This window comes from Vigna unguiculata, chromosome 11, assembly GCF_004118075.2.
Source record: "Vigna unguiculata cultivar IT97K-499-35 chromosome 11, ASM411807v1, whole genome shotgun sequence".
In the NCBI taxonomy this organism is placed as follows: domain Eukaryota; kingdom Viridiplantae; phylum Streptophyta; class Magnoliopsida; order Fabales; family Fabaceae; genus Vigna; species Vigna unguiculata.
This window is the reverse complement of record NC_040289.1, coordinates 34,762,301-34,825,035: the sequence shown is the minus strand read 5'-3', so window position 1 is coordinate 34,825,035 and position 62,735 is coordinate 34,762,301. Positions and strand designations below refer to the sequence as shown.

Sequence of the window (62,735 nt, the reverse complement as noted above, 5' to 3'; positions counted from 1 at the left end):
TAATTCCTAAAAAAAATATAATTGTCTTTATCTTTTTCTTCCTCAAACTATAAACTATGGTTTAAATTATGAATCTCTATCACTTAAGTGATGGGTTGGACACTTCAACAAATATTTTATTAAAACATTAAAATGTCAATGTTGAACATTCTTCAAATAACCATCTTATTGCTCAAGTACAACTAAAGTTTGATATCAATTAAAATAAAACAAGTCTTTAAATATTTATTCTTTAATACAAGTCAAAATATATTATCTTAATTTAGTTTGATTTAAAATATATATTCTTTCAATATAAATTACTCAACTTTTAGAAAAAAATATTTTTTAAGATAAGTTAATTGCTAAGTTCAATAATAATCTAAACTCAATTTACTCATTAGGTATACCCTTAACTCCAAAGTCAATATTATTCACATAATTTCAATATTACAAATTCATCCATCAAACTTAACATCATCAAAGTATATTTAATATCACCCTAATTCATTCACAAGAATTCACAATTTTGTTTGAGACCTAAGTTTATAACTTCAATTTACTTTCTAACAAAAAGTTAGAAAAGTCATAACTTACTTTTAAGTAACCTGATTAAAAAATATAAGCACACATATAAAACGAGTTTCAACCATGCAAAACAAAAATCTTGAAATTTGTTTGAAAAATAAAATTTTATGTTAATTAAAATGATATATTTCACATAACACATATGTTAGAATAAATAAATTATTTTGAATAACAATGTTTTAAAGAATAAAAATTTATTTAGTTTTTTATTTATAAATTTGCTAAATTATTTATCCGTTCAACCTTTCTCTCTAAACTCGTAAAAAAATGGATACTTACATAACTCGCATAACTTACATCGGTAAAAATCAATCACTACACTTTATTTTCAGTGCTATTTGTTAAAAAGAAATTTTTAGTAGAAGTAAAAATATAATAAAATTATTTTGGAATTTTCATACAAATACATATTAGACAACACTAGGATGGAATAATAATAAATTTATACTGTAGAGTTGTATTCTAATAGTAACAATCTTTTGTTAAACAAAATCTATATACAAAAAGACAGTTTTACAGATGAATAAATACATTTTTGTTTCTTTAGTGAATAGAATGAAAGATATTCTTTGTTTCTAGTATTGTTTTTCTAATTAGATGAAAGGAAAATATATTACTTTAAAATATATATAAAAAGATTATTTTAAAAGATGTTAAATATGAAGACATACTTTACATGTATTTTTTTTATCTCATACAATAGACTGATCTTCCTCTCTGCTCGTTCAAAGTCCACGTTAAAAAATTAAATAAATATATATAGAATATGACAAAGCAAGTAAAGAAATAAGATAAAATATAAGTATATCCATGCAAGATATACGACAAAAGGAAATTGCATAGACATGTTATATCGCCATCTACTGTCAAAATCAACTGCACGTTTAAAATGGTTTAAGAACAGTCTACAAACAAAGAAAAAATGAATTAAATTAGTATATATATATCTATATATACAAATTAATTTATAAAAATGTATACACAGTTTTGTAAAATATTAATTTTTTAACTTAACGTACAAAAGCATATGTTTATCGTTTCTTCTTGTAATTAAATTAAATTTATAAAAATAAATGATCTTTTTTCTATTTTTTCTGTTTGACAAATGTTTTACTTAAGACAAATCTGTTCATGATCAAATATACAATAATGAAAATATTAAAATAATATTAAAATACGTGATCTAAACTATGACAAATTTGATACCGGATAAATTTGACTTTTTCCATTCTAATCTTCTCGAAAAACTACATACGTATTAGTTCAGGATAATAAAATAAAGGGATAAATATGTTTTTGGTCCCTCAAGTTTAAGTGAATTTTGGAATTAGTCCTTTATCAAAACTTTATACTAATTTAATCTTTCATCTTTCAAAATACGTGAATTTAGTTCTTTTAACCAAATTTTATTAAATTTATCTGACATTTCAAATGTATTTCATGATAATATTTAAGTTAACATTGAAGCAAAAATGTGTCAAACAATGTAAATAATTTAAATACTATCATGAAATGTACTTGAAACGTTAGATAAACTTAACAAAATTTGGTTAAAAAAACTAAATTCATGCATTTTGAAATTTTGAAAGATGAAGGACTAAATTGGTCAAAAGTTTTGATGAGGGACTAATTCCAAATTTTGCTGAAACTTGAAGGACCGAAAATATATTTAACAAAATAAATAATATTTAGTCTGGTTTTTATCAAGTTTAACTAAATTCAAGAAAGAATATAGAAAAATGGTTTTCAGTGTCTTTTATTATTCTAATTTACTTATATATTTCAAATAAGGTATATGTCAAGATACTAATTATATTTTAATTCAGAAAGCATATCATTTAAAAAACAAATTAATAATTAAATTATAAATCAAATTATTTTAACTTTAGATGATTATAAAAGTAAAATGTAAAAAAGAAGAAGCTTATGCTATGAATGATTTTTTTTTCAAATATAGGCTTCTTTTATTTTAAGAAAAGTAATTGGGAATAATTTTGGAGTCTACAACTTGAGTTTCATTATTGTATTATTTTTAAGCAAACCCCAATTGAAAATAAAACCATTAAATTGGTTGAAGTTGCGTTTTGTTTAGAAGTTTTATTTAGAAGTCACCTAACCAGAGAGAAAAAAGGTTCCTTCTTCTTTTGACAAACGCAGACATATAAGAACCGTTCTTTATTTATTTCTTATATTTACTTAGTCAACTTCTTCTGGTTCTTATAAAGTAACATGCTTCAAACATAGATGATACTAATATTGAAAAATAACAATAAGAAAATAAAAGAACGTTCAAGAAAACAGGATTAGATTTTACTGAGTATGAAATCTTACAACAAACTCAACAAACTCTACGTTGACATTCAATAAAAGAAATAGTATACTGTTGATATAATCTTTAAAATATTCATTGTAAATTTTTTTTATCGAAGGATTAAATATATTTTTAATTTAATACAAAATTTATTTTGAATGCATATAGATACATTCTGAATTTTTTTTAACTAAATGTTTTCCATTTAAAAAAACCTTTAACTCTTCATTAACAACAAGTACCTCTTGATATCACTTCTTGATAAATTAAAATTACTTACGAGAATATATTGGGTGTTTTAAACACATATTCCATAGTACCCACACAAAAAATATTAAATTCTCGTTGAATAAAAGAAAACTCATGTTTAATTAAACTATGTACTTTTTTATTTATTAGCATAAGTTCTGCAAATGATGGGATGAAAATAGTTCAGCTGAATATTGATGATTTATTCCAGACAGATTCCATCCACAATGGTTTGATATGGAAATGTATTTCTTTAATTAATAATTCATCAGTTGGAAATACTACAAGAAAAAAAAATCTTTTATTAGAGCCATTCCAGTATTTAATTTTAAACAATCTAAAATTACATATAAGAACAAAATTTGTATGGCAGATAATGTGTAACTATGGTAATAATAACCACAAAAGGAAAAGTACATATTAATTTTGATAGACCTTACTTAAGAAGCGAGGTAGGAACAAAAGTTAAAGTATATATTATTATATTATTTTAATATGCATAAAATATATGTGAGTTTTTTAGTAGTTAGAAAAGAGGTGATTGATATAATTAACGTGGGATAGGACTATTGATGTAATTGAACATGGAATAGGTGATACTGAAGGAGGCAAAGGGGACCAATGAGTTTCTTGAGAGAGATTCCAGAAAAAAAATAAAAAATAAAAATAAAAATAATAATAATAATAATAACGCGGCAAAAGAAATTCGCGGAAGAAAGAAGGGCAAATCCGTCATTGAGAAAACCTGGATCTGCTATTTAAATTGAAATTGGACAGAGAAAGAGAGTGGTATCGTGAGAATAAGGGAGGCGAGAGTGAATTGGACATGCCAGAATGCTGAACCGTTCAATCCATTCATCGTCAAACAATGGCGGAGGAAAATCCATGCCCTAGGCTTCCTTTTCAATAACCTTGTATTGTTTCATCGACATTGTCGTTGTTGTTGTCGCCTCCACGGTTTTTCTCTTTTGCGTTGCTCTTAAAGGTCCTTTCGTGTGGGCCCGATCGCATAAATGTCGGGCACATTTGTTTTTGGTTGTCGTTTGTTGTGCTTTTGTTTTGAATGGATGAACAATCTGCAGGTGCGATGGGTGAGGTGGGGAAGATACTGTACATAGTGGTGGTGGATGACGCGCAAAAGGAAGAGTCCTTTCGCTACACGCGCCCGGTTCTTCAGAGCACGCTCCAGCTTATGGGATGCAAGGCCCGTCACGCCTTCAAGGTAAACCACTGACTTTTTTTTTTTTGAAATTCTTCTTTTATCAATTGTAATTCCTAGATATGTTGCTTTATGTGTCATGATTATGAATACGTCTGATGTTTCGACAAGATAGTAATTTTCAAGGTTTTAGGTTTGTGATCTGTGTCAGGTTCTGGATTTGAGGGGTTCTTGTGGGAGCTTTGAGGTTTTTTTTGTTTTTTATTTTTTATTTTTGTGGTTGGGGGAGGGGTCGTTGTTACCTTGTTGACCGAGGTGGTTTGACCTGTTTGTTCTTTAGCTTTGCCCGTAGTCTACGTCGTGAATAACGTCTTGGGGGGTTTTGTCTTCTTTTCCGTTCGTTTGACTGCGTTTCATTTGGTTCTTGGCTTTCTTGATTCAACTGCGTATGGAGATTGGAGACTGAAAAGGGTTATCACGCGTGTAAAATTCAGCCTAATTTTTAATATATTCCTTTTTTTTGTAATTGTGTTTTGGTAATAGATGATGCATTCTAGGTGACCTATTATTGTGCTCAGAATGAAATCCCATGATTGGGAGAGAAGATTCTATCAAAGATAACCAATCAGGTTTCTCTCAAAATTAGTTCAAATTAAATGAGAGAGAAAATCCTATTAGTATTAAACATAACTCAGATTTTTCTCAGAGATCGATTATCGATAAAACTTTTGATACTTCGTATTAAATGCTTAATTATAAAAAAAATAAAAATTGAATTTATGAAGTAGATTACCAGTCATTTTTGTTTTTCACTCCTTTTTTCATTTGAATGAAATGGGATTTGAATCTTATTCCCCTTTCTAAGTTCAACTTGGAAAGAAGAGATATATCACCAATCATTAGTTGGTCCTTATTTGATAAAAAAAATATGTTTTACTTTTCCAACTTGAGCAGGAAAAGTTCCAAACTAATGGACCTTGGCGGGTTATCTTTATTAGTTATAAAGGAACATTTCCAATTGGAAAATCCTTGTTTCTTTTTGGAAAGGTCAACCTAGTATGAACTGTGGATACAAACATTTGGCCACTTCTCAAAATTACACGGAACAGCATTGGTATTAATATTAGATTAGCTATTGCTTGCATCTTAGTAAAATAGAAATGCTATTGTCTGTCTACTAAACATTGATGTACCATGCGGGTATTAGAAGAAGTATTCAAAAACCAAAGTTTAAAATAGTTGTATGAGGCAAACTGCTAGAGGTATTTGTTTATGTTTGAAGATTATTTGACACCCATATGGTAGACATGAATATTTGATATACAATGTTTATTTTGTTTTGCTATTTGTTTGTGGCATCTTTTAACGGACTTGTATTAGCCAATTCTTATATGTCTTGGGCAGAAACTGCATATATCATCTGAATTTTTCTACAAACTATTCTGACCATGTTTTTCATTTTCCTCTTATCAGATCAGCCAAAGAGTTTTTGAACTCACAAGGAAAGCAAATTCTACTGATATTTTGCAGCCAGAGATAGAGGCTTTATCAGGTTTTGATGCTTTCAAGGGTAATTCTTCGAAGAAAGAGGGTCAGGGTGCTGATGCTGGCCTGGGTATAGCAGACATACGCAACCAATTGCTTTCTGGGAAAGATTATAAATTTAAAAGTGTACCTTTTGAGTTGTACAAAAGGCGCACATCTGCATTCATCCGACGAGAAAATTTTCTAGATATTGTCTGTGATGCCTTGTCAGAGTACAAGTATGTGGGTCCTAACCAGAGAGCAGACTTGGTCTTAGCCTGCAGGTATTGCATCGTTTTACTCGTTAATTCAAGGGGAAAAGTAATTTGAATCAGCCGTAGCATATGCGCTCCTGTAGTAATCTGTTAAGTGATATGATTTGCCATGGTTTATAATTTATTGATCAAGATTTTTTGGTAATTGTTACCGTGTTCTTACTTTGCATGATGTATTTATTGAGATTGGATTACATTCATTTTATCAGGCATTTTTCTTTGGGCATTATACTACTGCATAGATTTTGAAAATGTCTATGGATATCTACCATGAAATGTTGATTTACTGATTTCAAGAACTTTCATCCCATGTCTTGTGAATTGTGTTAGGGGTTTCCTAATCATTTATCACTGTCTTTCCTGCAAAATATGTTACCACTTGCATACCGATTTGGTTCCAGTGACTTGGTTAAAATAACATCTATTCGTTTCCTAGTATTTGTTTTAGTAAATATTTTCTTCTTGCACTATTGGTCTTATTTCCATCTTGAAAACCAGGATCTTTGGACTGGAAGTTCAATTGCCCCCTAATAGTTGTTTCGGAAGAGTTTTTGATTCCCTATTCTAAGTGAATTGTCGATCTTTAAGAAGAAGAAAAGCACACAGAATGACAGCATTTTGATATGTGATATTTGTATCGCATATGATTTTACCCAAATGCTATACATGTCACGAGTTCGGTTTTCAAAATGTGGTTCGACTTTAATTGTTTTCTTTGGTTTCAGGATCCGTGAGCGCAAAGAGTCTGTGACAGTGCTACTGTGTGGCACAAGTGGCTGCGGCAAATCAACGTTGTCTGCATTGCTGGTATTTTGACAGAGAAACAGTTGTTTGTTCTTCAAAATGCAAAAGAGATAATCTAGGTTTTGCTTATATATTATTATTGTAGGATATGCAAGTCGGTAAGTTAAAACTGAGTAATATTTATTCCTTACAGTTCATTAACTATTACTTTTATCTTCACTTCAGGGAGGTAGGTTGGGAATCACAACAGTGGTATCAACTGATTCTATTAGGCACATGATGAGAAGTTTTGCTAATGAGAAAGAAAACCCCTTGCTATGGGCTTCTACATACCATGCTGGGGAGTGTTTGGACCCTGTCGCTGTTGCAGCAGCAAAGGCCAGAAGGAAAGCAAAAAAGCTGGCTGGTGTGTCACGTTCACTTCACAAGGATGAAGCAACTGAGGGTAACAATTCTAGCAAATCTGATAATAGGATGTCAGAGACTAACTCTGCTCCTAAGGAACTGCTAAGTCCCAAACAAATGGCTATTGAAGGATTCAAGGCACAGAGTGAGATGGTGATTGACAGTCTTGATAGGCTTATCACGGCATGGGAAGAACGAAAAGAGTCTGTGGTTGTCGAGGGTGTTCACTTGAGCCTCAACTTTGTTGTATGTTGGATTTCCATTGTTTTGTCCTTATTTCTTTTCTTATTGATGTCAATTTATGTTCTTGTTCTAAATTCTTAAATTGTCGTGCAGATGGGGCTGATGAAGAAACATCCTTCGATCATACCGTTCATGGTACACATTACAAACGAGGACAAGCACTTGGAAAGATTTGCTGTACGTGCGAAGTATATGACACTGGACCCAGCTAAAAACAAGTATGTGAAGTATATTAGAAACATCAGAACAATCCAGGATTATCTCTGCAAGCGTGCTGAAAAGCATTTCGTTCCCAAAATAAATAACACAAATGTTGACAAGAGCGTAGCAGCCATCCATGCGACTGTATTCAGTTGTCTTAGAAAGCGTGAGATGGGAGAACAGCTATATGATCCTGTTAGAAACACTGTGTCTGTTGTTTATGAGGAATATAGAAATCAATGTTCAGCAAATGCTTTGACCGCCAAAGGAATGCTTCAGTTGATCCAGAGACAAGGTTCTTCAAGGAATCTGATGGCTCTTGTTAACACTGATGGGTCTGTAGCAAGGGCTTGGCCTGTTAATTTAGTTGACAGTAATGGGAGGCCTGTGTGGTGCCATGGACCAGAGAATGGAATTTGCCATCCAATGTATGGTCCCTTAAGAATTGGGAAGGCAGAACCAGTAAATCTTCAGTTTGGTCTTTATGGAATCAGTGCTTGGCCCAGTGATGGTGGAACTAGTCGTGCTGGAAGTGTAGACGAGTCTAGAGCCGATGGAACTGATACTGGTAGTAGATATGTATCCTCTTGCTGTAGCTCACCAAGGATGTCAGATGTAGCTTCAAAAGAGGTAAACTCGAACATTTTTTTTTTTTGTAAATTAATCTTTGTTCAATATCAGAATAAAGGGTTTGTTATTGTGTTGTCAATGGTGAAAAAATTGGATAAGACCAAAATCATTCTATCAGTTGTTCACCATCTTTGTGTTGTTTTAGCTCAAAGAGGACTTCTCAGTGCATGGTAGTGATGAGGAGATTGACGATCAACCTGAGGTGGGAAGTGATGAAGATTTCAGTGATGACGCCGACAAACATGGCCATGAAGAGGTATAGTATAGCCTTGTGCTTTTATCTATCTCTATGCGATGGAATTTAATCTATAGAAAAATTTCAAATCTTCTTGGTTTCATTTAGCAGTAGCAATATTCGTCAATGTTGTTTTTTCATGAATCGACTTATAAGGTTGTCTTTCACCTGCATACCTTAATTTAGTTATCACAGGTATCGATCTCCTACATAAACAATATCTGGGTGTATTTTAATGTTTTTCTACTATTCAGGTAGGATCAGTTGACGAGGAATCAACAAAATCTGACGAGGAGTACGATGATCTTGCAATGCAAGACGTGGTGGAAAATGGGTATTGGTCGGACGATGATGATGAGTTTAGGAGTAAGGTTGGTCTTGTTGGCGGGGAGTTAGGAAGCAAAGTGCATGGGGGAAACAGGTATCGCCGAAACCTGGATCTTTTCCATAGAAGTAGAAGTGAACCAGTGGCAGTTCCTGAGCCACAATGCTCTTATTCTTCTTTGCTCGTTGAAAAGAATGAGAGGAAAGCCAAACTAAGAACACGTTCCCTTAGTATTCCTGCATTAGGAAAACACAGACCAGCAATGAATGATCCTATCCTTTCTGGTGCTCCTCAGAGGTAGCATCACATTCCCTCTTCAACGCAACAACTAATCACTTTTGATCTTTTTGGTGCATTTTCTTAACTGTCTTACGATGATGTCTCTTGTAAATAGTAGAGCGTCCAAAACCCTACTCATCTTCCAGTTATTTCGTTGCTTCGTATGTGGATGAACTCATGTTTTCAAATTGTTCTTGAACATTTTTCTGAGGATGTATATAGAGTATGGAATTCGTGAAGTCAACCTTCTCTGTCGCTGCCCTTATTATGATTTGCTTTAAAATATATTTTTTAAGAATTTTAGTATAAAAGCCTCATAATTTATAATTAGATAATGTCGTACATGTATTTGGTTAAATTCGTGTTTTTCTATCAATCATGGTTTACAAGTATTTTTATGTAATCATGGTTATTAAAATTGTCTTAAATTTTCTTCAATAACTGATCAGGTTATGACTTTCTTTTTCTCTAGAAGACGGCCCAAAGGCCGGAAAAAAGCATTTCAAACTGTCATTAGATTAGTCAACCACGGCTAAAATAAGATTCTTGTACAGGTTTTAAATTTTTTATTCTGAAATAATTCTAAATCCATGTATATTTCTGTATTATCCAAGTATTTGTTTCAGATATAAATAATATATTCTTTATTCAATTTGACTTCTTCTAGATCAATGTGACGAATAAGAGTAAGTGGCTCGTCAAAGTCTTGTACTTTAACATAACGCCATTTCTGACCTTCTAATGAAAAAAAAAAAACCCCAAATAGTGTTTATTGTGAATTTATCAATTTGATTGAATAAATAAGATTAACGTAATTAAGAGAGTAACAAATGACAAATGATTTTAATATAGTACTTTAGTGGTAGATGAAAACATGTAATTTTTTCCCATATGATGTTAGGTTATGTTTTTCTCTTCTCTTTCTCTTGTCCTATTTCCTTGTTTTTCCCTATGGTTAGGTTGTTATCTTCTTGTGCTGGGCTTGGAGCTATTGAACTAGGACTTAGGGTTCATGTGTAATTGTTGAAGGAGAACCTGAGAAAGTAGAGAAAGAGACGATAGGGACAACATAGACAATACATGAGAAGAGAACAAACATCATAAAAGAGGCAACTTTGGCATGTGTTCCTCCACAATTCAAGTACATTCTTAAACAATGTGTTATATGTCTATTTTAAGCCGTCAAATTATCGTTGTCTAAACAACATTAATACTAATCTAACATAAAGGACTACATTAAAATAAATAAGAATCGCCTTGAGTAAAAGATAAATATAGAAAAAAATTGAATCATTTTAGAAACAAAACATGGTATTAAGCTTATTTATTATTAAGTAAAAGAAACTTCATCAATTTTTTTTCTATTGAGGAATATAGATTGGAGACTGTTATTTTTTTTCTTAGAAAAGAAGTAAACATTCCTTCATGTAAGTTGTTATTAATATAAAAAATAGACAAGAATACAAGGTAAAGGAGATTATCAATAAAAGAAATTGTGGTAAAGGAAATTGATTATCAACAAAAGAAATTATCTAGTAGTGGAAGACTCGAATAATACATTTTGTCACATGTTGTAGATTGCAACCATCAAAATAGTATCAATATTAAGCAAGTTATATTTCCATTAGGTTTAATAATTATTAATAAAAGTCTGTACATAAAATCATTTAGATATATATTTTGTGTGAAAAAGACATTCTGCAAAAATAAATACTTTAATAATTGTTATGGTTATGACTAATAACAAAAACATGTGTATATCCTTACCATTTTTATTCGTCTTTGCTTTTCAATTGTCTTGTTCATCTTATAATGTCCTTAATTCCTTAGAATCTTTTCCTTCCTATATATTTTCAGTGATTTGTTTCTCAAAGTTTAGGCTTAGGATTCTTATTCATTTAATTCATGGATCATTTTACTATTTTTAAATTGTTTTACTTTCATTTTTTTCTTGCAACAAATTATCTTTTTTTGTATTTATGACTATAAAATTATTTTATGAACAATTTATCATTTCCCACTAGTGTAAAAGTGTCTATAACAATATTTTTTATGCTGAGCATAAGAAAAATGATGTTCTATTTTGCAACAATTAGATGAAAATTTTCATTGAAGAAGTCATGGGGCACTTTTTTGTAAATAAAGCCAATTTTTCAACAATAGTTCCTTACTTATGTGATCTTTTAACTTTTTGCCAAACCATTTTTCCCTCATAATTTTGCCTTTGTTTCTACCTTTTTCTTTTATTTCCACTTTGCATTTGTCCCACTCTTTTGTAATAGACTAAGTTTTTGTACTTATTGTAACATTCCTTTTAAGTTACATTACTACTAAACATTTACAAAAGATCTCAATAGTTACAACTTCTATAAGTATATACACTATCTTTCTTTAAAAAAAAATTAAATAAAGTTTTCCTTTTAACATGGAATCAAATAAAAATAAATACATATGCAAATTATTCAAAGAAAGGAAAATAATCCTACAAAAATATAATTTTCTTTTCTTTATTCTTACCTATAACTACTAAGTTTGTCTTCTTACAACATTCTCTGATTCAGTGTAAAATATAAAAATCACAACCATCACAATAGATAAGCAACACAAGGAAGCTAGAAATATTTGAAAACTTCATACAATGATGCATATGGCAACTATATACATTAATTTAGCATCTCATTCATATATACTCTAATAGATATCATTCAAACTCATTCATCGCACATATATTAGAAAGACAAATGATTTTTTAACAACTAAATTTTGACAACTCTTTCTTGCATTATGAAGTGACCTATTTTAAGTGGTTTCCTATTTTCTATTTTCTCATTTCTCTATATTCCAAAACCACTTAAAAGATGTTACTTCCTGTTATAAAAAAAAGTTGTTAAAATTTAATTGTCAAAATTTAGTCTATTAGAAATCAAGTATAACTCGGTTTAACCGTCTCTCTTTCATGTCATAAATTCTTGACATCATACATTACAAACACTTAACTCTATTTTGGGAAAACTTAAACTTAAAGATGTGAACTTAATAGACTACTTTTACTAAATTGTTGTCATAACAAAGATACATTAACATTAACTCATTCTACCTATATGACGAAGTAAATCTCTGTTATGTGAATTTTAAGCTTTATTGATTTCAAAATGGTGTTTGACTATTTATATATAATTGTGCTACTTATGTGAACTATGGTAAAATTTAATTTATTGTGTTGATGGTTAGACTGTTTGATATGTAGTTCATCGTATATTGTATATTTGAGATAGTCATAAAACAAAAACAAAATAAACATAAAAAGGCTATATATACAATAACAATTAATGTAATTATTATCCATTGTTATTATGAGTGTTTTCGACATAATGGTGGTTTGAATGATAATAATTTTTATATTTTTTTAACAATGTTTTTATTAGCCAAAAGATTAAACTTTTTGAAGATAATTTGCTTTAACCATTATTAAAATTCATATAGTTAAAATATTGTCAGAATTGTTTTTTTTTTTGTTTACATTTCAGTAAATCGTTTATTGTTGTTACATTGTTTAAAACTTGCACACGCTAGTTACAATTACTGTTTTTTCCTTAAATTAAGCCATTTTATTCACATGATTTGCTGTAAATCACGAGCATGTTGAAAATGTATTATATTACATTATTATTGAAAATGAAAAGAATAAAAATAATTGCAATGTTGATTATAATTATATTTATGATTACTATTCTTAAAAGATCAAAGATAATTCTACAAGATCACTTAATCTTATACTTTACTTTCAAAATGAATTCTCCTTGTCGAAAAGTTGGTAGGCTCTCTATCGGTCAAGTCTTGGTCATTTTGCTCTCTCAGTCTTCGGTTCTTAAGGTGTGATATGTGAAGAAAACACTTAAACACTTAAGTTAATATTTTTCTTAGTTCGTTTTCAGACAAATACTTTTTTTCAGAAAAGTAAACCTTTTTACCATAACAATCATTCCTATTTATAGAGCAATTAAGAGAGGTTTTGGGGTATTCTCTTCCTCTTGAGATTTCTCTCTACCTAGAGCAATTGAGAAAGGCCCTTGGAGGTTGTTTTGGGTGCTAGGAGGCTCTCTCACTCCTCCTTGGATCTTCAATCTTCATCCATGGTGTTGTACCCCTTTAGGGTTTGATAAGGGAGATGATCTACAAATGGGAAATGTGGATGCGAATGAGGAGCACAAATGGAGCTTGGAGCAACTGCTAAGAACCTTCAGAAAGGACTTACATCTTTCTTTGATTTCAATTTATTCCTTATCTCTTCAATTTGTATGACCTAGGTTATCCACCATGAAGAGTAAACCCTATTTGTTGATATTAGATGTAATAAACTGAATCTTATGTATTTTGTGATGTTAATACATATGATTTTCCATTTCAATGTTAGTATTTGATTTATATGCTTAATGCTTTCTTTGATTTGGCCACTCAGATTGATACTTGGTTCTTGAGATATTAGAAAATATTTTTTGAACCAAAAACTGAAATTAAATACCTAATAGAGTTTGTATCTAAGGATATAATATGATTCATTAGTAATCTTAAGACTCTTTAACTTAATACATGGTTTTACTTGTTGATGATCCAAGGAATTGGACTTTGATGAGTTATCATATGCTCAAAGTCACTAGGGATAAGATTTGAGTAATCGTGTGAGTCAATTTTCACTTAAATATGTAATTGAGATGTTTTTGAATGCATGGGAATGAAGTGAAGGAAATATAGTCTTGACAATTGTATATACTTTATGTTAAATTTCTGTTATGCACAAATTGTTTGATAAAAATACAAAAAAAGTTTCTTCGTATTTTTGTGAACTTTGTTATCTAATTGAATTGTGAATTGCGATAGTTGTCATGTGTTGCACAAGTCCTTGTGGATAGAACATTTGCTACGAGCGATAAGTGCACTTGTCGTTTTCCACTAACATAAGTGTTGACTATGATCGAGAGGTCGAGTCAATTGGGAGCCGAGTGTCTAAATGGTTCATTGACCCAACACCCCATGTTTGAGTGGATTTGTAGAGTACTTACAAAAGACACTTTGACGCTCAAGTTAATTTCTTACAATTTGTTTTGAGAAGGATAACTTATGTTAACCTTTTACCTTAACAACTATTCCTATTTATAGAGACAATTAATAAGTCTTACATTGTTCACGAATTAGTTGAAGTCCAACATGGTTTAATATAAAGAATAAGAAATAATATAAATATACGAGTTCGTTTATCAAATGAACCTAACCAAATATATTTGAAAGATTTTGTATGTTTTTCGATTAATAGTAAGATTTAATGTTTGTACTTTTATCACCGTTACATTTATTACTTAAAAACATTAATTATTAATATTTTTAACATTTAAATAATAAACATTTATTTAATTACAAGTTTTCAAAATGGAATAAAAATTAAATTAGACACGAAGAAAAATTCACTTAAGATCTTAAGGAAAACTATATTATTAAAGTATAAGTTAAATAAGATATTATAAGATCTTGTATTTTATATGACAAAATAAAAGTAAATAAATAATATAATATCTCAAAAGAAGATTTAATATTAAATATATTTAAGTATCAAAAGCATATTTCTTTTAAGAAAATTATCATTTTATGATCTACTATTTTACGGTTTTTTTTTGTTTGTTTAATGATTATAAAAACTATTTTCGAGTATGTTTTATTTTAAAAAAGTTACATTCCCTTTATTATACAAATTTTATTCCGTTGTGTAAAAATCCTATATTCTTAACCATTATCTTAATAATTATAATTAAGATTATAACTCATTAATAACATAAGTTATTATAGTTAAATTAAGTTACAATTTAGTTCTTAACTCAATACCAATGTATTTCAAAATATAGTATAAAACATATATACTCTAAGATTGGAACTAAAAGCTCAATACAATCTTTCAGATAACACATTCTCTAACTCATTCTTATACTACTTCTTCAGTTAATAGCTCCATCTCTATTTCTAGTATCAGTTCCTAACTCTGATCCCATATATAAACAATATATGATCATCGCAAGGATAAGAGAAACAAAAGATACAAAATGCAAAGGTGAGTTAAATATCACACCAACAAAAAAACTATAAATGAAAGATATCATAATCTCCACCAAAATATTAAATCATAGTCAGTTAACTAAAGTCCAAGCATCAAACTATAGAGAAGTTTTTAGACTCTAGACTCTACCAGAAGATTATTATATTGAATGGACTCGTGAGACTTTGCATTTGTCATATTGACTCTCTTCTTCTTCTTCTATACAACAGTAACTCAAGTGGAAGATCATATATCTCATCCAGTATTGACAGGGTTAACTTCACTAGTTCCTTAAGTATGATCTTCTTTCATATCATACTGTCAACTTTGTGAAGCCTCCTTTGTCTCACCACCTAGTTAACATCTCTATGTGAGTTTGATACTAGTAGAATTAGGATAGTCCCACATCAGAAGTCCCCTTCAATACACAAGATCAAGTCCTAGATTAGCCTTTTTCCTTGAAAATAGCTAATGTGACAACCATAACACATTAAAACTTCACAACTAATCTTACATTCAAGAGATATATTTATAATATGACTCTATAATAGATACTCTATTTATCATTTAACTTTTGTATTGATAAAATATTCATTCTTCCTAATCTTCAGAACTTATACAAATAATTGTACAAAAATTGAAATGTACAACAAAAAAATTTATGCACAATTCGTAACTTGTAATAGACAAAGGAAACCATTTGGCAATATATAAACCACCACCAGTAGAAACAAAACTAACATGTTACGTCTAGATAGTAATTCTATAGGCAAAACAATTTTTTGTTTTTCATTTAAAGCTTTCTCATCACTTCATATTTTTCTAATTCCTATCTTACAACATTCTAATAAGCTACTCAATATGTCACATTCTTTATTATGACATCAAACTTAATTATCCCTTCTATATTCTTACCAGCATAAAGAAGTAACACTTAAGTCATGTTCCCAAACAACTCATCAATCCAACATGATTTAAATCATGTATTTTAACTAAAAATTCCCTAAACCATACTAATAGTCATAAATCCACAATTTTACAGAATCAAAAGTCTAAATCAACCTCACATCTCCAACCAGAATAATTTCTTATCTTTCTCATACTAAGGTCAGTATGCAACTAACTACAAATTCATACTCTAATATTTAAATTCAACATTATGACTTTAAAATTTGAAAGAAATTTACTCACTTTACCTTATAAAATACACTTTATCACTGTTCTTCTCCTACACGACTCTATCACTTAAAATTTTAGAATTATTAGGAGCAGTGGTGGATCTTGACCAAGAGTTTTGGAGGGGCTAGAATAATATAATTTTTTGATCATTTGATTGGACCATTAGTATAACACTTTAAAAAATTATCTTCTATAAAACAATTGGATCGTTAGATTGGATTATTAGTATAATGCTTTAAATATTTTAAAAGATGTGAAGAAATATAATTTAACTTGTTTTCATCTTCACGTGTAGCTTCCCTTTTACTACTTCTACAAAATAAATTCATTATTTTATTCTTCATCGATATGCTTTTTTTTAAAATATATTAAAAAATAATTTATCATAATCTAATAAAATATTGAGAGACATAAGTATTAGAAGAAAAATATATTATAATCAAGTCACAATTAAAAATCGGTTATAAAAAAACACATAATACATGATTTTTTCTTCTTCTATAATCATAAAAAGTAAGTATACAAAAGGCTCATGAGATAAAAAATAATTTTAATAACTATTAAAGTAATATTTCATCATCAAGTAAGACAAGAGAGAGTTACATTTTTTTTCTTCGAGAAATGAAGGAAACAGATGAGAAATGAGAGCAAACATAATGAGTATGTGTCTAACTTCATTTTTCTTCAAAAAAAACATATGATAGTGAGAGATGAGTACAATTTTGTTAAAATTTTAAAAGGCAATGACAGAAGAAAATAAAAAATATTTTAATAAATGTTTGATTTAATTACTCTTTTGGTTATTATTTTCGAAAATGTAAGTTGATCTTCCAATTCTTTTAGTTTCAATTTAGTGACAATTTGATATTTTTAGACGAAAACAGATACTAGAAAACAAATTAAACCTAAATATATTTTTTATTTTTTATTATTTATTAACATTAACTATTGTATTTTATAAAATAAACAAAAAGAGACAATTTAATTATCATCAATTTTTAAAATATACTATTTATAATTTTAAAATTTTCAAAATTTTTAAAAATTAAAAAAATGGATATATAATTTTGAAAAAATCGAAAATATTTGGGGGTCTAGACCCCTCCCTACTCCTATGAGGCTCCGCCTCTGACTAAGAGAAAGAGTTTCATCTTAGAAATAAAGAAATTACATGTAATTTAAAAAAACTGTATGTATAAGATAATATATTGATTCTACGTATGTAATAGAAACTTAAACTTATCTTGCGATGAAATTGAATTATATAGTAGAATTCTTCCCTTCTACCACTTCAATTATATTGAATCTTAAAGAAACATGGAAGAAAGTCATATTTTTTAGGAATAATGAGAAAATATTAAAGAATGTAATATTTGGGAATTGAAATTGCAAGGGATTTTTAGAAATTGTTCCTGAAATAACCCTCTTGTAAATCTTTAAATTTTTAATATATTAAAAAATATATAAATTTGATTTTATTATAATTTTTTTTCAGGTTCTCACACATGTTTTTGTATTGTACTTAAACATGCAAAATATTTCCTGAATTGTAATTAAATTTAGTTTATGTTTAATCTCAATTTGTTTAAGTAAAAGCTGCAAGGAATGAAAAGACGGGCTTAAAAAGAGAAAATTTGGATAAAATCAGTTTGGACTTTAGTCTTGGAACTTTGTGTTTAGAAAAAAAAATATTATTTAACATTCACTTCTTATCTACATTTCACAAATATTTTTCATAATAAAGTATTATATTAAAATAATAATAATAATAATAATAATAAATGTAAATAAAATGAAATAGTAGTTTAAATGTAAATTAAAAGTGAAGATGTGGGAAGCATCATCAATCCCAAAAGCTTAATGGAATCGTAAATGTGAATTAGGAAAGTAAAGAGTGATATTTTTAGGTGTTTGTTTACAGAAGGTGTTCTTGGAGCTTGTGAGTAGTTAAGAGATTAGAGATTAAAATTATATTAAAAATTGAAAAATAATAAAAAAGTTAATGGAATAAAAAATTAGAAATTGTAAGAGAAATAAAAAAAAAAAGAAGATAAACAGATAGATATTGAGGTACAAAGAGATCTAGTTGATGGGTCACATTGTACGACGAGTGGGGACCAAATGCCTTACACGTAACCATAATCATTACTCTTACTCAGACCAACCACCATACCCATCTCTTCCAATCTACCAGAGAATCAAACTTTTACAACAATTCATTAAATAATCCACATATTTTTTTTCTTATAAACCCTAATTCAGTGTTTTCTTACTGGTTTATGTTGTAACACAATAAGGATGAAGATAACAAAAAAAAACTAAAAAGCATGTATGTAATTTTAAATGTGAATAACATATCTTAGGTGAAGGGTGAAATGTTTGAAAAAGTGAAATTATTTGGATATCATGAAATAATATAATAACTCAACAGATAAAAAACAAAACATGTAATAGTCAATAAATGTAATGTTTATTGTAAGAAAAAAATATTAAAATATCCTCTTTTTTTTTAATTTTAACAAAAAAAAAAGTGGTTGCTCTATCACAAATATTTTATGAACACCTACCTTCCAAAATCATATTTTGTTTATTTTTTTTTATATAATATTTATAAATGACTTAGCATCGAAGTTTAAATATATCATTGGTAGTTTGAAACAATGTGAGTGAGTTAGGGTAGACATATCCTTGTATAATAACTTGTATCATAACCTAATTATTAAATGTTGAAACATTTTTTTGTAGACATACTCGTTGATGAAATAAAATAAATTATTGAATTATATCCGTGTAATTAAGTGTTAGTGGGGAGTTTGTGTGAGAAGAAAAGTAAAATAATAATAAAAGAAAAGAAAAGGAAAAGCAAGTTCGAAAAGCTTGCATTATTGAGAAGTAGAAATGCAGAGCATGATAATGCCAAATCTGCTCAGAAAGAACACTCTGCTTCCAAAATTTAGATACTGATTGGTCTGTCCCTGCCAGAGTATGATAAGCCTCACCTTCGTACCACAAACTAACGCAACCCTACCTATCTCTTTTCTATTATTATTATTAATATTAAAAATTTGATCTTAATTATTACCTTTAAAAAAAATTCACATTTTAACATAAATTCAGGATTAAACTTTATTTAAATAACATTTAAGATCAGTTTTATCAACTTTAAAAGAAAATGAAAAATTAATTAAAACTAACTCTCTCTCTTTTGTTTCTTTATTGATTTAAAATAAAATGTAATTAATAATTATAATAATAATAATAATAATAATAATAATAATAATAATAATTGTAATGAGGGTGAGTAGTACAGAAAAGCTTGGCTTCCATGCTACCACTGTCCTGCAAGTAAGCGACAACTCCGAGGCTGATAGTAGTTTCTGTCAGACTCTATTTCCTGTGAACTCAGCATTACACCTACTCTAACCTTTTTTTTTTCTTTTTTTTAATAAGAAAAATTAAGTGTAATAAATTATTTATTTCACAAAAATAATACTGACAAACTCCATTATATAACAGAAATTATGACATGAATAATACCAATCTCTGAAAATAGAAATTGAAAAATAAAAAAACAAACTACTCACAATGCGCTTGAACAAATAATATGTTTAAGCTTCCACTGTTTTACTACGTGATGAAATATATATATATATATATATATATATATATATATATATATATATATATATATATATAATATGTCTGTATGATCCATTTAAATTAAACTGCTATTATTTGAATTCTCCCTTTTTTTTTTTAAGATAAGTTCATATTAAGATTTTTTTTTTAAATTAAAACACAACCATTCATGAATTTATTTTTCTACAATTCTAATTGTTGATAATCGTACTTTAATTAAGTAATGGACTCTGCTTTTTAGACATCTAAGTCTGTAATTACCGGGTATTGCAATGTTGTCTTCTAATAGATTATTTTGATCGAATCACAATTAAACATTTGGATTTTCTCATCGGATTGATTGTTGTATATGACATTAATTATCTCATAATAAAAGTTTAATGATTTTTGAATCACAATTAAATTATGATGTTTGAACTTGTATTACATTTTTTAAATGTAAAAAGATATATTCTAACCGATGGTTATAATTTTTAATCAAGTTATAAACGTTCGATCCTAATAATTGATATCAAAACAAATGTTACCATTTCTTTTAACTTTTCTAAAAATTATTAGATTCATCCTTTATTTTTTTTTTCCACGATTTGATCTTAATTTTTAAAAAATAGATAAAGTTTGAACTTTTTTGTTAAATTGTTCAAAACCAATCAAAGATTTTTCACCTAAATTAACATTAAAATTATGTTAATTATACCATCAAAACAAACAATTTTTATTAACTTTAGTTCTCATAAAAAAAATCTTTAATCTGTTTTAAAAGTTTAACCAAAAAAATTAAATTACATCAATTTTTTTTTCAATAATTATGATCAAATCAAGACTAAAAATAACCAAAAAAAATAATTTAATATTTTTAGACAAAAAAAAGTAATTAAACCTTAATATTATTCATAAATTTAATCCTCAAAACTTTTAAATATATTTCTATAGATAATAATGAATGAAAACTAAAATAAACTTATATGATAATGAACATGTGCATTTAACACTCACAGAAGTTCTCTTTATTCAACTGATTAACATTTTTCATAAGCAAAACTACCTCATGATTATCATTTTATTTTCCTACAAGTTTATCCACTCAGAAACATAATATCTAACCATGCATGAAATTACATACAATAAAGAACATTACAATAATAATAATAATAATATAATCCTATGATGAAGTGGTTTACTGAGAATCTCTGGAGATATAATAAGGGCAAAATGTGACTGTCTAAATCGTGTCACTATTTGAATGATAGCTTCCCAATATCAGTGATGTGAAAAAGAGAATTCACTTCACTCACCAGATAGTTGGAATAGAGTAAACGTGGTCAAATATGTCTATCTCCACATTCATATTTACAGAATACCAATTCAAGATTTGAAGGCGAAAAATAGTAAAAGCTGAAGAACTATATCAGTTCTTCTTCCTTTCCACACCATGTTTGCATGAAAATCAATGTGTGTACCTCAGCAACATGACGTGATACGGGAATCTCGTCAGAACATTTTGTACCACATATATCAAACTATATAAAACTTAGGGTCAAACAAAACAGTGTGCTATAGCATCTTACTTCAAACAAATGAATCCTTCATCATAGCTATAGAATATTGCAGACAAACTGAAAGGATTCCATTTGTTTTTCTGATACAACCGCACACTCAATAATGGAAGCAATGTGTGTATAGTACTATGCAGTGGCATGTGATTATGTCCATTTTGACGCAGAACCCACAACTTCTTATCTTCACGTGCTACTTGTGCCTGAAAATTTGGCAATAGTCAAATTGTGACATTCATAAACCTTGCACATTACTACAACAGATAGTTACTAATCAATTAACAAAGATGATGCCAGCGTTATAAGCACATAGCTGATGCAATTTTAAGTATAGAAGTAATTCACACAGAATTTCTTTCATCAGTGATGCTGGTTAGCACAAGCTCAAGTAGAGAAACATGAATGTTTTACAATTGTTAGAGTTTTAGTTCAAATGATGGTTCCTTTCGTAAAAATAAAGTACAGAGTTTGCTTGTGTACTTAGGGTTTCCCATTTATTCTCTTCAAGATCTCAGGTTTTTCGTAAAAGGTTAACACCAGCAAAACAAGTTTATGCTCTCTTACAATTTATTTGATCTTGAGTTTATATATGTTGTTTGAATAATGGGCAGGGACAAAGAAATTTCTTGAAATATACATATTATACATCTCAGTAGAAATAAGACAGAAAGCAAAAGATGAACACAATACACAGTGGAAGGTTATTACTATATTAGTGTGTTACTAATCAAAATCAAAATACTATCAGAGCATGCAAGTATAGATATACAGATGCACATAAGTAGCAGTTAGATAGCATTATCATATATGAATATTTTATCCTTTGCACCATTTCTAAAGATTAAGGAATATTAACTGGCTTTTATATTTTAAATCTTTAATATAATAGATATTTTTCCTTCTATGAAAAGCTTTTGTCAACAAAAAAAAATAATCTTGTACATGAATACTTTAATCAAACAAAAACAAAAAGCGCAAATGTATAAATTAGAACTAAGAAAACTGGAAAAACAAAAAGAATAACAAGAGTATATTGGCCAGAATGAATTAATGCATCATGCCTCATAGAAGATATTTTCTAACGGCTATTTCTTGAATCTCTTCATATTATTGCTGTTCTTGTTCTTGTTTCATGACAGCAATATCACACTGTATCAATGAGTTATCAAGTTCAACAAAATGCAGATGAATTCATAAAATACTCAAAGAAGCTTGTACATTCAATAAAATGGCTGCTGAAAAATAGTACAAGTATAATATACATGCAATAGGACCTGTAAAAAAATCCATGTACGTGATCCACTTCTCCCTAAATTATAAGAAACTGTTCTTTCAATTTAAATGATCACCTGAAAACAAGGGTTTAAATGATCCATGTGCTCCCTGAAATTAAGCATGTACTTAGTGCATTATCTGTCTGTCACTTTCAATAAAAATATAGCCAAAGATTAAATAATAAAAACAGATTCATCACATGCACCCTCTTATATGCTCTTTCTCAACCATATTATTATTCGAGGAAAAAAAGTAATTTTATGTACTCACTCAGGTTCATTAAACCCCTTTGTCCTTCTCCCTCATGCACAGAAAAAAATAAAAAAACCAAAAGCTTCAAACATGTACTCTATATTAATTAGCAGCATATATCCTAAATACAAACACACAGACACATAACTGTTTAGAGACCTAATTGCATAGGAGAGACTACCCTTATAAAAAAGGGCACAAAAATTGTGTGGCTTTACCAATGAAGAGAGAGAAGAAGAAGATGAGTGGGCCTGATGCATGTATGATCCACAACCCTCCCTACAAAGAAATAGGGCAAGCTGTTTCGGGCAAAGACAGTGTACACAACATATTCATAATGATGGAGCAGCGAGAATATGTGACCAAGAGTTGGACAGTGATGGGGGCACACAGATTTCCATAAGATAAGATCTTCAATATACCGAATCATCACTATCATGAATAATGAAGCTATTTTATTCTTACAAAATAACTTCTACTATTTAACTTTGAACATTATATAGTAACAGATGCACTGAAACATCTCTCCCACAGAAAGGGTACCCTAGAGATTCCAACTTGGTCCACCAACCAGAGGCTACAAGTGATTATTGGTTCATTCATACCAAAGCCAAAGCCTTGGACATTGTTCATACCAAAGCCAAAAATCAGTGCACTGTAAGCACGAAACTGCATGCTCTGAGAAAGATTTTGAAGATCGGTGCAGTGTTTAGTATTCAATAGTTAGCTATGTAGCATTGCAGTTATTTGCAGATCTAATTAAAGGCGAAAAAAATCTGATAAAAGTAAAAGTTACCGTCATTTATGAGCATGAACACTAGCTACTGAGTACACCCTAAATTCGAAATAATAATTTTAACTTTCTCTGTGGTTGCGCCTATAACATTCTCTTCAGATTTGGATAAAGTGATATCTGCATCTATATTTAGAAACTGAAAAGACACCATTTAGATCCCAGCATTTCTGTTGAAAAGGAATATTCATCATAGATCTGTGAAGTCAGCACATAAAGGACCCAACAGCCGCTCCTCAAGGCCTCCAAATAGCCTAAACTTCAAAACCTAGGATTCTGCAAAAACACAGAAGAGCTAATTAATGTAAAGCAAAGCGAGCTACATATGGTGATAATAATAACAACAATAACTATAAATAAATAAGTAAAAAGACAGAACTAAGAACCTATATATGTAGAAATAAATAAAAAATTAGCAGTACCATAATTTGAAAAAAATCAAAGGTTAAAACAGCAAAACCCACCTGACACCAACAAAAAAGCAAAGTGGGAAAGGTTGCCTCTTGGTATAAACGCGCAGATCAGATAATGTCTGAAGGGGGGTTTCTCATTTCTCTTTTTTCCTTTTTTTTTTATATATATTTTTGGCCCACTTGCTGAGATTATTATAGAATAGTCCTTATCCAACTTTTGAAAGTAGTCGTTTATGGCTGATGCAGCATCATCAAGATTCTCACTTCCATAAGACCTATGGCATGGTTGGCACAGCTCTCAGATTGCATCACAGCATGTGAATCTTGATGATGCTACATCCGCAAATAACGACTGGCAAAATCTCCATGCATCTAAAGCTACCAACAAAACCTCCTTAAACAAATTATGAATACAACCTATGATATCATTTTGCCACAAGTTTCACACAGAAAAGGCAAATCTAACGGAAAATTGTCTGAACAGAAACGGGAAAAGGGAACATGATGCATAGAGACTGAGACTGATTAATTAACAGTAAAACTTAATGACAGTACTGGAACATAGAAATAGGTAGAAGAAAAATAGAGATTTTATGCGCAAATTTATGTTTGATTTCGGTAAACGAGGCCCTTTTAGTGGATGAGATGAACTCGTTCCTCAAGAACCATGTGAAGAAAAGTAAAGAAAAAAAAGGTAATAGAGCTGTGAAAAACATCTTGTCGAAAAAGAAGAACAAAAAATCATGCTTTAAGAAGAAACTGTAGATCGAGGAAAACTGGAAAAAAATGTTGGGATTAAAACACATCCTTTTCAATTGAAGCGAATGAAAGAAAAGGGTTTCCCAGTAAGAAGGAGAAGAAAAGGAGAAGCATCGTTGCGAATCAAATCTAAACACCAATCCCTCTGAGGAGTCATAGCAGGTAAAGGTAAAGGAAAAGTGCTTTAAAGAAATAAAGGTATATGCAAAGATTGGTGAAGTGCTCAAGTATGAGAAGAATCAAATATTTATATATAAACTATAATACCAAGAAACTATGTCCATAATAATAATAATATATAACGAGGGGATTTATCATCCAAGATAAAAGGATAAAGAAAGGGAAAATGAGGAACGAGGTGAGAGAGAAGGAATTTGATTTTGGAATTAGATGGTAAGTGGAAGAATAAGAGTAGGTTGGGTAGTGTATATATATATATATATATATATATATATATATATATATATATATATATATATATATATATATATATATATATATATATATATATATATATATATATATATATATAAAGGGACACAACGCGTATTGGTTGAAAAATATTGCTTTGTGATTGCTAAGTGGTGGAAAATGTCTCTCTCTACATGTTTAGAAAACCAAATTCATGTACACAAATATAAATCATAATGATATGCAAAATATATTAAATTTCTTTTCTTATTAGGTTAATGATGTAAAATAAAACAATTACATTGAATCTCTTAAATCAATTTGTTAAAAATTGAAAAAGAATATTATGACAAACATGGGAATTCGTGTAATTTTTCAATCTCAAATTTATTTACCAATAACATATAGTCTTTTTTTCTATTTAGTGTTCACTCATTTTTTTCCCTCACTTTTCTCTTTTTTCTCATCGTTATGTTGTATTTGATGCTTCTCGGAATGTCATTAACGTTTGTCTCTCCCTCCTAATGTTGAACTTCCCTACTAGTCTATAGTCATGTGACTTTGTCCTATACAATTCACTGATACGGACATCATCTGTAATAATATATAAAGAGAATTTCTCTTTTTGTGTTCATATTTCAAAATATCAATTTTATTCTTTAAATATAATAATTTATTAAATTTTTAAAAATTGACCGTTACCTTTACAAGTTTTTTATAAAATCGAATGTCTCTACTTCTTCTCTTCTTCTTTATTTATCAATGGTTATTCTTTCATCTGTTATGATATATTTCACTTTATTTTTAATAAATATAATTTTAATTTATATATTAACTTAATAACATTACAATATTATCACCTACTAATATAATATCACACATATTTAAAAAATGCAAATGCACAAACACGATAGCATCTGTGTTTACGCTAATATATATTACATCGGTTCTACGCAAGGTATTATATTAGTTAAAAAATGAGATAGATATATCAGTGTAAAAAGTTGAGAACATGTTCTATTATTACACCGGTTGATGAAGGATGGTTCTAAGATTGACCGAGATAAATCATTCTTTTTAAGCCTAACAAAAATATAATTTTTTTAATAATAATATGTTTCTATTATATTAATTATAGAATTATGTTTAAAAAAGAAAATGTTTAACTTTTTTTTATAAGTCTATTTTTTGTTAGTATTAATAAGTCTCTATTAAATTAATTATAATTTTATATTTGGGATTAAAATTTAATTAAATTATTATTCGTGTTTATTGAGTTTTATTAACATTAAAAATGATATTTACAATGTTAATTTTTTTTTCAATAAATTATAATTTTATTTGAAAAAAAGAAAATGATTAATTGTTTTTATTTTCTTATAATTAATTTTAATTTCTTTTTTCTTTTTATTTATGTAACTTTTCATATCCTGATTTCACTAGTGGCCTCTTGATTCTTTTATATTAAAGTCTTCTTTTGAAGATTTTGATAGATTTCATTTCTTAAATCTCATGTTACTCTATGTACCAATCTTTTTATCTTAGTCTCTTTGTATGTTTATTTTCTATTTATTTTGGTGTTATTTTTATTTTATTTGTTAAATTTGTAATAGTATTAGAAATGTGTTTCTTTTGTTCGATTTTGTATTTTGTTATTTTTCGATTTATGAGTTTTGAAAGTTTTTTCTATATATATTTTAACGAGGAATTAAAGTTTTTCTTGGATGCAATTGCATATCTATTGAAATGCATAAAAAACTTGAAAAATAAATTTTAAATAAAGGACCCTAGGTTGACTCGAAGAAGGAAGGTGTTAAGTTCAATGACCAAGGCATGGAGGTGTGCACACGTGAGCATGGTGGAGGCAAGGCGAGGAGGTAAAAACTTTTCATTTTAAATTTATTGAAACTAACACAATAAGTGTCTTTCATGTCACTAAAATTTAAGTCTGGCATATAAACATCGAATGTGAAAGATATACAATGATATTTTTCTATAATTAATCGATCAAAATTTACATTTACATTTGACCTATAAATCACACATTTTGTTGACCATTAACATTTGACACGTACAAAATCAATTTCATTTAGATTCCGCTTATTCCTGTTATGTTTCTTTGTATCAAGCTCCACAGCAATTTGTGAAGAGGATGCAATCATGGTGAAATCTTGTTTGAAAAATGACGAACCTTAGACACAAAAAAGCTTTGCACATTCTTTGCGAAGCTATTAAAATGGATAGGTAACAAGGGCTTCAGTTTTGTTGTTGTTTTCTTGGAGTCTAGAATTTCATCCACGTTCCCCTAAACAAATCAATGCCCAATGTTATTCTTGGTGTCTATTTGACTTTATTTAATTGATTCTTAAGTGTTGTATTATTATATATGAAATATATTAGAGGTAAAAAATATGTATAAATGTTTAAAAAAAAATCAGCCACAAATAACTTACAGATAAAAACACTCTAATTCGCTATAGTTATTTTAAGTTAAGTAGAAAAAGTAGTTTATAATAAGATTCTTTTCAAAAATTGTTGGTAAACCTTGCTCGAGGAATGCAAGGAACGGATAAATGCATATATACCACAAACTATTTTGTTGCGGCATGTGATAACTTTAACAACTACGTACGATTTATAGTAATTGATTTGTGTTTGTCTATAGAACAAGTGACAATGAATCTCATACATCACAATTATTGCAGAAATATTGCGTGTTGCAATAGTTCAAATGTTATCTGTTTGGTTTTGCAAGGGACTTGATTCTGTGGGAACAACGATGCTGAGTTCTGATTTTGACGTACATCACCCACAACAACAAATATAATGCCACTGCAACTGCTTTATTTTAAGGACTCTGCTTCACTAATTTCTCATGCATATGCGTTTAATTTAAAATATAAATAAAGGTAAATTAATCTTTGAAGACCAAAGGACATTGCAAACATTATTCACTTTGACATGTAAATAGTAATGTGGTAGACGTCTTTTTAATTATGACGATTATAGTTAAAATAATACTTATTATTTTAACATTCACCACTAAAACAAATGATTCACCACTAAAACAAATGATAAATCATTGTGGTTAACATGTAAATTTATTTTTAAGTTTATATTTAAAGGATTAGGAATATAAGTAAGAGTTTAATGTTTATATTGAGTACAAATAAAAAAAGTTAAATAATATATAAGAAAAATAAAGGTTTTATGTTGGAAGTATTGTCATGTCTTTTATACGAGTAACTCATACTTTAAAGGTGATAAATATTATCAGTCTGTCATAGAAAGATTTTTATTGGTTTTTTGTTTATCCACTAAAATTGTTCTATGAAAGATCTATCAATAATACCAAAATCAATAATTTGTTGATTGATGTCAATTTTTGATGTGAATTGAATTCATATTTCACTGATATTTTGCGTATTTTTAGTAAAATCTTTCTTCGAAAGACCTATCAGACACTTCTGATAAAATCCAAATATAATTATGATTAGTAAAAATGTATTAAAATAAATGAGTGCAACAAATAACAGAAACCTATATTAAAATTGAATTTATATTTGTGAAAAAAGACGGTCAAAGGTGATTAGTCTTCTAAGTCTATTTCAGAAAAAAGAAAATCTTTAATATGTGCTTATGAAAAATTATATTTGGAAAGATATTAACCAAATCATGATTCTCATGAGATTAGTCTTTGATTTTGAATAAAACGTATATATTTTTTAAAAATGTTAAATTAAACTTGACATATCAGCTATTTTTTCGACTAACGTAATATTAAGTTATACACTTTCCATTATTATTATGATGTACTTAATATTGTTATTTTTATTTTATGAATAAAACTTTGAAACAATATTATGATTTTGTATCAATTGAAGATGAATGATTTATATAATTTTACGTCGAGTTGACACCGTCTGTTGACAGTACTTTTATACACTCTTGTTCAATAATTAAGTTATGAATAATTATTAGATATGCCTATAAAAAAACTGATATTAAAAAAATGTATAAATAACTGTAGTATTACATTATTACACATTTATTTGTTTATTTAGTGACAGAAGAATCTCATCAAAATGAAAAGGTTATATCGAAGGATGACCATCTCCGTACAATCTGACTTGAAATACCTTTAACTATTCCTTTTTCTTTTGTCAAACCTTTAAAAAAGGTTTTGCTAATCATCACATTACAAAAATAAATTTATTTCTGAAATTATATATATCATCAATCAATTTAATTTTTAAAATTATAATAACCATTTAAATTTATTCATAAAATAAATAAATAAGAAAATATCCTTAATACTATAATCATAGTTAACTATATAATGTAGAGGTTGAAATGAAGTTCCAATTCGTTAAAAGAATTTCGATAAGAAAATTACATTTACATGGTATGAAACAATAAAAGAGATTACTTTTGGTCAAGGTTATAGTTGCATATTTGATATATGAAATGTTAAGTACTTTTGATAATAAAATGTTGCATTTTGCATTAGGATTCTTCCTTTTAGTTAGTTTGAGGTTTAAGTTGATTCACTGATGTTTAATTGTAAGAAAGTGCTATGTGATAGGGTAGAAATGTAATGAAAAAATATGATTTGGAATTTAAGATTGAAAATTGTTGGTTTAATACGAAATAAAGTATGATTGTATACATGGTTATACATTTTAGATAAATCTCAATAATCTCGTGTTAGAATTGGGTGCATGTTGGTTCAAAATTTCTTGTCAATAGTTTAATAATGTTGTATTACGTACCAACGTTAAAATTCTTAAATTCTTGTGTATGACTTTTTACATGTTACTTTAGGTTTTTTATATCTATTAAGACATTACGAGACAAATAAATTTAGGTTTGTTAAAACAAAAAGTTAATCAAAACCTAATCTATATTTCGAAAGAGATAGTTTGCTCACTATTGTCTTATTTGGGTTATGTCTCATTCGATATAGGTGAGGGATCATCAAAGACCTAAAACAATTATACAATATTATTAATGGAGTTTCTGAAACCATATAATTCATGCACAAGTTTTAAGTGTTTGTCCTTGTCTAGTTTTCATGAACTCTTGTCCTAATAATAGTTTTCACTCAATGCATGATGTAGTATCCACTTTCAAAGGAACTAATATGATTATTACACTAAAATAAATGAAGTTAATAACACACACCTTCTACACAAAATAATTAATTTAAGGTGTAAATGATATCCAACCTTAGGATATATAATTTGAACTTGTCTTTGTCAATTCCTTTGTAATAAACGGTTTGTTCCATCCACAACTTTGGTTGAATTGAAGACACATTAATCATAATTGTTATATACTAATTGTTTGATATGAAAGTTCTAACATTACTCTTGTAGTGCCTTAGTTCATTTTTGGGTTTCCTATGAATGAAACATAACCATAAATTTAGGCAATCTTTAGGAACAAGGACAATTAGTTGTCAATGGGACTTACAATGAATAAGAAATGACTAGTTGAGTAATTAACATAACTTAAAAAAAAATATTACACCCAATAAGACTAACATTTCAATGAATGGAGCCAAGTAAACATGTCTTTGTGAGGTGGTCATCCATTTTTTCATATATTTTTATATTTAAGCCTTTGTGTTGCCAGATTTTTTAATGGTATGGGGCTAAAAAAATCCAAACACTTAGCTCCACACTTATTGCGTCCATATACTTAAGATAATAACTTAAATGTGGTAATTTAATTTTAATATAGTAAATATAGAAGACACATTACTACTTACATGCACCAGAGTTGGATGATCAAAATGTTTAACATTTGTTCTCCATTAACCACCTCCAATGCATCAAAAAATGAAATGTAAAATGGGACAACAACTTTGAGTCTAAATACTCTGAAGTCTCATTGTATCTTTATTGGTCTTTTCCTTGACCTAGAGGATATTTCACAAGGTTTGAAAAAGGATCATCCTCTGCTTCTGTCATGTTTTCATCTTCATCAATAGTAGTAAATCACACATGATGAGAGAACTGAAATAAATATGTGCAAAAGTTTAGCTCATCTATTTATAAATTATAAAAAAATTTACTTTAAGATAATGTACTACCTATTATTGTGAAATGCATGCTAGAAATAATATTCTAATCCATCTCACAGTAGACTATAGTTCCTTCAAAGAATTGTAGTTTATAGTAAAATATATTATGATTTTAATTAAACTATAATGTATTCTTTGTGGATAATTTTAAAAAGACCCATTGTTTCAACATATATTACTTTTCTATAATAATCATAGTCTATATCGTAATTGTTTTATATATAACAACAAGACCCAATTAAAAAACAAACCGCGTCACTTTGAATTAACAAATATTTATCTTTCTAGCTTAGATCTCACTGTAAAAGACTAATCATCTACGTGCATAAGAAAATAGAAACAAAAAATCACAGATTTGATGAAAAATAAAATATGATTAACTCGTAATCCTAAATTTAGTCACCTTAGTCGGGCGCCCCTAGAGAAAAAAGAAGAAAAAATCAGTCTAGAAACCAGGAAAGAAAGAAAAGGTTTCATACATTTAGAGAACCCGAAGTGTTTTAGTGAAATAAAAAAAAAAATTATATCATTTATAATCTCACTGTGAATTTTATCTCAAATGTAATATAATCTGATTTATAAACTATTTATTATTTAAATTTTGACAGAATTATAAACTTAAAAGTTTAAGTCTCAATTTGAAAAAAAAAAATTATGGATCGTTAACTTTTACAGAAGAGATAAGAGTTAAAGATGAATTAAGATAAAATTAAAGTTGAAATATTTATTTTGAGAAATGAGGATAGAAAAAGGTGAGTGAAAGTGAATGATAAGATAGTTCACTAACTTTGTGACCTATCCCACCCTACACTTAGTGTCAAGTCCTAGTGGGCCAGAGAAAAACACACACTGGGCCTTCCATGTTTCTACCTACAGCATCAAAAACACTACCATTTTCATTAACCTTTCTTTTTCTCTTATAGCCTATCTGTGCTTATCAACAATCAAACAGGCTTCTCTATTATGGGCCTACAAATATATACCCTAATTAACTTCCACTTTCTTTAAATCAACAATTCACACTTTATATTAAGTTTCATAACAAAATGTTTATATGCATAATTTTATCTAATACTTATAATAACATAAAAAATAAATCTTATAAGCCTATTTGGGTCTATCCACTTAGATTACATATCTACCAACTATTCTTTTATAAACTTTTTGTATTTCTTTTATTTTGTGAAAATGACTCGCTCCAAAAAAAAAAAAAAATCTTCAGTGAATTCTTGTTAGTTGTATTAACGTAAACTAGTTTTGGACTCGTGTTTACATATTTTGTTTTTACATCATTTTAATTCTTGTATTATTTCTTTCTTCTTTAATTTGTCATTTTTTTTTTATAAATAAGGTAAAAGTTCATCTCGTTTGAAAATATGATTAATACTAAGGTAAGAGTTCTCTATTGGATACTTATTATCATAAGTATAATGTTTCTTTCGTATATTATCATTTAATCGTGATATTTTTGTGATAATAGAAGCAAAATTAAGCTACAATTTTTTATCTTATATTATTGACATGTATATTTTAAGTATTTAAATTATAATGATGACATTTGTATAATCTTTTGGTACGTGTTCTTATGTTTTCAGTGAATACCACGATTATTTTCTTCCACATAAATCTACATTCTCTTAATTGTATACAAAATTTATTACTTTGGATTTAAAGAAAGATGAAAAATTGTTTTTAAAAATTTAATATATATTAAGTTCGTTTCTTGTAAAGCGTTGCATATCGTTGTAACGTCCCATTTAATTATTAAGCGAAATTAAAGGAAAACGTCACACAATATAAGTATTGTAGCGTAGTCCTGGGGGCCTTAACGCAACCCCGACAAAATTCGGGTACACCACGATGTCAAGGAAAGCTGAATACGAATACAACGTAGAATGTAGCGTAGAAATACGGAAAGAGATACATGGGCCATAGCCCTAAATAAAACACAAGAAAAACTCCAGCCCAGATGGCTAAGCAGCGGAATCACCATTCGCTTGTTGACCATGAGAACCTCGCCCAACTGCTCCCATCAACCAAGTTGATGATCATCGCAAGGAAAAACGGCCACATACAACACAAACATGTAACGAAACGGGTAAGCTAGAGCCAATCAACATATTCAACATGCAATCAAATATATTTTCCTCATCTCATCCACATAGCAACCAAACATATTATGACTCTTCATTCAATACACTACGACTCGACTCGACTCATCCGGATACGTATAACTCGATCGGATTCAGCGGATGCTTGCACTTGTGGTGGATACCCCTGCTCGACCCTGAGCTGCTCGATCCTGAGCTATGTGATACAAGTGTTACGATGAATCAAATCTCCCTCACCACAAGGTTAGCCCTTAATGAATTTCAGGTCTCCTACTACTCTCACCACAGGAGTCAGTCCGCTCTAAGTGAGACTAACTGGCCCCTTAGAGTGTCAGGATGCAGTCCTTACCTTGAATCCTTACTTAGTTATACCGATGGGGCACCACCATGGACACCCACTAACAGGGGCCATGGGATTACGTCCCGACCACTGAAGCGCAACCCCGAAAGTCTCACCTAGAGACCCCAAGGACTTATGCACTGACACCTACAGGACACTACCGCACAACCAAAAATGATATTCACCACGCATTTATATGTTAATGAGACCGACCTTTAAGTCAACGCCTTTCATGTTCCAGGCTCAACACATTTCATCTCATCATGAACCATTCATGTACCAAGGACTTCTAATTCATATCGTTATCATGCCTTTTTCGTACCAACTCTCTCAATACAATCTCATGCAAAACTCATGTCAATACCATGTTCCTTAGATTTCAAACCACACGTTCATTTCGCATGTTAAGTCTCATACCAATTCCTCATCCACAAAATTCATGAATCATGTCAAAATATACTTCCTGTTCCATTATATATACAGATCACTCCTCATACAATCATACTCAACCAAAACAGATCATTCAGGGACCAATAGACATTCCAACACAGCACAGTCTCGCCCAGCACCTCGCTCAGGCTGAGGGGTCTCGCTCAGGCTGAGGGGTCTCGCTCAGGCGAGACGTGCTCGCTCAGGCGAGCCTCCCCCTCGCCTAGGCGAGAGCACAAAAGCAAGTGTGTGGGCAACGCGGGATCTCGCTTAAGCGAGATCCCTCTCACCTGGGCGAGTTGCCTGCTCGCTCAAAAGCCACAGCAGGTCGCCTGGGCGACCATTCGTGGAGAAAATGCTTAGGCAAGCCTCTGTTAATCTCGCTTAGGCGAGACTAGCTCGCTTGGGCGAGTTTAACAGAGTCCGCCACTGTTTTCTCTGCAACAGATGCGAAAACACACCACAAGCAATAATCCCATCGTATCATGCGTCCATATTAACAAGCAACCACAAGAAATCACCAACCACATAGAACAGCAATTCAGACCAAGCAAACAGGAGGGTTCTAGCTTCCCTTACCTGGGAATGAGCTAGCAAAAGACCCGACGTGCTCTTTATACCGAACACACGAGCACAGCGACTAAAAGAGCGAACGTAAGAGCTGAAAAGGTGGCTGAACAGAAGCACAATATGGTCACTAGGAACCCTAGCTGGGAAAAGAACGGAATGAGCAAAAGAAACAAGTATGGGCCTGCCACAACACTTACATGGAGTAGGGAAACAACCTCGAACTAGCTCGGAGACGGCAGGACCCTAACCCTAGCGGAGCGTCACGTGAGAGCAAGGGGATGACGGCTGGTTCTTTTCTGAAAGTGAATGAAATGGGGAATTAGGGCAACACGAAGGGTTCTTATATCATGGGCCAGCCATTTAGGCCCACTGCTGCAGGGCAGCCCTAAAGATTAAGATGACAAAAATAAAAGGGGCCTTACAATCGTAATGTAGATAAAGTGCACAAATATATTTATTTATTTATCTATCTTTAAATAAACTAATTCAAAAAATTATGTCAGTTTTACTCAATAATGTATAACATATTAAAGATAAAACCTTTTCTTTCACTGCAATAAAAATTTTCATTAATAATAAATTTAATAAAAAAATATTGTAGTTACTATAATGATTAATTTCGATACCAATTTATCTAATAAATAATTATTGATTACTTTGATAGTCATTGTTATGAATAAAAAATAATATTTGTTCACTAAATTGGTCATTAATTAATTAGAGACTAATTTATAAACTAATTCTTTGGTAGGAAAAATCTTGGTTGCTAATATTTAGTGACTAATTTTCTTTGGTAGCCAAAACTTTGATAACTAAATTTATAGACCAATTATAATTTTTTATTTATAATAGTGACTATTTCAGTAACTAATATTTTTTATTTTGAAAAATTAAAATTTAAATTGGTCATTATAGTAACTAACAATTTTTTGTCACTAAAATTGGTTGTTAATGAAGAATTTTCTTGTAGTGTTTTGTGATTGACGATACCTCCCTTATATTGAAACACACCTCCTTTTTTAACTAATCATACAATATTTCACAAAAACAACCAAGTAACCCTTTATTTATACAAAACCAAATCATTAATTTAGGTTGTAACAACTATGATTAGAAAAAAAGATACAATTAATTATATCATTATACAATTAATAATAAGCATAAAGAAACATATATTACCTCCATGAAAAATCATGTTAAACTTTCAAAATACATAAAACTCCTTCTATACGATGTAAAAGTTATATACATATACAATAATTACTATGCAAATAGACCATCAATAGTCACACGAGTGCACATTCCTCCCATGTGCATTATCAAACTTTTCATGTATAACATATGATCATAGTGTACAAACTAGAACCAAAATAGAAGACAAAGTAAGTTAATGAAATTATAATATACCATATATATATATATATATATATATATATATATATATATATATATATATATATATATATATATATATATTAAACCATCACATACAATATTATTTTCTTATCTCATCTCTTCACAAATGCAATTATCATTATCACAACCATAAAATATCACACAACAATAATCAAATGTCTAACATAACACATGCCCCTCATGTAAACTGCAAGCCCCTTGAATTATTTTCTTTCTTTCCTTCTTTCTTATGATTTTCTCTAGTGCCTCCATAGCTTTCTCACATTTTCTTTCTCTATTAATTTTTACCTCCAATTGCTTATCATTTTCAAAATCAAATTGCATCATAATGAAATTGAGGAGATGGATCGATCAATTTCTTCTATTGAGTAAATTCAATTTCTACTCCTTTTTTGTTAAAGTAATTTCATTTGTATCTTGCATGTGGCTTTGTTTTTTGGGGTTGTATGTAATTTTTCTATCTTCTAAATGGATCTCCATTTGTTTATGGTCATGAAATCGTGCCCTAGTCGTTTATTGGGCTGCTTTTATTTGTGTAGGTAGAGCAATTATACGTTTGGAAGTTGTGTAAAGGAAAAATAGTGTTAAGAATCTCTCTTTAAGGTTAAAGAGCTAATTTCTTTATAAATTATTAGTTTTGAATTTGAATGTAGAAAATTGTGTATGAAATGTGATTAATTGAAATATGGAATATGAGGAGTTAAATTAGTAAAGAATGTGAAGTTTATTGATGTATCATTTTGGTATGCATTGTAAGGTTAGATTCTGTGATTTGAATGTTAGATGGATGAATTATTTATGTACATGACTTAATTGTTAAGTCTTGTGGTATGTAAGAAAAGAGTTAGCTGAATCAATTAGGTATGATTTAAAGTTTGAGAGAGTATTGTTCTTAAGTTGCAATATAATCAAGTGGTATATGAACTTCTCACACAAAAACAATTGTTATGTTGTTTACGATGACGAGGTCACTCAAGTTAGAAGAGCTAGCTCAAATGACAATATATTAAGGTGGTAATGATGTGATATTTGTTTAATATTTTCATACATGTCTATGGATGATTTAACTATAGGCTCATAGATATGTAAATAATATTGATGTACATGACACATGCTCTTTTCAAAATGGTGTTTTTGTGGGTGATAAATTATATTAGATCGTTATATATTTATTTATTTATTGAAAATCGAAAAAACTATAAGAACAAGAGTGGATTTAAGCAATTAATAAAAGAACTAAATTCATTAATGAGCTAAAGTTGAATCTTGTCTTTGGAATTTCCACTCTCTATAATTTGAACATGATTGAACGTGTAATCTGTTCTACGTACATGCATGTGTGGTTTGAAAAAGAAAAAAACATGATAATATGAATGTAGTCAACAACTAATCCATTAATGTAAACTTTCCAAGTCACTTGTGAAAGGAATGTGCGAACGAAAAGGGTATTTGAAAGGAATGATGCACATAAGTCCCAGCATGTTAGAACAAAAACAATCAAACAGAGATGAAATATTTAGTCAAATCGGAGCCATCCCATGTGGTGGTAGCCACTCCAAAATGCGACGGACAAATGCTAAAATTATGGAGTTGATTGGTTGAGTTCGATGATGGTCCCAAAAAGAGAGCGTCACTGTTTTCTGATACTCTTTTCAACGAGAAAATGATAAATAAGTGAATCGTGTTGGGAGTGAGAAATTTGTGTGTACCATTGGTCGCATGCACAGTGTTCAAAGTGGTGACTGATTTAACTTACCATAAAACTTTATACTCACATGTGTGTGTGGTGATGGTCGAGGAAGAAGATGAAGAAAATGTATAATATATTTTTATTACTTATGAAGAACCTAAAGAAAGAAAAAAAAGCAAAAGGGAGAGCGTCTAATGTGCGCCTGATGAGTAGCATACGCTCCCGCGTTACCGTGGACCCGTCCGTACAGTTTCTTTAGTTGTGGAACACGAAGGTCAGGTCAAGGTGCAATTCATGCCCACGTGACCCGAGCAATCTGTCGCATCGATCATTCAACTTTCTCCGTTTCGCAACTTCACCTCCACTTTTATTTTTATCCCATTATCCTTATGGGAAAAACAATTCTTTTTTCGTGTGTAAATAAGTAATTTCGATAAATATTATATTATATAATATTTTTCAATTGACTTATAATGTTTTTAATTTATCATCATAATTCAAAGTTAATTTTAATTTCAAATTATTAATGTCTCGTTATATAGATATAATGATTTTTTTTAAAGTACTTACTTTCAGCATACATAATCATAATAATATAAATTATAATTTAACAATTAAATTTTTAAAATCACTTTTTATATAAATTTATAGTGAATATGGTAATATTTATCGTTTTTTTAATTATAATATTCTGGTTTGAGGCAAAATCAAGTTGAGACTCTTGCTCTGATTTTTTTTTCTCTTGAACAAATTTATGCCTCGAGCGAAGATCCATCAGAAGAGGGTCACAATTTCCCTCTGGGTTTTTCCTATAATGATAAATGATTATGTACGAAATTATATATTACATGCTTATTTACAATATAATCAAAGCAAGGCAAAAATGTATCAATAAATATAGTTCTTTCTATTTCTTTCATTATATAGCTGATTTTCATCATTTAATATTAAAAAGCACAAATAATAATATTGCTTGAGAATACTTTCATTTGCACGAAAACCAAGTCGAGAATCTCACTTTAATTTTTTCTTGAGTGGTCAATTTGTCACTTGAACAAAAGGAGAGAATTATTCCACTCATTTTTTTTTTCTTGAGCGATGGTTTTGTTGCTCGAGTGAAAACCCATTTGAGGAAAAAGATTATCTTCACTCACTTCTTTCCTCAGACAAAAATGTTGGTAAACTGAAAATGCATCTGTTAGGTTGCTGATTTATTTTTGATTTTCTTTTTGTTATTTTGTTGCTTGATACTCCTATTAATTAGGAGGAATAAATCACACGTTCCGTGATATTAGGAATCACATCTAGACATATAAATGTGATTTGTACAGTTATTTGTTTTGGTGCAGTGGCTTTATATAATCGTATATTTCTTGTATTTGAATATAGAGAACACTTTCACTTTCATCTTTTCATTTATTCTTTTGGAGTATTTATATATTTAATTCTAACAATTTGTATTAGAGTCTCGTTATGAGTTCGATTCCCGGTGGGTAATCATTAAAGGAGAGATTGGTGTGGGTTATACAATTGTTCTGTGGCGGAAGTTATTAACGAGGAGAAGATTGTTGTAGGTAGCATCAATTGTTCCATGACAAGGGCCAAGTGGACCGGGTGACAATTGAATCGTGATACTTGGACTATTACACTATTAAGTAAAAAAAATTATATCCTAACTGTTGACTATAACTATTGACTATAACTTTTGACTTTTAAAATTAAATTGCACCTAGACATAATTAAGGAGCTAAGGAACATTTTAGACCGAATAATCTATTCTTTTAAATAATTTGATTTTTTACCTTTTCTTTAAAAGCAACTTATTTTCCTTTTGTATGTTGTGTTTCTACGTTTTATGCACATATTTATCCGTTAAAGAACATAAAATTATGATCTAATTGTTCACTGAACTTTTCTTTGTATAAGTAGCGCTATTTTAAGTTTTGAAACTCTGTGAGAGAAAAGAAACATTAGGAGTCTACTCTATGATAAAGAAATTAATTATTTAGAAATTGTTGATTTTCTTAAAATATTGAGTGTTAATTTTGAAATTTATAATTTTATCTTTTTCTAAATAAATGAGATTTAATTTGAGTAGAAAAAAATAATGAGAATAAATAATTTTTTTTAAATAAAAATATAATTTGATCGCTAAAATCATTTACATTTGTCTCATAAAACTGCACTAATTAACACTCTCTGCAAATGAAACCATCTCACATTTACCTAGTAAAACTGCATTGAGACAGAGTGTGAAGGTTGGCATGAAAATGATCACAAATGCTCTGAACAATATGGCAACCACCTTTCTCATCAAATATTGTTCAACAAGTGAAGCTGCAGTGGCTTTTGATCTAGTCACAAACAAGAGTAACAATAATAATAGAAAGTAGAAACCAAACCAGTAGCTACGTTTGTCATTTTATATACAAGCCAGTTTTGACTGAATTAAGGTAAAAACCTGCATAATATACCATAAAGACCATGTAACACAGCTTGAAACCGCAAGAATTTAACCCTTTAACCAGTCTTCGGTGATAGCAGCACTTTATCGTGAAATGTGAATTAGAGGAAGCCATAAATTTCTGACGACGGGTCCTTTCTACAGTGTTATAATCTGAACACTAACCCTTAAAATTTTCACGTTAGACAAATCAAGTTTCCACTATGTCCTATGCTTAGAATATTAGAAGCATGCATATATATATATATATATATATATGGTTCTTACATGTGGTCTGGCATCTCTGCAAGAAAACATACAGTCACATACATAATAAAAGTTATAGGATCATTCCAAATTCAATTGTGTTAGGTTTATAAGAAGAAGTTTTACTGGGGAGATACAACACTAATGAGATCTGAGTTTAACTACATAAAGAATTGACACCACTCTCAATCCAAAACCTTAAGATCGTGTTCTTTTACATTCATTTACTGTTTAAAGAGATTATCAGACGTTGATTTCTGATGTAAGACGTGTTCTTATTAACCAATTTGGAAGCGATGCAAAGCGCGAAATTGGGAGATTAATGCCATCAGGGGATCCCGCTGGATCGAAGAGATTTGAGAGTGGAAAGGATTATTTTACACAAATAACCTTACTTTATATTCATATGATCATGCATGAAATGCTCCCGCCACCATGTACATAATGTTTTTGGAGAATCAGATTTGTTTTCTGGAACAGATTCTGTGGGTTGAAAGGAGATGAAATCGGTTTTGTTGTGGTTGGAACCGATTCCAATAGTTTTTTTTTTTCATTTTTAGTGTTTAAAATTAAAATATTGAATTTTTTATGTCATTGGTGTATGGAGCAAAAAACAGAATCAAATCCAAAGTGTTTTGGAACCAGATCTGTTTTCATACAATAAATGGAACTGGTTCTCTTCATTTTGGAACCTATTCTTTCTTTTAAAACTTTTGATTATGTGTTGTAGGAACTTTTGATTTTCTTTACACTTTTTTTAGCTTTAATATTAAAAATTAAAAATTTTAATTTTTACATCAAATATATTTTTATTTTTATTTATTTCAATTAAAAATTATTTTTAATAATTTTATTCATCATAAAAAATGTTTTCAAAAATAATAATAACCCATCTAAATATCATTTTATATTACTTTTAACATCAAGGACAATTTAGTTATTCTACATTTTCATCTATTAAATTTAATTTTTTTTAATCACATCAATCAAATCTTTCACAAACTTTCACAAAAATTACTCTCAAATCCACTCAACTATCACTCCCAAATCCATAAAAAAGAACAACATAAATATCACCTTCTAATCAATCCAAATCAATCTTCTCCCTTTCCCTCAAATCATCACCCACATAAGAACACACTCTAAGGTAATAGATTTATGGATCTTTTATTCTTATACAGTACTCTATTTTCTCATTTCTATTCAATATGGGACTTAGACTCACACTTGGATTCTTAACAAATTGTTACCATAAATTGACAAACTTTTATCTTTTAAGAACTAAACCTTTTATCTTCTCTTTTCAAGCCATGGTAAATTATTTAAAAAATATATATTTATTCAGTTGAGTGCTGAGACGTGAATATTGTAAAAACTTTGTCAAAAAAAATTATTTAAAAATCATTTTCGAATAAATAATGGAAGAAAATGAAGGCATGGATGCATAGAAGAATCAGATGAATATGGAAAAAAAAGCCTTTTAGCACCCAAGACCAGTTGGATAATTAAAGTAAAATGTAGCTTACACCTTGGAACCCAATTTCTTTTTTATGTGACTTATTAATTAATCAATCGCATGGACAGATTAATCAAAACACAACAATGGCTTCACACATCAACCTTTTTCCAGAAAGCTTCATGCCATAAATAAACGTGATCCCCTTGTCTTACCAACCTAAGGTCACACATCCAATAAATATGAAAAATCCTATGATCAAAAAGGCTAGCTAGAGCACATAAATCATTGTCACAGACTATTCCACTTTCCTCATGTTCATTTTCAGAAAAGTTAAGTTATTATGAGTCGATTAAGTTTCTTCATTTCTAAAATTAATAAATTTCGTCTATTTTTTCATGAATACTTAATTATTTTAGGTATAGAGAAATATAGTGGAAAATATATCATATTTGATAGATTTATATAAAATACTTGATTTGTTAAACAAGCGCATTAACTTATTCGATAAAATAAAAAATTATTCGTCACTAAAATAGTTATTATTATAAATAAAAAATTATAATTGGTCTCTAAATTGACTCATTCACCCAACGAATGGTGCATTACAAAAATCTTTGAATAGAAGGTGTCACAAAATTTAAAAAAAAAAAACAAATATTTTGGGGAATATGGAACTAACCCTATGGGATAGACAATAAAGACACATTCTGAAGGCTCAAGTTACTCATCATCACCATTATGTTCATCGTCAGTCCATTCTCAAGTGCTCAGAATGTTTAGGAGTTATGAACTCTCTTATTCATTGGGGTTGGATGTAATTGTTGGGCTGATGAAAATAATACGTTTTGAAAAGTCTCACATCGCTAGAATAAGTTAGGGAGTAGGTGTTAGTAACTATATAATAGACTCTAAGTCCATGATGATTTTTGCACCAAGTCAAAGACACTTTGAGTTTGAGCTAATGTTTGACTTTTCTTATACTCTTGTAGTTAGGGTCTTTTGAGGTGTAGTTAAATTCTTGCTCTAAAGGGTATGGGTGTACTTGGGGTCAAAGGGTTGAGATTGTTTCTTGTGTGTTGTACAAATTTACACATAGTGATTATTCTATACAGTTATTGTTTTTTTTTTCTCCATATTAGGAGTTTCCACGTTATATTCTTGTGTTCATAAGGTGATTCTTGGGATAAAGATGATAATATTCTCAATTGATGATACATTTTTCCAATAGTAATGCATCTTTCTTCTTTGTGATTTCTATTATTCAATATACTTATTTTTCATTACTCTTGTGTTTTGTTTGTTCTTAATTGTATGATTATTGATTGCATATTTATATATATATATATATATATGATTATTGATAAATAATTTAGAACCTTCATTAAAATAGAAAAATTAATAGATTTTGTCTCTAGACAGAATTTTATCAATTAGTCAATTTACACATTTGAAATTAACGCAAAATTTTGATAAAAATATCCAAGGGTTTATAATTTTCAGGGTTAAATATGTTTTTGGTCCCCCAAGTTGCAGTGAAATTTGGAATTAGTCTCTCTTCAAAAATTTTGATCAATTTAATTCTTCATCTTTAAAAATACGTGAATTTAGTCTTTTTAACCAAATTTTGTTAAGTTTATCTAACGTTTCAAGTGCATTTCATTATAGTATTTGAATTGTTTATATTGTTTGACACATTTTCGCTTTAATGTTAACTCAAATATTACTATAAAATGTGTTTAAAATGTCAAATAAACTTAACAAAATTTGGTAAGAAGGACTACATCCACGCATTTCTAAAGATGAAGGACTAAATTGGTATAAAGTTTCGAATAAGGACTAATTCCAAAATTCAATAAAACTTGAGGGACCAAAAACATATTTAACCCTAAATTTTATTAGTAGGATTTAGACTTGTCTCTAAGGAATTAGGACTTGTTAGCTTGTGGCGTAATTGCTAGAGTAAAAATTGAGAGTATATTATTTAGTGTTTTTACATTGATTTGGAATATGAAATCCAACCTTGACGGTGTCTTTACCACATAGTTAATTTCATCAATTTATTTGTTTTCTAGAATTTTATATTTATGATATTAAAAATTTAATATTTTCATTATTTTAAAGTTCTTAATCTTAATATGTAAATAATCATAATTTCTTTGAATAAATGTGAGTTTCTTAGAAAATGCTACACTTTATTACTTTCAATTTGATACCCTTACTAATATCATATTAGTCACTAACGGTCATTACTTATGAGATGAATAAATTAGCATTGTAATTAGGGGGATGTCAAGAAAATTCGTATCCACTAGTATCCGCAAATAAAATTCACAACGGGTAGGAAATTAATATTGTAAATAGATACTCACAAATAATGGGTACGGGTATTTTTATACCCCGCATGTTAACAAAGTTGGTACGATTATCATAGTATTCGTACCCGTGGATACGTGTACTTGTTATACTCTAATTTAAATTAAAAAAAAATAAAAAACATGATTAAAATATTAATACATTGATTTTGAATGAGTTATTTTTTATCAATTTATTTTAAAAAAAATCATTTTTATATAAATTGTCATTTAACACTATATGACTTGGTTATTTGGATTTTGTTTGAAATTTATGAATGTTATGTACTGTATTTTATTTGAATTTACGATTAAAATATATTGTTAATTTTTTTTTTATAAATACTCGCGGGTATCATGGATATTAAAAGAAAAATGTATCCACACAGATATGAAAACATACGGAATGCATATTTATTTCGTGAATAGATTACGGGGAAGCTACTGCATGTACCATACCCGAATATGTTAACATGGGTTGTTAGAAAAAAAAAAGGTAACTAATTATTATAAATGAAATATGTACTTTATGCATAAAACAAAAATACAATTACAAGAATTTAGTGTACTTTAATACGTGAAATCAATGAGCATTTAATATATATATATATATATATATATATATATAATATAATATAATCTAATTAATGCTTTGAGCTAGTATTTATGTTAGCCTTTAAGAGTTTTGTTTGTTTTATTTATTAAACTTAATATAATTTCACATTAATAATTTTATTAAATATACTTATGAAATAATATTATATTCATTAAGATTAACAAATACAATGAGAAATATTCAATGAATTTTGCTCTAACCGTTTAAAGTTACCTATTCCTATGGTATATATCATTGTAACATTATTAAGAAAGTATTTAAAATATGAATCAGGTTGTTAAAAGAAATCACAATATTATAATTAAGATAACATTTTTTCTTTTTGTATATATATACATTTTATATGAAAAAAACCTATTCATTACTTTAATCATTCAAACAATGGATACATTTTTCGTCAAATAATTAATTGTGTGCATTTAAAAATACAGTAATCGTTACTTTAAAATTTCAACAGTTGATACATTTCTCTTTAAACAATTACGATTATTTATCATTGTGCTAGTAAATTTCGCATGACATTATCATCATATCTATGCGTTGAAGTCTCTATTACATAGTTAATTTTATCAAATTATTTATATTCTAGAATTTTACATTTATCTTGTTAAAAATTTAATTTTTTCATTATTATAAATTTTTTAGCTTTAATCAGTAAATAATTATAATTTTCTTTGAGCAAGTACGAGTTTATTAAAAAAAATGATATTTGAAATTTTTACTTTATTATTTATACAATTTGATAATATTATAGCGGTTGTAATCAAGTTATTAATCATGTGATAAATGAATTAGGAGTGTGACATTTGTTAATTTGGGTTGTAAAGAAAAAGACAAGTAACTTTTATAAACGAAACAATGGAGTATATGCATAAAACAGAATTACAATAACAATAATTGAATGTACTTTAATACATGAATTTAATAAGCAATTAATGAACATTTACTATATATAAATATATAATTAATTCTTTGAGCTTGTATTTATGTTAGCATTAAAGAGTGTTATTTATTTTATTTATTAAACATAATATAAATTTCACATTAATAATTTTATTAAATATATTTATGAAATAATATTATATTTGTTAAGTTTAACAAATATAATGAGAAATATTCAACAAGTTTTCCTCTGATCGTTACTTTAAAAATTCAACAAACCGATACATTTCTCTTTAAACAACTAATAGGATTATTTATTATTGTGCAAGTAGATTTCACATGACATTATCATATTATTTTTTTCTCTAATAAGAATTGAATTTAGATTTTCTTTGAACTTTTTGTATTATCTATTTATTTTATTTTTAAAATTAGCATACAAACAGACGTTGTTGTGCTTGTGTGTATGCATTTTTTTAAATATACTGTGTATGTATTTTTTAAATATACATGATATTATAGTAGTAGGTGATGATAATGTAATGTTATTAAGTTAATATATAAATAAAATTATATTTATTAAAAATAGAGTGAAATATATAAAAAAAATGAGAGAATAGCGTTGATAAATAGAGAAAAAAAAAGAGCAAAAATAGACGATTTTATAAAAAAATTTGTAAAAGTAATGGTCAATTTTCAAAAATTTAATAAATAATTATATTTTAAAAGGTAAAATTGGTATTTAGAAATGTAGACACAAAAGAGAAAATCCTCTTTATATACTGTTATAAATACAGTGATTTTAATATTTTAATATATATTAATTTTTAATATATTGAAATAAGTGTCTTTTGAAAGGACAATACAAAAACGACACAAAAAATTCACGGGAGAATTCTGACTCCTATAAGTTACTTTTGTTCTATAGATTTATATTTTATTGATCGTGTTGGTCTAAAATATTTTTCAGTTAATTTATTACTATGTTATGATCTAAAATTTGATTGTTAATTGACAATGAACTTATTTTCTCAATTGCGTTATTTTTTTAATTTATAAGACTTAAATTTTAAATATTATTTCTGGACATTAAACTTGGATCCATACCAACGATATACAGGTATGCTTTTTCTAAGAATCTCATTTAAATTAACTAAATCAATTGATTTAAGAATAATTATACAACATTAAGCATCATTCAAAATGCTTTGATTTATTTAAATCGAACCTCTATTTTCAAAGTAACTAATAGAGTGGAAACGCAAATTGGACAGAGAATGAATCATAAGACAAGGTGATCACATAATCAAATTTTCTCGTTAATATTTCAAAATCATCAGGAATTGGAGCACAAACTAATATAAAATTTATTTTTCCATAATTATATTACAAACATGTAAAAGTAACATGTCCAATTGTGCTCTGGAATGTTGTTACAACTAAGCAATTAATTACTTTTTCAAGTCGGAACACTCTCGCAAGCAAGAATCAACCACGTCAGTCACGTAACCACGAGCATCTGATACATAAAAACCATTATAAATGAGATAAAAAAGATTATTAGTAGAATTATAAAGAATAAAAACATTAAAAAAAATAATGTGAATTTGATTTAAAAAATAAGTACCAATAGTAGCGGTGATAGTCTTGTTGACGCCACACTTTGAAATACAATTATTGGCACCGGTAGAGCCGGTAGAGCCTGTACTATTATTACATTTTTCAAGACATTTAGCAAAACAAACAGGGTAAGGGTCTTCTGAAGCAAAACATTCTAGAGCGCATTCCGCAGGACAAGGGAGTTTTTTTGCCTCAATACTTAGAATTACCTCAAAACCTAACATAATCATCATCAAAATTGCAACTCTGTCACTTTTCATCATGTTTTCTGCAAAACTACTCTAAATCTCTACACTCTAGGCTTAGATTTTGTATGAATCTTGTTGCGTTTTGAGGAAAAATGAATCTCAATTTAAAGGCACGAGAAGTGTGTTTGAAGTAACTTTAACAACTATTATTGGTCAATAAGCCACTAACTTCCAGTCTCATTAAATATTTGAAGCCGTTTAATTTCATAGATGGATTTCAACGAGAGTGATCGACGGGATTTAAATGGATTTTTATTATTTATTCTAAGGGATTTATGGGTGAAAGTAAAGAGATTTAGAAATAAAATTTATGAAAAATGAAATAGATAAAAGAATATTTTAATAGACTAAGCTATAAGATTACAATTATACCCTATTTATTTATTTATTTATTATTATTATTATTATTATTATACAACACAAGTTTAGAGGTGTTAAAGTGAGTCAATCCAACTCATATGGGTTGGCATTGAGTCAAAAAAGAATTTTCGGTAGGTTGATTCATTTATGAATGTTTTTTTTTTGCAATTTATTTTATATACTTATTGTATTACAATGAGAGTAAATTGACTCAATTTACTTTTTATAATAGTGGAATCAGAGTATTCACCTAATTCTCGATATATTATTATAAATATAATAGTTAAAAATTAAATTATCAATGTATATGATTTGGAAAACAAATAAATTAAACATTCAAACTATTCAAATATTATTTAATAATATTTTAATGTTTAAAAATATCAAATTGTTGAACTTAGATAATTAAAAGTAGTAAATAATTATAATAAAAAAAATTAAAATAGTAAAATAAATTAATAGGGTTGTTATTGGTGAGTTGTGAGTCAATTCAGCTTCAACCCGACTTGAATCCGTTTAACTCGTGAATTAAGTGAACATGATTTAGTTCAACCCAATTTTAAAAAAAATAAATTTTTTTGAATCCAACTTGGTTCAAATTCGTGATGAGTCGGGTTGACTTACGGGTTAAAATATATTTTGACATTTTTACCCAAGTTTGCTTCACATATCACCTCTAATGTCAACAATGAATAGATGCAAATGACACTACCATCTATGCAAAGCATATGAGAGTCTTCACCAACAGGGCTAAACATGTAAAATCTCAGTTCATTCCCTCTAATATTAGCATATATGCAAGGTTACAATCCTCCTCCCTTCCCCCAAATTAGCACCTTCACATCCATGCCAAAATCAATAAAAATTAACAAAGTTCATCTGTCCTTTTCCATCTTAAGAAACAATAGATCTTTACAAGTGAACATAATTTTAATGAATTTATAGGACTAAATTTAGGGATGACAAAAATACTTGTGTTCGTAAATATCTGCGGATAAAATTCATGACAAATTGTTGATACTCGTAGGTATTTGTTATCCGTAGGTAGCGGATAACGAGTATTTTAATATCCGTTTATAAGTGGGTCAACTGCGAGTATCATACTATTTGTACTTGCAGATACCTGTTATCCACAAAAAATAAAATTTATGTTTTATTAAGTCAAATTTAATTAAAATTAAAATTAAAATTATATTTTTGATTAGATTAAATTAAATTAAATTTATATTTTTAATTTTATTTAAATTTAATTTTAAAAATTTATAAAATATTTTTTTAAAATATTTACGAATATTCACGGGTACTTGCAAATTTTAAAATATCCACAAATATTTTTAATTAGGTACCTATTCAGATTGTGGATAGACACTATTCGCGTCCAATCCAACTTGTTTTCATCCCTGACTAAGATAGAGTTAGGCCCACCATATTTTGGTTTTAATATAGTTTGGTTAGCTTTGATTTGATTCCATAAAACACCTATCTTCACTAAATAGGTAAGGACTAATTTATTTGAGTTTAAAAATTAAATTAAATAAAGAATAAAAATATCTTTTGTGAAAGACTGTACACAATTTAAAATAATTCATTCTCCGTTTATTTCACAATTTTATTTTTCTAAATTTTAACTTTCTTGGAAATGTACTTTCAATTAATTCATTCTTACAATATAAATTTGATTGTCAATTGATAACGTTATTTTTTCAATTGCGTTTTTCTCTTTAATTTATAATAGTTAAGTTTAAATATTATATTTGGACATTAAACTTACTAGGATTTATACATCGCAAGCAAATTTAGAAATAATGACCTATTTTAATGATATAAATATATTTAGATCAGTTCTTTTGATAATCAAAATCTTTGTAGTTAATGTTAATAATCAATTTAGTTATCGATTTACAGATCAATTAATTTTTTTGAAATTATTTTAATTAATAATAATTTTTTATTTATAAATTTATATCTAAATTAATCAATATAATAAGTAATTATTTTTTGTTATTAAAATTAATAATTATTCAAGGATTTTTGTTGAGTGATATTTATAATAATATATAAGAGGATTCCTCTTTTTGTGTCCACTTTTCAAAATATCGATTTTACCCTTTAAATATAACAATTTATTAAATTTTTAAAAATTGACCGTTACTTTTACAAACTTTTTGTAAAATTATATGTCTTTGCTTCTTCTCTTCTTCTCTATTTATCAATGGTTATTCTTTTATCTGTTCTGATATATTTTACTTTATTTTTAATAAATATAATTTTAATATATATATATATATATATATATATATATATATATATTAACTTAATAACATTATAATATTATCACCTACTAATATAATATCACACATATTTAAAAAATGCATACACACAATAGTGTCTGTGTTACGTTAGTCAATGGAATATGAGTATATTTTTTTACACGATTCTTGTTTACATTAACTAAATTAATTGATATAAAAATAATTGTTCAAGCATCATTAAAAATGCTTTGATTTATTTAAATCGAAGATTTATTTTTAAAGTAACTATAGTAGAGTGGATGCGAAAATTGGATCGAGAATCTAACAATTTGGTTAAGTAACCAAATTTTTTCGTTAACATTTTAAAATCAATTGAAATAAATTTTGGTAGGACGGTAAATATATTGTGAATATGCATATTTCATGATGTTGATGTCGATCCATAATTGACATCACCATATTTTTTTATTATATTATTTTTATTTATTATTGTTATTCTCTTTTTGAATAATTAAAGATTTATTCAATAATTTTAAAAAATATAAGTCTTTTATCTTTTATTAGATAATTTATATTTTATTAAATGATTTTAAAAAAAGATAAGTATTTTATTTTTTATTAAATAATTAAGATTTTATTCTATAATTTTAGAATAGATAAGTTTTTTATTACATAATTAAAATTGTATTAGATAATTTTAGAAAAGATAAGTATTTTATATTTTATTAGATAATTAAGTTTTATATTAAATAATTTTAGAAAAAATTACTATTTGGATTTTATTTATGAAATATTTTGAAGATAGGTGAAAATCTCAAAAGATCGAAGAATATATCAAAAGTATGAAATTTCATAAGATTAAAATATATATATCCATGATATTCAAGTAAAATTCAATCAAGTACAACTTTTAGGTCGAGACCGATTCATTTCATTCGCCCAGCTTTACAAAAATCATTAAATAAAGTGCTTCATAGATTTATAAATTAATCTTTTGGAAAATAGGAAACTAATCCTACGAGGATAAAAGACAAAGACACATTCTAAAGACCGAAAACATTAGTCATCACCATTATTTTCATCATTTATTATTTTTTTAGTGTTGTCTAGGAATAAGTATCTCCCTTATTCATTGGAGTTTAATGTAATGTATCTTTATTTTTTGTAATTTCTATTTTTTAATATAGTTATTTTTTAATAGTTTTGTATTCTATTCTTGTTCTTAGATGAACGATTGTTAATTGAATACCGGTATGTAAACATTAGAAAATAATTTAGAAGCTTGATTACGAAATAACAACTAATAAATTTTGCCATTAAACATAGAGCTCAATCAATTAGTCATTACAAACATATGCGAATTTTTGATAAAAATATGTAAGGTACTAGAGTTTTTAGTAACCAGGTTTAGACTTGTCTATAAAGAATGTATAAGGAATTAGAGTTTGTTAACTCATGGTCTAAATGTTAGAGAAAAAAATGAGAGATATATAGTTTAGTATTTTCACATTGAATTGATACATCAAATATAACCTGGTGAAATTTTTACCTCATAATTAATACCATAAATTTAATTCTTTTCATAATTTAAAATTATTTTATTAAAATAAGTTTTTATTATTTCAAAGTTCTTTTAACCTTAAATAATCTAATTTGTTTTAAACAAAAGGGAATCTTTAAGAAAATGATATATGATTTTTTAACTTTATTATTGGAATTTGGTACACTTACCCCAATATTCATAACGGTCATTATTAATCATATAATAAACAAATTAGAGGTGTGATATATGTTATGTTAAATACAATAATATTATTAAATATATTAAATATTTATTAATTACGTATTAAATTAATGTATTAAAGTACATTAAAATCTTTGGTATTTGGTACACTTACCTTTATTCATAACCGCCGCTATTAATTATAAGATTAAATATGTTTTTGTCCTCAAGTTTTAGTGAATTTTGAAATTAGTCTTTTTTCGAAACTTTATACCAATTTAGTCCTTCATTTTTGTAAATGCGTGGATTTAGTCATTCTTACCAAATTTTGTTAAATTTATTTGATATTTTAAACGTATTTTATAATAATATTTGAGTTAACATTGAAGCAAAAATGTGTTAAACGGTATAAACAATTCAAATGCTATCATGAAATGCGCTTGAAACGTTAGATAAACTAAACAAAATTTGATTAAAAGGACTAAATTCACACATTTTTAAAGATGAAGGACTAAATTGGTATAAAATTTCGAAGAAGGACTAATTCCAAATTTCACTAAAACTTGAGGGACCAAAAACATATTTAATCCTTAATTATATGATAAACAAATTAGGAGTTGATATACGTTATGTTAATTTGGTTGTTCACATAACTAATTATTATGGATCATGCTAACCGCAAGCTATTATTTAAAGTGTAGTTAATGCATTATAACTTTAGTAATTATTAGTGCACTTTTACTTTATTTGGATGATAAAAATATTCATGAGTCTTATATATTTGTTAATTGATAATTTATTTGATAAAAGAAATAAAAAATAATTAAATTATATTTCTTAAAAATAAAGTGAAATATATAAGAAAATATGAGAGAATAACAATTGATAAATAAAGAAAAAGAGAATAGTAAAGATAGACGGTTTTATAAAAAAGTTTGTAAAAGTAATGGTCAATTTTCAAAAATTTAATAAATAATTATATTTTAAAGGGTAAAATTGGTATTTTGAAATATGGACACAAAAGAAGTAATTCTCTTTATATATTGTTATAGATATTATATTTGTATGTGATGATAATGTAATGTTATTAAGTTAATATATAAAATAAATTTATATTTATTAAAAATAAAGTGAAATATATCAGAAAAGATCAGAGAATAACAGTTGATAAATAAATAAAAAAAGAGTAAAGATAGACGATTTAAAAAAAAGTTTGTAAAAGTAACGGTAAATTTTTAAAAAAATTTAATAAATAATTTAAAGGGTAAAATTGATATTTTGAGATGTGAACACAAAAGAAGAAATCATCTTTATATATTGTTATAGATAATGATAATAATAATTTTTTTTATAATAAATAATCATATATAACATTAATTTTATCTATCACATTAATTTATTTATTCACAAACTTTGATGAACTTCATTATCAAATTCACTTACCCTACCTCCAAATCTTTCAAAATCAACAACTAAAATTCATTTATTCAAATTCATCCTCTCATCCTCTGAATTGAACACATCCTAAAATTTCAACAATTGATCAACAACTAGGATTATTTATCATTATGCAGGTAGAGTTAATGTGACATTATCATATCATTTATTTTTCTAATAAAAATTGTAGATTTTTTTAATATCTATTTTATTTCTAAAATACACTAATTTTGAGATTTTAATATATATATTAATTTTTAATATATTAAAATAAGTGTATTTTGAAAGGAAATAAGATAATTATAAAATTTATTTTGTCATAATTTCATTATTACAAGCATTTTTTTCAATTGCATTTTTTATTTATTTATAAGACTTAAAGTTTAAATATTATTTCTGGACATTAAACATACTTAGATTCATATATTGCAAGAAATTTTTTTAATAATAATAATAATAATTAATTTCAGTAACAAAAATATGTTTAAATTAATTATATAAATAATTCTTTTCATTGTCAACACCTTTAAAGATAAAGTTAGTATTTGGATTCATACTGATGTACGGGTATGTATTTTTACAAGAATCTTGTTTACATCGACTAAATCAATTGATATAAAAATAATTGTTCAAGCATCATTCAAAATGCTTTGAATTATTTAAATTGAAGCTTTATTTTTACAATAACAATAGTAAAGTTGAAACGCAAATTGGATACAGAATAAATCTTACGACAAGTTGATCAAGTAACCAAATTTTCTCGTTAATATTTTAAAATAAAAAGGAATTAAAGCACAAAATATTATAACATTTATTTTTTCATAATTTTATTACAAGCATGTGTAAATAAAATGTCTAATTGTGCTCTGGAATTTTGTTTCCAGTAAGCAATTATTTACTCTTCCAAGTTGGGACATTTTTGCACTTAAGAATCAACCACATCAGTCACTTCACCACGACGATATGATACAGAAAAGTCATTGTAAATGAGATGAACAAGATGATTAATTGAATTATAAAGAATAAAAACATTAAAGAAAATGTGAATTTTACTAAAAAATAAGTACCAATAGTAACAGTAACTATCTTGTTCACGCCACACTTTGCAATACAATTGTAGGCACTGGGAGACACTTTATTACAGTTTGCAATACATGAATCATAACATTTTTCATACGGGCCTTCCGTAACAAAACATAGTGCTGCACATTTTGCAGGACAAGAGTTTATTACCTCAATACTTAGTATTTCCACAAAAACCAAGATAATCATCCCCAAAATCGCAACTATGTTACTTTTCATCATGTTTTTCCCCAAAAAGTACTTTCTACACTCTAGGTTATGATTTTGTATTTTGAAGAAAAATGAATATCAATTTAAAGGCACATAAATTGTCTTTGAAGTAACTTCAACGTAGACACGTCAAAGTACAGGTAGACTCGAACCGAGTTAAAAATAAGTGAATTTAATCTGGTTTATTTTATGATAAGTTAAAAATTTTGTAATTCGGCTCAATCTACTATGAGTTGGTGGGTTAAATAAATTGACTCACCAACCCACATAAAAAAAATTATTTATGTATTTATTTTTAAGTATTTATATATTTAAATAATTTTTTAAGCAATCCATGAGATGACAATCACAATAAAATCAAGAACTAATATCTTCATCATACTCACCACCAATATATGATGAATTATTTCCAAAAAAATATTCATATAGTCCAAGAAAACATGGCTAATATTACATATTGTCTGTTATGCTATTCAACAAAATATAAATAAAAAAACTACACATTTTTGTCATGCTAATTTAAAAAAAAAAAATAGTTTATAAGACAGTTTGATTGAATAATTTACTATAAAAATTATAGGTAAATATTAAAGTATCAACGTATATAACTTAATAATCAAATTAATTAAACATTCAAACTATTCAAAATATTATTGAACAACATTTTATCATTTAAAAATATGAAATTGTGAACCTATATAATTAGGGATAGTAAATAATTATTAAAAAAAATTAAAAAAAAATAGTAAAAAAATATTGGTGGGTTAAGTGGGTCAACCCACCATCAACCCGGCTCGAACCCGTGAGTTAAGTAAGCCGTATTGAGTTCAACCCACTTCCAAAAAAATTTATTTTTTCTCAACCCAACCCAACTCGAACTTGTGATGAGCTGAGTTGGCTCATGAGTTAAAATCCATTTTAACATCTCTACTTCAACGACTCATTATTTGCCAATAAGGTAATAACATAAGTCTCATTAAATACATTAATAAATGAATCCGTGGGGCTAATACACAGTTAGCCCACCATATTTTATTTTTAATATTGTGTGCGTTAGCTTTAATTTAATTTCATAAAACACCTATAAGACAAAAAAAAAAATTGTCTGTTACAGTTAAAGATGTAATTATGGGAAACATAAATTTACAGAAAATAATAATATGATTCTTATTTTTTGACTATTATCCTTTATTTAATGATAGACTTAATGTAGATAATTAATTCTTTCAAAAAACAATATAGTGGTACATTAATCAATGATTTATACTAAACTACGTTAAAGAGTAAAGAAAAGGATTAGAGTCAACAAATAAGAGCCATAGTATCATTTTCCTAAAGTTACGTTTATTGGCAACAACAAACTCATGTGTACACGAGGATGACCAAGCGTACTCCTTGATTATGTTAAAATTATTACTAGTTATTTGAAAAAAAATTATTTTGTCTTCCCTAATCTTATATATGTGTTCCCTTAGTATATTGTTCCCACTGACTTAGAGTCTTAGAGTGTGTTTGGATAGTGTATTTTAATGAAGCAATTCTTGTTTTTTTTTGAAGAATTTAGATTTCTTTGTAATGAAATGCTTTGTTTGGAAGAAGAAATTAAAAAGCATTTCAAATGCAAGCATTTTTTTGAAGGATTTCAATTAGCTAAATTAGTAGACATTCAAATACCCTCAAAATAGTTGAAATTTGAAATTCTTCTCACTTAACCTCACATTCTAGACGATCTAGACGGGCACGACGACTCGGACATACCCGACGACCCCGACGACCCGAACGTGCCCGATGACCCGGACAGGCCCGATGACCCGAACGGGCTCGACGACCCGGACGGGCCCAACGACCCGGACGGGCCCAACGACCCGGACGGGCCCAATGACCCGGACGAGCTTGACGACCCGAACAAGCCCGATGACCCAGACGGACCCGACAACCCAGACGGGCCCGACGACCCGGATGGGCCCGACGACCCGGATGGGCCCGACGACCCGGATGGGCCCGACGACCTGGACATGCCCGATGACCCAAACAGGCCCGACGAACCAGACGGGCCCGACGACCCAAATGGGCCCGATGACCCTGACAGGTATGACGACCTAAACGGGCCCAACGATTCAGACGAGCCCGATGACCCAGACGAGCCTGACCTAGACGGGCCAGACAACCCGGACGAGCCCGACGACCTGGACGAACCCGACGACTCAAACAAGCATGACGAACCAAACTAGCCTTCCAAATCATTGGGCCCGATAACCTGGACGAGCCCGACGACTCGGACGTGCCCGACGACTCGGACGTGCCCGACGACCTAGAAGTGTGGGACAACGCGGACAGGTCCGATGACCCGAACGAGCCCGACGACCCGGACGGGCTCGATGATCCGGACCGGCCAAACGACCCGGACGAGAACGATGACCCAGAAGGGCCCGACGATCAAGACGAGCCCGACGACCCGGACAGACCCGGCGGTTTGAAAGGGCCTGTACGAGTTGTCGTGCCCGTTCGAGTATCAGTAGATATGTCAAAGTGAGTCAACCCGGCTCACACGAGTTGGCTAACCACGAGCCAGGTTGAAAATTAGTGAACCCAACCCGGCTCACTTTCTAGTGAGCTAGAAATTTTGTAACCCGGCTCAACCCACCACGGGTTGGTGGGTTAAGTGGGTTGACTCACCAACCCACCTAAATTTTTTTTTAGTATTTAAATATTTAAATAAAGAACCAATGTTTTGATCATGCTCACCACCAATATATGAAGAATTATTTCCAAGAAAGTATCCATTAGTCTAAGAAAGCATGACTAATATTACAAATTTTCTGACATGCTATTCAACAAAATATAAATAAAAAAATTATACATTTTTTTCATGCTAATTTAGAAAAAATTGTTTATAAGACGGTTACTTGAGTAATTTACTATAAAGATTATAGTTAAAGATTAAAGTATCAACATATATATAACTTGACAATGATATTAATTAAACATTCAAACTATTCAAATATAATTATACAAGAAACTAGCATTTAAAAATATTAAATTGTGAACAAATATAATAGGAGTAGTAAATAATTACTAAAAAAATTAAAAAAAAAAATTGTAAAAAAATGTTGGTGGGTTAAATGGGTCAACCCACCTTCAACCCGGCTCGAACCTGTTTAATCTGTGGGTTAAGTGAGCCGGGTTGAGTTCAACCCACTTTTGAAAAAGTTAAATTTTTCTCAACCCAACCCGGTTCGAACCCGTGGTGAGCCGGGTTGGCTCACGGGTTGAAACCCATTTTGACATCTTTAAGTATTAGGCCCGTTTAGGTCATCGGGATTGTCCGGACGTGTCCAAGTCGTTGGGTCCATCCGAGTCGTCGGGCCCATCCGAGTCGCCAGGCCCATCTGGGTCCTCGGGCCCATCCTAGTCGTCGGACCTGTCCGGGTCTTCGGGCTCGTCTAAGTGTACGGGCCCGTTTGGGTATTCGGACCCGTTCGGGTATTCGGCCCCGCCGGATTGTCGGGCTCCTCCAGCTCGTCGGGCTCGTCCAGGTCTTTGGGCTCGTCCAGGTCGTCGGGCCTGTCTTGATCGTTGGGCTTGTTTGGGTCGTCAGACCCATCTGGAGCATTGGGCCAATGACCTAGACGGGTTGGACCAGGCCATATTGACGAACTTGACGGCACAATCGTGCAGTATGGGCCGTCAGGCCTCTAGATCATCGGGCCACTCAGCCTGTCTGGGCTTCCTAATTGGTCCAACTCGGGTGGGTCGTCAGGTCTAACCAATCTAGTTGGGTCTGCCCGACCCATCTGGGTGTTCGAGCATGTTTCCAAATTTATCATGAACTCAAAACATAATTAAGCGTAAAATAAATATTGTTAAAATTAAATTTTATCTCGCAATAAATTTAATTTATTTTTTCAAAAAAGAAAATTGAAATGTAAGGTATTTTAATTTCCATATCCAAACAACTTATGTAAAAAATGAATGAAATTTAATTACAAGCAATTCAAATACAAAGCATTTCAATTTCGAAGCATTGTTGAAACGCTCCTTCCAAACACAAGGTTAGAGTATGTTTGGATAGAGTATTTTAATGAAGCAATTCATTTTTTTGAAGAATTTAGATTTATTTGTAATGAAATTTTTTGTTTGGATAGAGAAATTAAAAAGCATTTCAAATGCAGGCATGTTTTTGAAGGATTTCAATTAGCTAAATTAGTAGAAATTCAAATACCCACAAAATAGGTGGAATTTGAAATTCTTTTCACTCAACCTCACATTTTAAATGATTCGAACGAGCATGATGACCCGGACGAGCCCGACGACCCGAACATGCCCGATGACCCGGACAGGCCTGACGAACCGGATGGGCTAAACGAACCGGACAAGCCCGATGACCCAAATAGGCCTGATGACCCAGACAGGTCTAACGACCCAAACAGGCCCGACGATCCAGACGTTAATATTAACCTATCATGGCATTAATTGTGATTTTCCATTTTGACAGTACATGAATTGTGACGTTGTGGTGGAGATTCAATCTATTTTTTTTTGTTTACCTTATCATAATATATAAAGTTTCTATACTTATATCATTAAGGTTCAATTTGGAGAGTACTGTAAATATTATTATTATTATTATTTTTTATTAAATATATACATGATATTTAAAATTACTTCAATAAATAGGACAATGGTGTATAATGGAACAATATTATAAAATTATTGTGTAATACGTTAAATGTGTTCATAATAATAATAATAATAATAATAATAATATTATTATTATTATTATTATTATTATTATTATTATTATTATAATAATAAAGGTAAAACATATATTTTTCTGAAACTGAAATGCTAGCTATAATGTTATAAGTATTATAACTTATTTTATTATTGAAGTATATTATTTTGTAGTAATATTTTTATTATTTTAATTACAAACACTTAAATTTTGATGTCTTGAATAATTATAATTTTTATATCATATGTTCATAATTTATTGTGTTGTATCATAAACTTTTAGGTATTGACATACTGAAAATACTGTGGTATAAGTTTTGAGATATTACAATTCGGATGGGTCTGACGACCCGGAAGAGCTTAACGACCTAGACGAGCCCGACTGTCCAAACAGGCTTGATGGGTTCGAGGGTTTCGACAGGCCCGTTTAGGTCATTTGACCCATCAAGGTCATAGGGCTTGTTTGAGTTGTCATGATTGTTCGGGTCGTTGGGCCCGTCCGGATCGTCGGACCCGTTTTGGTCATCGGACTCATCTTGGTCATCAAGCCTTTCTTGTTCGTCGAGCTCGTCCGGGTTTTCAGGCTTGTCCGGGTCGTCACGCTTTTTTGTGTTGTTTGGCCCATCCGAGTCGTCGGACCCGTTCAAGTTGTCGGGCATGTGCATGTCGTCGTTCTGGTCTGGGCTGTTTGGCTCACCCAGATCATCGGGCCTGGCCGGAAAGTCAGGTCTGTCTGGATTGTCGGGCACGTTCTGGTCATCGGGTCCGTTCGGGTGGTCGCACCTGTTCGGGTCGTTGGACCCATCTGGGTCATCGAGTCCGTCTGGTGGTCGTGCTTGTCGTGGTCGTCGAACAGGTCTGAGTTTTGGGCATGTTAGGATTGTTGTGCTTGTCCGGATCATTGGGCCTGTCTGGATCGTCGGGTCCGTCCCACAAATAATATTATATTTTAAAAAATAATATATTTTTCAATTTGAAGATAAAAGTCCATGGATTGTCCCTGACCCACAGGGCTTTTGTGAAGTTTTTGGCCATGTGAGCTTCTTTGATGGCGGCTTTTTTTCAATGTGGGTTGTTTTTTACCCTAACCCACATGGACCAAGGCCAAACCCTACGCACCGTACTAAATTGACACTTCTAACCCTAGTTTTCGTTGCCCCGCTAGAATCATTATTGCCGACAATGTCCATTGGTGATCGCCGTCGTCATCACTAGCCCGAACCACTGCCGGAATATCCATGGTGAATCAAAGAAGCAAATCAAATTGATATACACAGAATTTAAGGATTCCTCGAGCAAAGTTAAGCATTCCGCTGTTTGATTGGAAATCAAAGTGTCAAGAACAAGTTGTAGAGAATATGATTCTATTCAACACAATACAAAATACAATTGAAAATCAAATATCAATATTTCAGGAAAGGGAATTTGGCATACAACAACTATAGTTCCTGACACAATAACAACTTATATATTTGATGCTCGTCATGCTCATTTTCTTGAATGAAATAAAACTAAGAACTGCTTATTTGAGCCATATGATAGGTTACATGTTATGTTTTTGTATTGAGTGAATTGTTCTTTACTTTATCTAAGTCTTAGAGATTCTATACACTACACACAGATACGTCTTCTGTTCTAAAGGAGTCAATGGAATACAGAACATTTCTGGTTTGAAGGCAGTGAGGTGAGAGTTATCTTAACTTTTCTTGGTGATTTCATTATTTTCTTTTTCCAATTGTGAGGTGAGAGTCTTTTACTTGGTGAGTTGTTTGGAGCTCTTAGGGGACGACTCCTTGATAGCAACAAAAACATCGTCATGGCTGCCTTAACAACAATTGGCAATGTTGCATCTGCAATCATTCTTATATTAGGTTATATATCCTTAATCTCAAACAATTATGTTACTTACAAATAAATATATATAAAAGGAGCATTTATTAATTATGGTACGATCCGAATTTCATTTCACATTAGATTTAATAATCACGTTTAAACGTAAATAACATAATTTTATATATAAATTTATATAAATTTTAAAGTTTGTTTAAAAATATTTAATAAAAAATGTCAATTTTAGTAATTAGTTGAGTATCAATTAAGTAATCTTTTACTAGTCTTATGGTCTTAAGTACGACCATATTGATGAATTTGACGGGACAATCATGTAGTATGGGCCTTTAGGCCTCTAGATCATTGGGTCACCCAGCCTGTCTGCTCTTCCCAGTCGGTCTAGCTCGGGTGGGTCATCGGGTCTAACCAATCCGGTTGCGTAGTTGGGTCTGCCCGACCCATCTAGGTTGTCGAACATATTTCCAAATTTATCATGAACTCAAAACATAATTAAGCGTAAAATAAATATTGTTAAAATTAAATTTTATCTCACAATAAATTCTTTTTTATTTCAAATAAGAAATTGAAATGTAAGGTATTTTAATTTCCTTCTCCAAACAAGTTATTTAAACAATGAATGAAATTTAATTACAAGCAATTCAAATACAACACATTTCAATTCAAATACTTATGACATATGTGGAGAGTAACTATGGATTAAGTGGGGGAATTATGTTGGATATTTTGGTCATTAGTTATAGTTCTTAAATAGAAAAAAAATTAAATGTAAACAAAAAATATTGAATGTGGACATAATATAAAATAAAAGGGTTTTCATTACTATAACATTTATCGTTTGATGATTTTATTACAAACATGTGAAAAATAACACTCTGGAATGTTGTTAGTGTTCCAAGTTGTTGAGACAGTTTTTGAAGCAAGAATGAAGTTGAGCAGGAGGAGCATCTGATAGATAGAAGGCATTGTAAATGAAATGAAAAGAAAAGGATGATTAGTTAAATTATATATAAAGAATAAAAACATTAAAGATTAAAAAAAGAAGTACCTAC

At 29.1% G+C, this 62,735-nt stretch overlaps 2 protein-coding genes and 1 long non-coding RNA gene across 5 annotated transcripts; 1 reads left to right on the top strand and 2 right to left on the bottom strand.

Annotated features, from left to right (window-relative positions):
• Window positions 1–3,899: 3,899 nt before the first annotated feature.
• LOC114169275 (P-loop NTPase domain-containing protein LPA1 homolog 1-like) lies at window positions 3,900–10,283 on the top strand. Of its 3 annotated transcripts, none has more exons than XM_028054348.1 (9): window positions 3,900–4,084; window positions 4,210–4,349; window positions 5,760–6,094; window positions 6,811–6,892; window positions 7,055–7,480; window positions 7,571–8,308; window positions 8,454–8,564; window positions 8,798–9,165; window positions 10,107–10,283. In XM_028054348.1, exons 2-9 carry the CDS (start codon window positions 4,215–4,217, stop codon window positions 10,165–10,167), a joined length of 2,256 nt encoding a protein of 751 aa, XP_027910149.1. In that variant the 5' UTR covers window positions 3,900–4,084; window positions 4,210–4,214; the 3' UTR covers window positions 10,168–10,283. The 3 variants fall into 3 exon arrangements, with proteins under 3 accessions (XP_027910149.1, XP_027910148.1, XP_027910150.1); XM_028054347.1 differs by having other exon boundaries at window positions 3,906–4,112; XM_028054349.1 differs by lacking the exon at window positions 10,107–10,283 and adding an exon at window positions 9,597–9,799 and having other exon boundaries at window positions 3,906–4,112.
• A 10,966-nt stretch (window positions 10,284–21,249) lies between these two features.
• On the bottom strand, window positions 21,250–25,374 carry LOC114168865. The gene is made up of 3 exons (XR_003600781.1): window positions 24,388–25,374; window positions 22,953–24,199; window positions 21,250–21,806 (listed from the first exon to the last, which is right to left on the bottom strand). It is a non-coding gene; the product is annotated as an uncharacterized LOC114168865 (long non-coding RNA).
• Window positions 25,375–47,466: 22,092 nt separating this feature from the next.
• On the bottom strand, window positions 47,467–48,178 carry LOC114170675. The gene is made up of 2 exons (XM_028056200.1): window positions 47,796–48,178; window positions 47,467–47,687 (listed from the first exon to the last, which is right to left on the bottom strand). The coding sequence occupies exons 1-2, from the start codon at window positions 48,049–48,051 to the stop codon at window positions 47,620–47,622; spliced, it is 324 nt and encodes a 107-aa protein (XP_027912001.1). The 5' UTR covers window positions 48,052–48,178; the 3' UTR covers window positions 47,467–47,619.
• Between the last annotated feature and the right edge of the window lie 14,557 nt (window positions 48,179–62,735).

Coding starts and splice junctions, on each gene's coding strand:
- LOC114169275 (XM_028054348.1), top strand. CDS start 4,215: ATGGGTGAGGTGGGGAAGATACTGTACATAGTGGTGGTGGATGACGCG. Junction 4,350..5,759: donor AGGCCCGTCACGCCTTCAAG/GTAAACCACTGA, acceptor TCCTCTTATCAG/ATCAGCCAAAGAGTTTTTGA. Junction 6,893..7,054: donor CAACGTTGTCTGCATTGCTG/GTATTTTGACAG, acceptor TCTTCACTTCAG/GGAGGTAGGTTGGGAATCAC.
- LOC114170675 (XM_028056200.1), bottom strand. CDS start 48,051: ATGATGAAAAGTGACAGAGTTGCAATTTTGATGATGATTATGTTAGGT. Junction 47,688..47,795: donor GACTATCACCGCTACTATTG/GTACTTATTTTT, acceptor TTTATGTATCAG/ATGCTCGTGGTTACGTGACT.